This window comes from Bos indicus x Bos taurus, chromosome 19, assembly GCF_003369695.1.
Source record: "Bos indicus x Bos taurus breed Angus x Brahman F1 hybrid chromosome 19, Bos_hybrid_MaternalHap_v2.0, whole genome shotgun sequence".
Taxonomy (NCBI): domain Eukaryota; kingdom Metazoa; phylum Chordata; class Mammalia; order Artiodactyla; family Bovidae; genus Bos; species Bos indicus x Bos taurus.
Genome location: NC_040094.1, coordinates 4470613 through 4542701, shown reverse-complemented (window position 1 = coordinate 4542701; position 72089 = coordinate 4470613).

Sequence of the window (72089 nt, the reverse complement as noted above, 5' to 3'; positions counted from 1 at the left end):
AAGGATCAGAAAATATGTTGTTGTTGTTACTTTTAATATTGCTAATGTTTGGGGAAGTAAACAAGGTTGGAAATAAAGATGATATGTAATTTATGTAATATGACTAATATAGAGTTTAAGGCAATGTTAGGATATTTGGGTAAAATTAAGGAGCATTCAGAAATGTAGACTTGGAGTTCAGGAACAAGTCAAATTTAGAGAAAGCACACAAAAAGGTAGTGAAAGCAATTAGTAAAATATTTAGTTCTCTACATCAAGGAATGGAATAATGTATCCTTTATCTCCATCTGAAAACTGAATTTGTATGCCCCAGAACATTTATGTGACTTTCAGAATATGGAACGGAACTCCAAAGTAGAGGTTTTTTACAGTCCAGATAGAAAGAAATAGTTTATAAGTCAAATGTTTTAAGTTGATTCATTGTTAACACACAGAAATATTTCTGATTAGCTGAGGACTGAAAGTAGAGACCTAAAAAAGATAAAAAGACAATAAATAAAAAAGTAAAATGAACAATTGTAGGCAACTGTGACATAGCTACTTAACTCTTAAATTTAAAAAAAAAAAAGTTTTTCTTTTTCCACGAACTTAAAATCAAATGCTGCAAATAGATCCTCAAGAGGAAAAAAACAAACAAACAAAAAGATTCCATTTAAAAAAAAAAAAGTCACTTCTCATTGGTGTGTAGAAGTTATATGTTGATGGTCCCAGTGACACAGAAAAAGTCTGGTTCATTAAGAGAAAAATCCTATTGTCATTCAACAAAGAACTGTGGAAGCAATAGGTAATAGATGAATGAAATCTCCAGGAGGAATGACGTGCTGACATTTTTCCTGGGGTTTTTGCCGATATTGTATTGGGACTCAGGGGTGGTCTCAATTAGAAAAAGATCTGCTTGGGAGAAAGAGAAACCAATAACACTTTTCAGAGGTTGTTTATCGTTAATGTGACCAGTTTAAAATGAGGAAACTCAAACAACACAGTCTCTTTTCCGTAGAGGATGTTTACTGAACTCAAGATTCCTATGGGACACTGAATGCTTCTATAAATCAAAATGAATTTCCTGTTGTCTTCCAGTACTTAGTGAAAAAAAAAAAAAAAATCTTCCTCAAACACACTGCTGGCCTTCTTTTCTGGACAACTGTAAGATCTTGAAGCTGTTTGGAAGAGAAGACTTCAAAAACATATTAGTAAATACATCCAGAAGATAGAGTGAGGTGCCCTAAAGACTTGTGGTACTTCATTAACTTGGAACTTTCTCAAGAAAATTGTTGACCCATTTGTCAAGATAGTTGCCAATTTCTGAAGTTTTATGGGAAGAAAATGGAGAGCTGGATGGGGAACTGTCTAAGTAAAAGCTAAAACTCCCACAATTTTTTGAAGGACTCAGAAGATAAAGATTGCTGAGAACTCCATGAGATATTGAAATGAAACATCTGAGAAAAAGATCTAGACCTAGAATAATTATTTTATTTTAGTGGTAACAAGGTAGAGACTGTTGGGCTACCATCCTAGAGACCTAGGATGGTCATATCCTAGAAGAAAACCAGAGATAAACTTCATTTTATAGAAATCTTGTCTCATTCCTAACTCAGATTAACTATTTGAGAAGTAGAGGAAAAGAGGAAGGCAGTACAGTTTTGGTTTACATACCACATATATTCCACACATTAAAAAAAAAAAAATCACTGGACATGTGAAAGAGAATAATGCTGCTGCTGCTACTAAGTCGCTTCAGTCGTGTCCGACTCTGTGTGACCCCGTCCCTGGGATTCCCCAGGCAAGAATACTGGAGCAGGTTGCCATTTCCTTCTCCAATGCATGAAAGTGAAAAGTGAAAGTGAAGTCGCTCAGTCGTGTCTGACTCTTAGCGACCCCATGGACTGCAGCCTACCAGGCTCATCTGTCCTTGGGATTTTCCAAGCAAGAGTACTGGAGTGGGGTGCCATTGCCTTCTCCGGTGAAAGAGAATAATACACAACCAATAACTGAGAGGACAGGAAAATAGACACATATGTACAAATGATATAAACATTGGAGTTAGTAGGCAATAAATTTAAGAAAAAAAGTAGGAAGTTAAGAGATACCTGCAGTAAAAGACAAGTTTTGCCTTGAACTATGAAATAAAACATGAAAAAGGTTAAAAGTATTTTGCCAAGAGAACACACAGCTAAGAGCAAACAGATTCTTCCAACAACATAAGAGACAACTCTACACATGGACATCAGCAGATGGTCAATACTGAAATCAAGTTGATTATATTATTTGCAGTCGAAGATGGAGAAGCTCTATATAATTAAATTAAAAAACAAAACAAAACAAAAACAAAAAACAAGACCTGGAGCTGAAAAATAGCTGAGGAAAGGCGAGAAGTGAAAGGCAAAAGAGAAAAGGAAATATATACTGAACTGAATTCAGAGTTCCAGACAATGCAAAGAAATAGAAGAAAACAATAGAATGGGAAAGATTAGAGATCTCACAAGAAAACTGGAGATATCAACAGACTATTTCATGCAAAGATAGCCACAATAAAGGACAGAAGTGGTAGGGAACCTGAAGCAGAAGATATTAAGAAGAGTTGGCAATAATTCACAGAAGGATTATTAAAAAAAAAAAAAAAATCTTAATGACCCAGAATCATTAAGATCCATGAATTAAGTTAAATTGGTAGTGGTCAAACAGAAAATGGCAAGAGTGAACATCGACAATGAAGGAATCAGTGAATTAAAATAGACTGGAATGGGCGATTTAATTCAGAAGACCATCATATCTACTACTGTGGGCAAGAATCCTTTGGGAAAAAAATGCTGTAGTCCTCATAGTCAGCAATAGAGTCTGAAATTCAGTGCTTGGATGCAGTCTCAAAAATGACAAAATGATCTCTGTTTGTTTCCAAGGAAAACCATTTGATATCATAATTCAAGTCTATGCTCTGACTAGTAATGCTAAAGAAGCTGAAGTTGAATGGTTCTATGAAGATCTCCAAGACCTTCTAGAAATAACACCCCCAAAGGTGTCCTATTCAATAGAGGGGACTGGAATACCAAAGTAGGAAGTCAAGAGATACCTGGAATAACAGGCCAATTTGGCCTTGGTGTACAAAATGAATCAGAGCAAAGGCTAACAGAGTTTTGCCAAGAATGTACAGGTCATAGCAAACACCATCTTCTAACAACACAAGGGATGACTCTACACATGGGCATCACCAGATAGTCAATACTGAAATCAGATTGATTTTATTCTTTGCAGACAAAGATGGAGAAACTCTATACAGTAACAAGAATAAGACTGGGAGATGACTGTGGCTCAGATGATGAACTTCTTATTGCAAAATGCATACTTAAATTGAAGAACATAGGGAAAACCGCTACAGAATTCAGTTCAGTTCAGTTTGTCAGTCATGTCCGACTCTTTGTGACCCCATGGATTGTAACACACCAGGCCTCCCTATCCATCACCAGCTCATGGAGTTTACACAGACTCATGTCCATTAAGTCGGTGATTCCATCCAACCAATCTCATCCTCTGTTGTCCCCTTCTCCCAGCATCAAGGTCTTTTCAAATGAGTTGTTTTTCACATTAGGTCACCAAACTATTGGAGTTTCAGCTTCAGCATCAGTCCTTCCAAAGAATATTCAGGATTGGATTCCTTTAGGATGGACTGTTTGGATCTCCTTGCAGTCCAAGGGAGTCTTAAGACCTTGCTAAATCAAATACCTTATAATTATACAGTGGAAGTGATAAATAGATTCAAGATATTAGATCTGATAGACAGAGTGCCTGAAGAACTATGGACAGAGGTTCGGAACATTGTACAGGAGGCAGTGATAAAGACCATCCCCAAGAAAGAGAAATGCAAAATGGCAAAATGGTTGTCTGAAGAGGCCTTACAAATAGCTGAGAAAAGAAGAAAGCAAAAGGCAAAGGAGAAAAGGAAAGATACACCCATATAATGCAGAATTCCAAAGAACAGCAAGGAAGGCTAAGAAAGCCTTCCTCAGTGATCAATGTAATGAAACAGAGGAAAACAATAGAATGGAAATATTAGAGCTCTCTTCAAGAAAATTAGAGATACCAAGGGTATATATCATGCAAATATGGGCACTGCTGCTGCTAAGTCACTTCAGTCGTGTCTGACTCTGTGCGACCCCATAGACCGAAGCCCACCAGGCTCCCCCGTCCCTGGGATTCTCTAGGCAAGAACACTGGAGTGGGATGTCATTTCCTTCTCCATTTCGTGAAAGGGAAAAGTGAAAGTGAAGTCACTCAGTCATGTCTGACTCTTAGTGACCCCATGGACTGCAGCCTACCAGGCTCCACGGTCCATAGGATTTTCCAGGCAAGAGTACTGGAGTGGGGTGCCATTGTCTTCTCCAAATATAGGCACAGTAAAGCACAATAACACTATGAACTTAACAGAAGCAGAAGATATTAAGAAGAAGTGGCAAGAATAAAAAGAAGAACTATACAAAAAAGATCTTCATGACCTAGGTAACCATAATGGTATGATCACTCAACTAGAGCCAGAGATCCTGGAATGCAAAGTCAAGTGGGCCTTAAGAAGCATCACTACAAACAAAGCTGGTGGAGGTGATAGAATTCAGGTTGAGCTATTTCAAATCCTAAAAGATGATGCTGTGAAAGTGCTGCACTCAATAGGCCAGCAAATTTGAAAAACTCAGCAGTGGCCACAGGACTGGAAAAGGTCAGTTTTCATTCCAATCCCAAATAAAGGCAATGCCAAAGAATGCTCTTAATACCATACAACTGCCCTCATCTCACACACTAGCAAACTTTTTCTAGGTCGGTCTTAACTTATCTTCAAAGAAGCCAGTGTCTTTTAATTTAATGGCTGCAGTCACCATCTGTAGTGATTTTGGAGTCGAAACAAATAAAGTCTCTCACTGTTTCCATTGTTTCCCCATCTATTTGCAAGGAAGTGGATGGGCCCAGAAGCCATGATCTTTGTTTTCTGAATGTTGAGATTTAAGACAAAATTTTCACTCTCCTCTTTCACTTTCATCAAGAGCCTCTTTAGTTCTTCTCTTTCTGCCATAAGGGTGGTGTCACCTATGTATCTGAAGTTATTGATATTCAATATTGATTCCAGCTTCATCCAGCCTGGCATTCTTGATGATGTACTCTGCATATAAGTTAAATAAGCAGGGTACAATACACAGTCTTGACATACAGTCTTTTCCCAATTTGGAACCATTCTGTTGTTCCATGTCTGGTTCTAACTATTGCTTCTTGACCTGCATACAGATATATCAGGAGGCAGGTGAGTTATTCTGGTATTTACATATTTTTAAGAATTTTCCACAGTTTGTTGTGATCCACACAGTGAAAAGCTTTGGGTTTGGCATAATCAATAAAGCAGAAGTAGATGATTTCCTGGAACTCTTTTTCATTTTTGATGATCCAACAAATGTTGGAAATTTGATTATTTTTTTTTTTTACTTTACAATATTGTATTGGTTTTGTCATACATCAACATCAATCTGCCACGGGTGTACATATGTTCCCCATCCTGAACCCCACTCCCATCTCCCTCCCCATACCATCCCTCTAGGTCATCCCAGGGCACCAGACCCGAGCATCCTGTATCATGCATCAAACCTGGACTGGCGATTCATTTCCCATATGACATTATACATGTTTCAATGCCATTCTTCCAAATCATCCCACCCTCGCCCCCTCCCACAGAGTCCAAAAAACTGTTTTATACATCTGTGTCTCTTCTGCTGTCTCACATACAGGGTTATCATTACTTTCTTTATAAATTCTATATATATGCATTGGTATACTGTATTGATGTTTTTCTTTCTGGCTTACTTCACTCTGTATAATAGGCCCTAGTTTCATCCACTTCATTAGAACTGATTCAAATGTATTCTTTTTAATGGCTGAGTAATACTCCATTGTGTATATGTACCATAGCTTTCTTATCCATTCGTCTGCTGATGGACATCTAGGTTGCTTCCATGTCCTGGCTATTATAAACAATGCTGAAATGAACATTATGGTATATGTGTCTCTTTCAATTCTGGTTTTGTCAGTGTGTATGCCCAGCAGCATGATTGCTGGGTCATATGGTAGTTCTATTTCCAGTTTTTCAAGGAATCTCCACACTATTCTCCATAGTGGCTGTACTAGTTTGCATTCCCACCAACAGTGTAAGAGGGTTCCCTTTTCTCTGCACCTTCTCCAGCATTTATTGCTTGTAGACTTTTGGGTAGCAGCCATTCTGATTGGCATGAAATGGTACCTCGTTGTGGTTTTGATTTGCATTTCTCTGATAATGAGTGATGTTGAGCATCTTTTCGTGTGTTTGTTAGCCATCTGTATGTCTTCTTTGGAGAAATGTCTGTTTAATTCTTTGATCTATTTTTTGATTTGGTAATTTATTTTTCTGAAATTGAGCTGCAGGAGTTGCTTGTATATTTTTGAGATTACTTCTTTGTTAGTTGCTTCATTTGCTATTATTTCTCCCATTCTGAAGGCTTTCTTTTCACCTTGCTTATGGAAATTTGATCTTTGATCTTTGGTTCCTCTGCCTTTTCTAAATCCAGCTTGAACATCTGGAAGTTCACAGTTCATGTACTGTTGAATCCTGGCTTGGAGAATTTTGAGCATCACTTTTCTAGAGTGTGAGATGAGTGCAACTCTGCAGTAGTTTGGACATTTTTGGCATTGCCTTTCTTTGGCACTGGAATGAAAACTGACCTTTTCCACCAGAGACATTAAAGGTAGAAACATTTCTTTGCTGACAAATGTCCATATAGTCAAAGTTATGCTTTTTCTGGTTGTCTTGCATGGATGTTACAGCTGGAGTATAACATAACATGAGCACCAAAGAATTGATGCTTTTGAACTGTGGTATTGGAGAATACTCTTGAGAGTCCCTTGGACTGCAAGGAGATCAACGCAGTCAATCCTTAATGAAATCAGTCCTGAATATTCATTGGAAGGGCTGATGCTAACCTGAAGCTCCAGTAATTTGGCCACCTGATGCAAAGAACTGCTTCTTTGGAAAAGACTCTGATGCTGGGAAAGACTGAAGGTAGGAGGAGAAGGTGTTGACAGAGGATGAGATGGTTTGATGGCATCACTGACTTGATGGAACTGAGTTTGAGGAAACTCCAGAAGTTGGTAATGGACAGGGAAGTCTGGCATGCTGCAGTCCATGGTGTTGCAAAGAGTCAGTTATGACTGAGCTACTGAACTTGATCTTGATCCAGATAGCCACAGTGGTGTAGTCACTTACCTAGGGTCAGACATCCTGGAATATGCAGTCAAATGTGCATTAGGAAACACTACTATGAACAAAGCTAGTGGAGGTCATGGAATTCCAGTTGAGCTATTTAATATCCTAAAGGATGTTGCTGTGAAAGTGCTACACTCCTTATGCCAGCAAATTTGGAAAAGTAAACAATGGCCACAGGACTGGAAAATGCCAGTTTCCCTTCCATTCTCAAAGAAAGGCAATGCCAAATAATGTTACAACTACCATAAAATTTTTCTCATCTCACATGCCTGCAAGGAAGTGCTCAAAAACCATGCAAGCTAGACTTCAGTAATAAATGAACTTAGAACTTCCAGATTTATAAGATGAATTTAGAAAAGGCATAGGAACCAGAGATCAAATTGCCAATATCCATTGGATCACTGAAAAAGCAAGAGAGCTCCAGAAAAATGTTTACTTCTGCTTTATTGACTATGCTACAGCCTTTGTTTATGTGAATCACAACAAAATGTTGAAAATTCTTAAACAGAATGGAATACCAGACCACATTACCTGTCTCCTGAGAAACATGTGTGCTTGTCAAGAAACAGAACAGGACTTGGAGCAATGGACTGGTTCAAAATCATACTTGAAAGGAGTATATTGTATACAGTATATTGTCATTCTGATTTTTTAACATATATACAGAGTACATCATGATATATGCCAAGATAGATGAATCACAGAATGGAAACAGATTGCTAGGAGAACTCTTAACAACCTCAGATATGCAGATATGCTTTAATGGAAGGAATTGAAGAGAAACTAAAGAGCCACTTGATGATGGTGAAAGGGGAGACTGAAAAAGCTAACTTAAACTCAATATTCAATAAAGTAAAATCAGGGAATCCAGTCCCATCACTTCATGCAAATAAAAGGAAAAGAGGGAGAAAAGTGAAGCAATGACACATTTTCTTTTTTTGGGCTCCAAAATCATTGTGGACAGTGACTGCAGCTATGAGATTAAAAGATGCTTCCTCCTTGGATGAAAAGCTATGATAAATCTAGACAGTGTATTAGATAGCAGAGACATCACTTTGCTGACAAAGTTCCATATAGTCAAAGCTATGGCTTTTGCAGTACTTATGTATGGATGGGAGAGTTGGACCATAAAGAAGATTAGGTACTAAAGAATTGACGCTTTCAAACTATGATGCTAGAGAAGACTTGTGAGAGTCTCTTGGCCAGCAAGGAGGTGAAACCAGTCAGTCCTATAGAAAGTCAACTTGAATATTCATGGGAAAGACTGATGCTGAAGCTGAAGCTCCAATAGTTTGGCCGCCTGATGGGAAGAGTTGGTAACTCAATGGAAAAGACCCTGGTTCTGTGAAAGATTGAGGGCAGGAGGAGAGAGGGTGACAGAGAACGATGTTTTGATGGCACCATCATGAATATGACTTTGAGCAAACTCCGGGAGATAGTGAAGGATAGGGATGCTTGGCATGCTGTAGTCCATGGTATTGCAAAGAGTTGGACAAGATTTAGTGGCTGATATACATCAAGAAATTTAAAATAACTGTAATTGTTATGTTAAAGTATTAGGGGAAAAGTTGAACAAAAATGAACATATGGAGAATTTCACCAAAGAACTGACAAAATATAAAACAAGATATTAAATCAAATTTGAAAGCAAACATCTCCATGATATTGATACTAAGAAGGCAACACATGTATTAAACAGTAGATTGAGCAAAGGAAAAATACAAAGGAACAAAAGAAAAATATTGAAATCAAAGACATCATTGAAAAAACATCCACATTAAAGCAAAGGAGAAAAATAAATAAAAACAGCAACAAAGAATTAAAGCCATGTGGAATACTCTCAGATGAGCTAATAATCACTCAAGTGAGATTCCAGAAGGAGAGTAAAGACAATGAATAGACAACAATATTTGAAGAAATAATAATTGAAATTTTTCCATAGCTCTTAAAAGATGTTAGCCAAATAACCCAGGAAGTTTAGGAAACTCAAAGAAAGCTATACATAGGTATATATAAAACTAAAATAGATACTTTGTTGCTGTTCAGTTGCTCAGTCATGTCCATCTTTTTGCAAACTCATGGACTACAGCACACCAGGCTTCCCTGTCCATCATCTCTTGGAACTTTCTCAGTCATGTCCAATGAGTTGGTGATGCCATCTAATCATCTCATCCTCTGTCGTCCCCTTCTCTTCCTGCCTTCAATCTTTCCCAGCAACAGGGTCTTTTCTAATGAGTCAGCTCTTCACATCAGGTGGTCAAATCATTGGAGCTTCAGCTTCAGCATCAGTGCTTCTAATGAACATTCAGGGTTGGTTTCCTTTAGAGTTGACTGATTTGATCTCCTTGCAGTTCAAGGGACTCTCAAGAGTCTTCACCAACACCGTAGCTCAAAAGCATCAACTTTTCAGTGCTCAGCCTTCTATATGGTTCAACTCTGCCAACCATATATGACTACTTGGAAAACCATAGCTTTGATTATATGGATCTTTGTCAGCAAAGTAATGTCTCTGCTTTTTTAATGCTGTGTAGGTTTGCCATAGCTTTCCTTCCATGGAGCAAGAGTCTTTCAATTTTGTGGCTGCAGTCTTTATCTACAGTAGTTTTGGAGCCCAAGAAAATAGTCTGTCACTGTTTCTGTTGTTTCCTCATCTATTTGCCATGAAGTGATGGGACTGTATTCCATAATCTGCTACTAAAACAGTAAGGAGTAGAGACAGATTTCTTAAAATCTTAGAAAACAGGCAGAGAAATGAGATATCTACCTTGAATGGAACAACAATGATAGTGATGATTAACTTCTCAAAAGAAGAACAAAAGGAAAAAAAAGGAAATCTATCAAAGACAAAGGAATGTCATCTGTATTAGGTTTTTAGGGCTGCCATAAAATACTACAGACATGGTGGCTTAAATATAAAAAAAGTTTATTTTCTCAAAATGTCTTAGTCTAGAAGTCCAAGATCAAAGTATCGGTAAGTTTGCTTTCTCTGAAGTCTCTCTCTTTGACTTTCAGGAAATTAAAAAACAAAAACACAACTCTCATGGGTCAAGAGAAATTATCAAGTTCAATTCTATGGTGCTTATAGTATATAAATAAGCTAAATACTTTAAATAAAATACTAAGTTTGTCATAATGTAGAGCAAAGTTATATTACCAAAGGTATATTAAATATATAGTTAGGTAGCTATCTATCTATCTACCTAGACAGACAGTTAAAACTTAAAAAATAAAATTTAGATAATTAAAACAGACTAAGAAAATTCTACCTTTGTGAAAGGTGGTATAACCAAACTAATATTAGACCAAGAAGAAATTAAAAGAAAAGTACTACTAGAGATAAAGAAGACTATTCTAATGTAAAATCATTAATCTAAATAAATATATAATCAATTTAAATTTGCAAACTTTCAAAATATATGTTCAGAAAATATAAATCAACTATTAGTATAATAAAATGGAAAATGTAGCAATCTACTTCCATAAAGGGGATTTTTAAAGTATGCTTTTCTCTGTAACTGATAGAATAAGTGGATAAAATATCAGTGAAGATAGAAAATATCTGAATAGCACAATTAATACACTTGACCTAAGCTGTAGACAGGGTGGCCCTGAAGTCTTAAAACACACACATAATATAAAAAGAGGGGAGATGGCTTGAGTAGGATCTTTTACAAGTAATATTACATTTTCAAATCTGAAGGCTAGTTACATAGATACTCTGAACTTTCTGTATATATATTTCAATTTAGTAAGAGGAGTTAATTCACAGGAACTTCCATTTATATGTGATCATTTAAAAAGATTTCTAAAGTATTCTCCAGGACACCAAAATTTCTTTGAGCATGTTTGGTATTAATAATTCATTTATTTAACTCTCAAAATGAATTTAATGCCCAAATAATTACTCCTAATTTATAAAGATTCTTCAGTTTAAAGATGGTAGACTTCTTTTAGTTATTACACTAACTTCTCATCAAAATGTCCTTTTTATGTTCTACTTCCTCACACTTAATGGAAATATAGAGGCAACAAAGAGAGACAGTATTTTCTGAACAGTCGCATATTTTGTCTAATGACAAAATAAAATTTTAAAAACAACATTTGAGGTGGGAATATATTAATTTTTTATGTGAAAAAACAGATTCAGAAGACCCAAATTGTTCATTTTAGGATAATGAATTTGCGAAACAGTATTCAAACCCCAAATCTACTTCCTAACTAAGTTTACTTTGCTTTACATTCTTTCCACTTTACCTTTTTTTGAGAATATAATAAAGGAATTGAGCTCCTGAATTAATGATCAAAAAAGTTTAAATTGTTTAAATAAAAAATAAACAATATCTATCTAGATAAGTACTGAAATTAAAGTTTCCATTTGAAACAGAAATTTTGGCAATAGACTGAATAAATAAATGACAAGATAGTTATAGAAACTGACTTAAGCCCATGGGGTGAAAGATTCTAAATCAAGAAATTCATTCAGTATCTTTTAATTGTTACTTCCAGATAGTTGGGAATTCCACTCAAGTATCAGATGCTAGCCTGGTCTTATATGAATGTATGCCATGTCTTGCCACTGAAGTCTGGACCTTGGCTGGGTTTGGGCCTCAATTTACATATATATAAATGCTAGCTTCTTTATAGATGAAAGTTATTCAATTTTACAATCTCTTGTTTTATTACAATCAAAAGGTATTTATAAATAAGCTACTGAGTTATTAATACCTAATTCAACTTAACTCATAAATTAAATGTGGAATGTTAGCAAACATTCATGGAAATTTGAATTTGGTATTCTACTAAGAAATCAGGCTTTTAAAAATTCCACATACATAATTGTCTCCTATAGATAGATGGGAAATCCACATTTTTCTGCAGAAATTTTTATTATCTGTTCACAATCAGAGTTGTTTTGATTTTGTGCTATTCTTCATAGTAATTAAATATCACTGTTTCTTCTTTAAGCTAACCTGGAAGCAACCCAGGAAGCAACAGTTAGAACTAGACATGGAAGAACAGACTGGTTCCAAATAGGAAAAGGAGTATGTCAAGGCTGTATACTGTCACCTTGATTATTTAACTTATATGCAGAATACATCACGAGAAACTCTGGGCTGGATGAAGCACAAGCTGGATTCAAGATTGCTGGGAGAAATGTCAATAGCCTCAGATATGCAGATGACACCACCCTTATGGCAGAAAGTAAAAAAGAACTAAAGAGCATCTTGATGAAAGTGAAAGAGGAGAGTGAAAAAGTTGGCTTAAAACTCAACATTCTGAAAACTAAGATCATGGCATCTAGTCCCTTCACTTCAAGGCAAATAGAGAAACAGTGACAGACTTTATTTTGGGGGGCTCCAAAATCATTGCAGATGGTGCCTGCATCCATGCAATTAAAAGACACTTACTCCTTGGAAGAAAAGTTATGACCAACCTAGACAGCATATTAAAAAGCAGAGACATTACTTTGCCAACAAAGGTCCATTTAGTCAAGGATATGGTTTTTCCAGTAGTCATGTGTGGCTGTGAGAGTTGGACTATAAAGAAATCTGAGCACCAAAGAATTGCTGCTTTTGAACTGTGGTGTTTGAGAAGACTCTTGAGAGTCCCTTGGACTGCAAGGAGACCCAAACAGTCCATCCTAAAGAAAATCAGTTCTGAATATTCATTGGAAGGATTGATGTTGAAGCTGAAGCTCCAATACTTTGGCCATCTGATGAGAAGAACTGACACACTGGAAAATACCTTGACGCTGGGAAACATTGAAGGCGGGAGGACAAGGGGTCGACAGAGGATGAGATGGATGGATGGCATCACTGACTCAATGGACATGAGTTTGGGTGGACTTTGGGAGTTGGTGATGGAAGGGAGGCCTGGCATGCTGCTGTCCATGGGGTTGCAGAGAGTTGGACATGAGTGAGAGATTGAACAGAACTGAACATATTGTTTGTATTTTGATTAATCCTTACCATGGTTCCATATTTATGACAATAATACACACATGTTTTGTAGCTGGATTATGAATTACCCAGAAGTCTGCTGTTAAAAGAAATAATACACAGTCACTAGAACACTTATAGAGACTTTTCCTTGCTGAGGGGCTGCCAGTGGATTTATTTTATCTGATCTATTACAGTCAAAGTGATGATAGCAAATATATAAATAATCACAGGTTAAATTATATCATCTGCAGAATATTTGCAGTGACCAAGAGTTCTACTGAAAACACTGTGCAAAGAGTTTAATAAAAACAGAGACTTTTCAATCTACTGTGTTCTATTTAGTTATGATAAGTTCAATGCTTCTCTTTGGACTTGTAATTATTGGACCAATGATTTTTACAAACAGTATACAAAAATTTTTGTATGTATACAAAAGTATACAAACATTTTTTCATGAGGATCAAATGGCAGAGTAGAAGGACATGTGTTCATCTTCTCTTTCGAGAATTCCAAAATTATACTCGCAGCTGAACAACCATCAACAGGAGAATGTTGGATCCCACCAAAAACATACCCCACATCCAAGGGAAAAGGAGAAGCCACAGCAAGATGGTAGGAGGGGCAAAATTGCATTTAGAATCAAACCCTTTTGCACACCAGACCAAACAGAGACTGAGCCAGACCTGCCTTTGAGTGTTCAAGTGTCTCCTGTGGAGGTGTGGGTCAGCAGTGGCCTGCCACAGGGGCAGGGGCTCTGGATGCAGCAGACCTGGGTGTGGCATAAGCCCTCTTGGAGGAGGTCTCCATTAATCCCACCATGGAGACACCAAACAGACAACCCACAAACTGCAGAACAATTATACCAAATAAATTCTTACACTGCTGAGAAAGTTCTAAGACCCACAACAGATTTCCCAACCTGGAGATCTGGCAAGGGGACTGAGAAGCCACAGGGAATTTGACTTCGGAAGCCAGTGGCATTTGATTATGGAATTTACACAGGACTGGGGAAACAGACTCTTGGAAGGCACAAACATAACCTGTCTGCACCGGACCCAGGAGAAGGAGCAGTGACCCCATAAGAAACTGACCCAGACTTGCCTGTGAGTGTCCAGGAGTCTCCAGGAGAAACACAGGTCAGCAGTGGCCCACTACAGGGTCGGGTGCACTGAGTGATGCAGTGCGTGCATGGGACCTTTTGAAGGATGTCACCATTGTCTTCATTACCTCCACCATAGTTTGGTCTCAGGTCAAACAACAGGGAGGGAACACAGCCCTGCCCGTCAACAGAAAATTGGATTAAAGATTTACTGACCATGGCCCCACCCATCGGAACAAGACCCAGTTTCCTCCACAGTCAGTCTCCCCCATCAGGAAGCTTCCATAAGCCTGACAGCATTATCCCTCAGAGGGCTGACAGAATTAAAACCACAGTTACAGAAAACTAATCCAACTGACTTCATGGACCACAGCCTTGTCTAAGTCAATGAAACTATGAGCCATGCCGTGTAGGGCTACCCAAGACAGCTGGGTCATGGTGGAGAATTCTGACAAAACGTGGTCCACTGGAGAAGGGAACAACAAGCCACTTCAGTATAGTTGCCTTGAGAACCCCATGGACAGAACGAAAAGGGAAAAAGATATGACACTGAAAAATGAATTCCCCAGGTCGGTATATGCCTAATATGCTATTGGAGAAGTGTGGAGAAATAATACCAGAAACAATGAAGGGACGGAGCCAAAGAGAAAACAGCACCCAGTTGTGGATGTGACTGGTGATGGAAGTAAAGTGCAATGCTGTAAAGAATATTATTGCAAAGTAACCTGGTGCCGGAGTCCAGCTCCAGCAGCCAGGGAATCAGTCTGAAGAGATGAGCAGTGTTGGCGGAAAATGATGCAGCCTCTGACTCAAAGAGCGGGACTGCATGTTTGTTTCAAGCATCAGGTCTTCTTTTATACTTTTACAAAAGCATTAGGTCAGAGGTTTTACACTTTCGGCTCCCCCTCACCCAGATTAATTGTCTCCATAGAGACAATTAATTGTTGCCATTCAACCAGAGTTACATTGTAACTCATGCTTATGTCTGGGCTGTATACCACATCCCTCAGTTTATTTATTTTTCTAAATCTTGCTTGCCCCTAGTATCCTAAGCTCACTATCTCCTAAAAAGCCTTATAGCTATTCTTGATTATTCCTAAACCCTAAGGTCAGCAAATTTCCTTTGCCATAAACATTCCCCTCACAAACAGGTCTCAGATAACAATCCTTCCCATGGCCTCAAGCTGTGGCCTACGTGCTCATCCTGAAACATTCTTTGTAAAGATCCTTGAACAAATGTCAATGGTTACTTTATAGATTATTTTCTGGGTACAACTGTAGAAGGCTTTGTGCTTTCTCATGCTTCTCTCAAGAACAATAAGCACCTTAACATTCTTTCCAGCCAACTCAACCAAAGAAAGGAAAGAACAAGTCAGAATCACAAGACCTAACTCCTTCATCCTGGGACCGTGCCTGTGGGATGAGGAGAGGGAGTTGGGGCCTTTCCTCCATTTTGTCAGTAATGCCTAACGCAGCTCCCACAACCTGGAATGTTAAGTCCATGAATCAAGGTAAATTGGAAGTGGTCAAACAGGAGATGGCAAGAATGAACATCAACATTTTAGGAGTCAGTGAACTAAAATGGACTGGAATTGGCAAATTTAACTCAGATAGCCATTATATCTACTACGGTGGGCAAGAATCCCTTAGAAGAAATGGAGTAGCCATCATAGTCAAGAAAAGAGTCCAAAATGCAGTACTTGGGTGCAATATCAAAAATGACAGAAAGATCTCTGTTCATTTCTAAGGCAACCCAATATATATCACAGTAATCCAAGTCTATGCCCCGAACAGTAATGCTGAAGAAGCTGAAGTTGAATGGTTCTATGAAGACCTACAAGACCTTCTAAAAATAACTCCCCAAAATGATGTCCTTTTCATTATAGGGCACTGGAATGCAAAAGTAAGACATTAAGAGATACCTGGAATAACAGGCAAATTTGGCTTTGATGTACAAAATAAAGCAGGGCAAAGGCTAACAGAGTTTTTCCAAGAGAACACACTGGTCATAGCAAATATCCTCTTCCAACAACACAAGAGAAGACTACATGTGGACATTACTAGATTGTCAGTACTGAAATCAGACTTATTATATTCTTTTCAGACAAAGATGGAGAAGCTCTGTAAGTCAGCAAAAACAAGACCATGAGTTGACTATGGCTCAGATCATGAACTCTTTATTGCCAAATTCAGACTTAACTTGAAGAAAGTAGGGAAAATCACTAGACCATTTAGGTAAGACCTAAATCAAATCCCTTACAATTATGCAATGGAAGTGATTAGTAGATTCAAGAGATTAGATCTGATAGACAGAGCTCCTGCAGAACTATGGTCAGAGGCTCATGATATTGTACAAGAGGCAGTGATTAACACCAATTTCAAGATAAGGAAATGTGAAAAGGCAAAATGATTGTCTGAAAGAGGCCTTACAAATAGCTGCGGAAAAAGGAGAAGCTAAAGGGAAAGTAGAGAAGGAAAGATAAACCCATTTGAATGCAGAGCTCCAAAATATAGCAAGGAGAGATAAGAAAGTATTCCTCAGAGACCAATGCAAAGAAATAGAGGAAAACAATAGAATGGGAAAGACTAGAGATCTCTTTAAGAAAATTAGAGATACCAAGGGAACATTTCATGTAAAGATGGGCTTGATAAAGGACAGAGATGGTATGGACTTAACAGAAGCAGAAGATTTTAAGAAGAGGTGGCAAGAATGCACAGAACTATACAAAAAAACATCTTCATGACCCAGATAACCATGATAGTATGATCATTTACCTAGAGCTAGACATCCAGAATTGTGATGTCCATAGTGCCTTAGGAAGTATCATTATGAACAAAGCTAGTGGAGGTGATGGAATTCCAGTTGAGCTATTTCAAATCTTAAAAGATGATGTTGTGAAAGTGCTGCACTCAAAATGCCAGCAAATTTGGAAAATTCAGCGGTGGCCACAGAACTAGAAAAGGTCAGTTTTCATTCCAATTCCAAGGAAAAGCAATGTAAAAGAATGTTTAAACTAGCACACAATCACACTAGCAAAGTAATGCTCAAAATTCTCCAAGTGAGGCTTCAAGAGTATGTGAACTGTGAACTTCTAGATGTTCAAGCTGGATTTAGAAAAGTCAGAGGCACCAGAAATCAAATTGCCATCATTCCTTGAATCATTGAAAAAGCAATAGAGTTCTAGGAAAGCATCTACATCTGCTTTGTTGATTATGCCAAAGTCTTTGACTGTGTGGATCACAACATATCTTGGAATATTCTTAAGGAGCTGGACTACCAGACCACCTAACCTGCCCCCTGAGAAATCTGTATGCAAATCAAGAAGCAACTGTTAGAACTGGACATGGAACAACGGACTGGTTCCAAATAGGAAAAGGAGTATGTCAAGGTTGTATTTTATCACACTTATTTAACTTATATGCCGAGTATATCATGCAAAATGCCAGGGTGGATGAAGCACAAGCTGGAATCACGATTGGCTAGAGAAATGTCAATAACCCCAGATATGCAGATGACATCACCCTTATGGCAGATATCCAAGAAGAACTAAAGACTATCTTGATGAATGTGAAAGCGGAGAGTGGAAAAGTTGGCTTAAAGCTCAACATTCAGAAAGCTAAGATCATGGCATCTGGTTCCATCACTTCATGGCAAATAGTTGGGGAAACAGTGGAAATAGTAAGAGCCTTTATTTTGGGGGGCTCCAAAATCACTGCAAATGGTGACTGTATGCATGAAATTAAAACACATTTGCTCTTTGAAAGAAAGGCTATGAAAAACCTAGACAGCATGATAAAACAGAGACATTATTTTGCCAACAAAACCCTGTCTAGTCAAAGCTACGGTTTTTCCAGTAGTCATGTATGGATGTGGGAGTTGGACTATAAAGAAAGCTCAGTGCCATAGACTTGATTCTTTTGAACTGTGGTTTGGGAGAAAACTCTTGAGAGTCCCTTGGACTGCAAGGAGATCCAACCAGTCCATCCTAAAGGAAGTCAGTCCTGAATATTCAATGGAAGGATTAATGCTGAAGCTGAATTCCAATACTTTGGCCACCTGTTGAGAAGAGCTAACTTATTGGAAAAGTCCCTGAGGCTGGGAAAGATTGTAGGCAGGAGAAGGGGAAGATGGAGGATGAGATGCTTGGATGGCATCACCAACTTGAAAGACATGAGTTTGAGCAGGCTTTGGGTGTTACTGATGGACAGGGAAGCCTGGCGTGCTGCAGTCCATGTGGTTGCAAGGAGTTGGAAATGACTGAGCAACTGAACTGAACTGATACAAGCATTACGTGCTTTCTTTACAATTTATGACTACCATGTAAGTGTTCAGTATTAACATTTTCTATAAATTTGTTGAGATTAATTTTGTTCATAGATTGATAAGAAGGTCATAAGCTTAAAAAGTTATTTCATCAAATGGTTTAATGAAATCAAATAAAAAGTAAAATTCAGTATTCAAATTATATTACTTAGCAAACTAGTTTTTAGTAATGCATGTATTTTACAAATGAGTTATGTGACCATTGTGTGCTACTATCATTATTGCTGTGTAGACTGAGTTTAGTCTAAGTTAAGCTATGAATATTTTAATTCAAAATTCTCTCCTGATTCGTTTAACCAATACAATTAGCATTTATAGTAAATCATTTTATTGTTCATATATTTCTTATCTTTCTGAATTAAGAAAGTGTTCTTCCTCACCTACGATGCTCTTGAATTCATTCAAAGGGAAGTAGTTTTCCTTCACAATGGATTATCATACCTGATCTAATACTACTAGTTCAGTGAGTGCTCATTATATATCAGGTATGATCTTAGACACTGAGGAAATAGCATAAAATAAAACAGACAAAATCTAATGAGAGAAAAATCAGACTATAGAAAATTCTTACTATTGCATAGAGAAGCCCAGCACCAAATAGTTCTGATAGATGAACACTGAAAAAAAGAGTTAAGTAAGAGAGCTACCAGGGGCGTGGCAAAAACTTTAAGTTAGCTTGAGAACTCAAACCTACTTGAGAGCCTTGACAGGTTTGAGATGCAGAGGCAGTGTGCTTGGTTTCTATTCTATTCAGATTCAGCATCTTTCGCTAGTGTTAAAAGCAATGCGGGTACTTTGCCTAAGGGTAGAAAGAATTGGAAGACTTTCTCAGTGCATTCTAATTTATTAGAAAAGGACTGAGTTTTCTGATAGAATGAAGATGTGTATGTTTGTGTGGGAGTATCTGTGAGAGTGTGTGTATAAAGCCCCAGAACATAGGATAGCACAGAGTAATGGTTCTATTTTGTAAAAGAATAATTCTCTTTTTTTCTAAAATATGTTAACATGTAATTATTGTTATTTTTAAGTAATTTAAAACTTTTTTATTTTGGTTTTACTTTTTAGTATGATAAATAACAATAGAAGAAAAAAAAACATAACACAAGTTCTTTGAGATGCTCAGTAATTTTTGAGAAAGTAGAGGAGTAGAAAACTCACAGGTCTAAGAATCCCAACACTAAATATGTCCTTTGTTTGAATCTGTGAATAAGAAGCTACAATAAATGAAATGAGTGAATAATGAGAGGCTATAATCTCTGGGTCATTTTGGAATGAAGGCATCAGATCCCTAGTCGTAATTTCCCAATTGGACAGCAACAGTAGTGATGGCAGTGAAGACCACAGCAAATGGGGATGGGCAGAGAAAGACCCCAAAAGTAACCTGTTCACAAAACTCCCTTGTGACCTGCCTGTGGACTCACCAGAGCCATCATGAATAAGAAGACTCCTATGACATGAAGCTATTTTAATAAATGTGGAAGTCTACACAACTAGAATAGTATTGTTATTTTAATCTAACCTACTAGCAATTACTTTTTTTGCTGTTGTTATTTCAAATGCATTGATTATACACAAACACATATGCATAGTGTTGAGGACATTGCTTAAGCTTTCTAAGGTTTTATTCTCTCTTCTGCAAATGAGAGGAGTAATTGTGACTAATACACAAAAATGTCATATAAGTTCCTTAAGATGATAATGCAAAGAAAATTGATAAAAGAAACTGTGAAATTCTTAATTATGATAGCTAGATGGACTATGAGCAACTGTTGTTTGTTAAATCAATTTTTACTTTTCTAAAATTTCCATGGAATATATGTTGCATTATTATTATCATTCAACGTATTTAAACTGAAAAAATAATGAACTAGTTCTCCCATTTCTTTCACCCCCTCCCGCACTCCTTACCCCTGGCAACCACCAATTTGTTCTATGTATGGATTTGTATTTTTTTTTTTAAGATTCCACATATAAGAGTGATTATACAGTTTTTGTCTTTCTCGGATTTATTTCATTTAGCATAATGCCCTTGAGGACCATTCATGTTGTCACAAATGTCAGAATTTCATTTTTTTTATGGTTGAATAATATTCTATTGTATATATACTATAATTTCCCCATTTATCCAGCAATGGATACTTAAATTTTTCATGTTTTGACTTTTGAATAATGCTGCAACGAACATGGGGTACATATATCAAGTTATTGCTTTTGATTCCTTGGAATAAATACACAAAAGTGGAACTGTTGGATCATTGGATAAGTTCTATTTTAATTTTTGGATGACACTCTATACTGTTTTCCATAGTGACTGTACAATTTGCATTCTCACCAGCAATGCACAAGATTTTCCTTTTCTCTACATCCTCATCAACACTTGTTATTTCTTTTCTTTTTGATAATAGACACTAAAAGAGAATAGAAATTATTTTGTAAAATTATATTAACAGCCCACGTATGTTTATTGCTTAGCATGTGTCATACATTATGTTGAGTGCTTTATAGGAATTACTTCACTTAATATTAAATGAACTTCAGAGGTAGTTTGTATTATTTTCACTATGTTTACAGATACTCAGAAAGATTATAATTTTCCAGAGTTGCCACAGGTTAGTTAAGTGTTCGAGTCAGGTCTGGAATGCAGGTGGCATGATTTCAAAATCCACCTTTTAATTAGCTCCTTCCTTTCCTTACTCTACCCTTCCTCCTATTTCCCCCCTCCCCCTCTCTCTCCCATTTCTTTCTTTCTCTCTCTCTATTTTTCTTTCTCTCTCTCTTTTTTTTTTAACCACTTTACTACTACTACTACTAAGTCACTTCAGTTTTGTCCAACTCTGTGCGACCCCATAGACGGAAGCCCACCAGGCTCCCTGGTCCCTGGGATTCTCCAGGCAAGAGTACTGGAGTGGGTTGCCATTTCCCTCTCCAGTGCATGAAAGTGAAAAGTGAAAGTTAAGTCGCTCAGTCATGTCCGACCCTCAGCGACCCCATGGACTGCAGCCTTCCAGGTTCCTCTGTCCATGGGATTTTCCAGGCTCCCCTGTCCATGGGATTTTCCAGGCAAGAGTACTGGAGTGGGGTGCCATTGCCTTCTCCGTTTAACCGCTTTAGTTTTACTAAACTACCTAGAGTATAAAAGCATCACTATCTAGAGTATAAAAAATACCTCTGAAAATTCTTCATCATTCAGTAAAATTATGATAATAGGAGGGAGAACCTCATATTTGTAGTTATAAATTATTTTATATTTCTCTTGGTGAGTTCATTAAGATGTTGGCTCATTTTAAAATGCCAACTCGTTTTGCTGCTGCAGTCTTAATTACTCAGTGAAAATGAGCAAAATGCAATAGCACTATGTCAAAAAACCGTCCAATCATCAAATGTTGTCTTCCTAAAGAAAACAGTGAGGAATACTAATATTTTGGCTTGCATATGGAAGTTCCTTTGGGGATGCTTCCCTTAAATATTTGTTATACAATTATGATCTGCTAAAATATAAATCATTCAAATAATTAAAGTTTGGAATATAAAGAGAGACAGGGCAGTTCCACTCTGGCCTAGATGATGGAGGTGTTTTGGAGACTCACTAGCTATATGCACCTGGATTGATTTTACTGCCAACTCCAGACTAGCTCAGAAACTACCAGCTGAATTCTTGGCTTATTCCCCTTCTCATCTTTCCCCAACTCCCAGGGCCCAGGACTATTGGTCTCCTTTATCATACCTCATTGCAAAAGTGTGTTTTAGAAGACAGTGTGTAGTATTAGTATGTTCAGGGTGCCATAATAAAATACCATAGAGAAACTGTATAGCTTAAACAACAGAAATTTATTTTTTCATAGTTTTGGATGACTGAATCCAAGATCAACAATGTGTCAGCAGATTTGATTTCAGCTGAGGGCTGTCTACTTGGCTTGCAGAGAGCCACATTCTTGCTGTGTCCTCACAGTCCTTCCCGGTGCCTCTCTGTGTCCTCATTTCCTTTACTTCTAAGGACCCTGGTGAGATTGGATTAGGTCCCACCATAAAGGCCTCATTTTAGCTCAGTTAACTCTGTAAAGGCCCTATCTCTCAAAATAGTTACATTCTGAGATATTGGGGGTTAGGCCTTCAATGCATGAATTTTGGGGAGACACAACTCAGGTTGCATATATGCACAGATCACTGACTTTCTATGTATATGTCACCTATTTTATACACATTACTATGGTTTGTGACAAAATTAGATTTTTAAAACACTTGGAACTTATCTGTGCCATTTGTAAAATGTGTATCTTTAATATTTAAAATATTAGAACTCCTTCTATATAAGATCATTAAAACAAGTTCTGTGAGCAGACCAGAAAACAGCTAAAAGTACCACATTTTAAGAGTATTGTATAAGTAATTTGAGACATTATTTCAACAACTGAACAGAAATAATAATAATTAAAAAAAAATCCATCTTCAATCCACTCATTGTTTCCTCCAGGGAAGGAACTCTGCAAAGTTACTTCTAGCCAGCTTATATTCTGGTGTAATGCTTTAATTTCTGAAATTCTTCTGTGCAAGCCTCATGGGAAATATTTAAGCAGGAAGCAGGTTATAGTGTGGTATGCACTTATGTGTGGTATGTACTCTGACTTTCAAGGCACCAAGAGTTGTAGTTTTGCCTTTGAAAGAGACTGTACTATAACCTAGCATGCTGCAGAATTATAGACTATTCTCCTGCTGTTCAGCCTTTTGTCCAACTTGAGGTGTTGCCGGATATGCAATGCTGTTGTTTGTTTCAATGGAGTATCAGGTGAATCTCATAAATAAATTACTAATGGGAACCTAGTGTTTGTACTGATTTTCCATTGCCTACTATTTGAAGGAAAGAACAGAAACGTGCTCCCAAGCCTTTTGCTCAATATATTCACATAGTGAAGTTAAAATGTTTGGTTAGGAAATCAATATTGTTATACTAAGCATCAAGCATAATAAACTAGAAAATAAATGTAAGAGGCTGTGAACTCACTTAAAATCAATGTGTATTCAAACCAAGGAGTAACAAAATAGATAAAACTACAACTTCAAATTGTAACCTAGGGAGAATTAACCAGAATCCCAAATTTTGCCACTGCAGGGAGAATCAATGAAATATATAAACAAAATAATAAAAGCAATTCAATATTTGAGGTAGCATTAAGATGCATCTGTAGTAACTTTGAGGACAGTGACTACTCTACAGTATTGGCAACTATATTAAGAACCTTCTGAACAATAAATAGAATAATATGCATAGAAAATAAATGAGAACAATAGTTTCAGAATTCTGCTTGGAAAGAGTAGCAGGATTTGAACAAAATTTGGAAAAATATATTGGATATTAGGTTCACTCCTCATATGATATTGGAAATAAGGCATATATAACTAGCCTCCAAATTTTAAATTTTAAAAGAAACATACCATGATTGTAGCATTCATATGCTATTTTACTTGCGTCTAAGACTAACCTAAATGGAATGAATAACATATTTATTGTAGGAATGTGCTGTTTAGAATAGATACCATTCACAGGAATGGCAACCATGTAACAAATGATATTACAGAGTTCATCCAAAAGTTATTGCTATATAAAGGACTATATGGAAATGGAAATGGCAACCCACTCCAGTATTCTTGCCTGGGAAAGCCCATGGACAGAGGAGCCTGGTGGACTAGAGTCTGTGGGGTCACAAAGAATCAGACACAATTGAGTGACTAAACATGTAGCACACACACTATGGTCTATGACAAATTCCTGTCCTATTGGGATACTGGGGTGAAGTAGGCTAGCATGAGCACCTCGAATGAGAGAGCTAACTTGGCAGGGAGTCCAGGGCCCTTCAAGGAGGAGGTGAACATTTTCACTTTCCTTAAGCCTTGCACAGCCTTCTATCATGCCCAAGAACTGGCCTTTCTTTAGGTCTGGAACTAATGACTACACAAGCACAATGTCTTACTCAAGGAAATGCTTTTCTTAGACTCTATGTTAGTAATTATAATTGTAACATACTTTTGCCTTGGAGCCTGTTTTTCAATACTTGTACCCCGATTACACAGCAATAGTATACCTCACCCAGAGACATTGCTTGGAACCCATTGTCCCTGACTAATCTTGTACCAAAGTTATCTCAGGATGTATGCCTTGGGAAAGGGCCTGGGAAAACTTTTACAGCCTTGTACAGCCTTGAAGTGTTATTTTTAACTATTCTTAGCAGCCAGTTGGAAATATATAAGACCCTGATTAAACTAGTGAGGGTAGGTAGTCTCCCACCCGCTTCTGATGTCTATGTAAGAAACTTTCTGTCACTTTCACTTTAAATAAAAATCTGCTCAAAGCTCTGAGTGACTGAGACTGTCTTTGGTCCTGGAGTAAAATCTTCTCCTTTGGAAACCACAAATCTGGTGCTGACTACCACAGGCTATCATCACATGGAATCAAGTCATCTGTGTTTAAATGATGATTTGGCCAGCACTCAACTATTCTGTTGGAGAAGGCAATGGCACCCCACTCCAGTACTTTTGCCTGGAAAATCCCAAGGACAGAGGAGCCTGGTGGTCTGCAGTCCATGATGTCGCTGAGGGTAGGACATGACTGAGCAACTTCACTTTGACTTTTAACTTTCATGCATTGGAGAAGGAGATGGCAACCCACTCCAGTGTTCTTGCCTGGAGAATCCCAGGGACAGGGGATCCTGGTGGGCTGCCGTCTATGGGGTCGCACAGAGTGGGACACGACTGAAGCGACTCAGCAGCAGTAGCAGCAGCAACTATTCTGTGATACCAAGAAATTATTTAATGTCCTTTGTTTTTGTTCAGTCACACAACTGTTTGCAACAGTATGAACTACAGCACACCAGACTTCCCTATCCTTCACCATCTCCCAGAGTTTGCTCAAACTCATGTTCATGGAGTCAATGATTCCATTCAACCATCTCATCCTCTCTCACCCCCTTCTCCTCTTGTTCTCAGTCTTTTCTAGGATCAGGCTTTTTCCCAATGAGTCAGCTCTTTTCATCTGGTGCCCAAAGCTTCAGCTTTAACACCAGCCTTTCCAATGAATATTCAGGTGTTGCAGAAGTTGGACCATTGAGAAACCAAGCACCACACTCAGACAGTGGTGGAAAGTTGGAGAACTCAGGTTTATTGCAGGTGTGCTGGGAGAAGTTAACACTTCCAGCTCTGAGACCTGAACAAAGGGGTTACAAAGTTTTTATAGGTAGTACATGACAGCAGACTATAGTGGGCAGTGCTGACTGTTAATAGGTCATTTTAAGCTAGGGGTTTTTGCGCCAGCTGGAACAGCCGTTGGGACACAGCAGGGAGGATGCCTGACCTTTACACAAACAAGCATGGTTAAGCAGGATTACATGGGCTGGGTAAGTGCAAAAGTAAGTCAAGTGTCAGTGAGGTAAGTTTCAGCTCCTAGAATTGTTGTAAGTTTCCATTATCTGAAAACTATGTAACTTACATAAATTCGCAAGGAGCAAACTGAGTTACAGAAGCAGAACTAGCATGAAGTTATTTCTAGCTGGGTGTAAATCCTAAAGTTTCCTCTTCACAGGGTTGATTTCCTTTAGGATGGACTGGTTGGATCTCCTTGCAGTCCAAGGGACACTCAAGAATCTTCTCTAACATCACAGTTCAAAAGCATCAATTCTTCAGTGCTCAGCTTTCTTTATGGTCTAGCTCTCATCCATGTATGACTACTGGAAAAATCATAGCTTTGACTATACAAACCTTTGTTGGCAAAGAGATGTCTCTGCTTTTTAACTCAGTGTCTGTGTTCAGCATAGGTTTTCCTCCAAGGAGCAAACATCTTTTAATTTCATGGCTGCAGGCACTGTCCACAGTGATTTTGGAGCCCAAGAAAATAAAGTCTCTTACTGTTTTCATTGTTTCCCATCTATTTGCCATGAAGTGATGGGACCAGATGCCATGATCTTGGTTTTTTGAATGTTGAGTTTTAAACCAGCATTTTCTCTCCTCTTACACCTTCATCAAGAGGCTCTTAAGTTTCTCTTCACTTTCTGCCATTAGGGTGGTGTCATCTGTATATCTGAGGTTATTGATATTTCTCTCAGCAATGTTGATTCCAGCTTGTGCTTCATTCTGCCCAGCATTTCACATGATGTACTCTGCATGTAAATTAAATAAACAGGGTGACAATATACAGCCTTGATGTACTCCTTTCCATATTGTGAACCAGTTTGTTGTTCCATGTCCAGTTGTAAATGTTTCTTCCTCACCTGCGTACAGGTTTTGGAGGAGGCAGGTAAGGTGGTCTGGTATTCCCACCTCTTTAACAATTTTCCACAGTTTGATGATCCATAAAGTCAAAGGCTTTAGCATAGTCAATGGAGAAGTAGAAGTTTTTCTGAAATCCCCTTGCTTTTTCTATGATTCAGTGGATGTTGATAATTTGATCTTTTAATGTCCCTGGCCTCTAATACATTCTTTTGTCATAAGACTTTTATTAGAATTAAAAGGAATAATCCACATGGTTAACATAGATTGTCACATCGCAAGCCATAACAGCTGTCATTATCATTAGTGTGCGAAAAGCATCTCTGCTGCTGCTGCTGCTGCTAAGTCACTTCAGTCGTGTCCAACTCTGTGCGACCCCATAGATGGCAGCCCACCAGGCTCCCCCATCCCTGGGATTCTCCAGGCAAAAACAATGGAGTGGGTTGCCATTTCCTTCTCCAGCAAAAAGCATCTCTAGTTGAGTACAGTTTCAAGATTTTCTTTGATTGTCATTTCCTCAGAAATGCTTCACCTAACTATGCTACCTAAAGGAAGTCCTATTTTTTCTTTCAGTCCATTATTCAATTCCTTCATCATATTTATAAATACATTTCTTTCTTTGATTTATGTAGTTTGGGAGAGAAGATTCTTTTCTCTCTTTTAAACAAGTTTTTAATTGAAAAATAAGCCCCTTAAAGGCAAACATCTTTCCCTGCTCCTAACACAAAGCCTGCCAAATAATAAATGATGATGTGACCAGCAGTTAACTATTCTGTGATACAAAGAAATTATTTAATGTCCTTTGTTGTTGCTTAGTGTAAATATGGGACATGCTAGGCAATGAACTGTGTATATTTATATGCATTGACAAGATCACTCCTAATTTGAAATCAGTGTAATGGGTTGTCTTAGCCTAATATCAGTACACTTTTCCCATGTGACAGTCATTCTTATTTCACTGCAATTTGTGATCAAATAAAAATATAGGATTGTTTTCATTCCAGATTTCTCACAAAGGACAGATAGATTCTTAGCAGTTTTTACATGTAACATTTGAATTTGTGATTGTTTCTCAGTAGAGGAAAAAAACAGATAAATTAAAATGTTGTTGAATTTGTTAATAGGGGTATGTTGACCAGCTCTGATTTTTTTTATTCCCACAGTCAGAATAACTCTATTGTATATATGCACATTTTGTTCCTTTGTAAAGAGATTATCATCAAGGGACATAAAACTTTAATACACATAGGAAATAAGTGTCCAAACTATTGACCATGGAAAAAAATCCAGCCTACCATCTCTTTATTTATGGCCCAGAAGCTAAAAATAGTGTTTACATTTTTAAATGGTTGAAAAAAAATGATGCTACATGGCATGTGAAAATTACATAAAATACAAATTTTATTATTCATAAATAAAGTTTTATTGAAAAACATGCACATTGATTTGTTTATGTATTGCCTCTGGCTAATTTGTGCTACAATGGTAGGTTGTTAAGTTCAGTTCTGTACCTCAGTTATGTCTGACTCTTTGTGATCCCATGGACTGCAGTACGACAGGCCTCCCTGTCCATCACCAACTCCCAGACCCTCCTCAAACTTAGTCCATTGAGTTGATGATGCCATCCAACTATCTCATCCTCTGTCATCCCCTTCTCTTCCTGCCTTCAATCTTTCCCAGCATCAGGGTCTTTTCAAATGAGTCAGTTCTTCACATCAGGTGGCCAAAGTATTGGAGTTTCAGCTTCAGCATCAGTCCTTCTGATGAATATTCAGGACTGATTTCCTTTAGAATGGACTGCTTTGATCTCCTTGTAGTCCAAGGGACTCTCAAGAGTCTTCCCAAACATCACAGTTCAAAAGCATTGATTCTTCAGCACTCAGGTTTCTTTATAGTCCACTCTCCCACATCCGTACATGACTACTGGAGAAACAAAGGATTTGATTAGAAGGGCCTTTGTTGGCAAAGTAATGTCTCTTTTTTTATTATGCTGTCTAGATTTGTCATAGCTTTTCTTCCAAAGAGCAAGCATCTTTTAATTTCATGGCTGCAGTCAACATCTACAGTGATTTTGGAGCCCACGAAAATAAATTTGGTCCCCATTTCCATTGTTTCCCCATCTATGTGCCATGAAATGATGGGACTGGATGCCATGATCTTCATTCTTTGAATACTGAGTTTTAAGCTAGCTTTTTCACTCTCCTCTTTCACTTTCCTCAAGAGGCTCTTCAGTTCCTCTTCAATTTCTACCATAAGGGTAGTTTCATCTGCATTTCTGAGGTTACTGATATTTCTCCTGGAAATCTTAATTCCAGCTTGTGCCTCATTCAGCTCAGCATTCCTCATGATGTACTCTTCATATAAGTTAAATAAGCTGGGTGACAATATACAGCCTTGACACACTCCTATCCCAATATGGAACCAGTCTGTTGTTCCATATCTGGTTCTAACTGTTGCTTGTGTACTTACATACGGACTTCTTAGGAGGCAGTTAAAGTCATCTGGTATTCACATCTTTTGAGACATTTTCCACAGTTGGTTGTGATCCACACAGTCAAAGGCTTTGGCATAGTTTATAAAGCAGAAGTAGAGATAAGAAATCCTTCCTCAGTGATCAATGCAAAGAAATAGAGGAAAACAATAGAATGGGAAAGACTAGAGATCTTTTCAAGAAAATTAGAGATACCAAAGGGATATTTCATGCAAAGATGGGCACAATAAAGGACAGATACAGTATGGACCTAACAGAAGCAGAAGATATTAAGAAAAGGTTGCAATAATACACAGAAGAACTATACAAAAAATATATTAATGACCCAGGTAACCACGACGGTATAATTACTAACCTAGTGCCAGAAATCCCGGAGTCCAAAGTCAAGTGGGCCTTAGGAAGGATCACAATGAACAAAACTAGTGGAGGTGACGGAATTCCAGTTGAGCTATTTGAAAGCCTAAAAGATGATGCTATATTAAAGTGCTGCACTCAATATGCCAGCAAGTTTGAAAAACTCATCAGTGGCCACAGGGCTGGAAAAGGTCAGTTTTCATTCCAATCCCAAAGAGAGGCTATGCCAAAGACTGTTCAACCTATTGTGCATTTGTACTCATCTCACACACTTGCAAATTAATGCTCAAAATTCTCCAAGCCAGGCTTCAACAGTATGCAAACTGTGAATTTCCAAATGTTCAAGCTGAATTTAGAAAAGGCAGAGGAACCAGAGGTCAAATTGCCAACATCCATTGGATCATAGAAAAAAAGAGGACTCCAGAAAAACATGGCCCACAAGGCAAAAATAATTGATGTCTATTTGCAGAGGTAACCTGTTGATCCCTCAGTTAGTGTATAATAATTAATAGGAAAGACAAATGAGTACTGTTGGAAGTGAGACTCTAGAGAATGTCAAGATCACTTTTATAGTGAGTCCACTACATACAAGTGTGTTCCATTCTGAGAGCACGTTCTTGAATTAAATTTGCTTGCAAGTCCAACGTAGGTAGCCTAAATATCCTGCTAACACAATTGACTATATAGTTCTGTACTGTAATAAGTTTATAGTACTTTTCACACAAATAATACATACAAACAAACAAAACTTATAGAAAAAATTTTTAATTTTGTAGTATAGTACCTTGAAAAGTACAGTAGTAGAGTACAGTGACTGGCATACAGGGACTGTCTGAGTGAAAAGGCAAGAAAAATTACCCTATGGAGGAGGGAGAGGAGGTGGGAGATAGTAGAGCTGAAGGACTGTCAGCAATAGGAGATTTTGCTCATGTCTGATAGTAATGGCACATGTTCTTTTTCCTTGTTGAATTGAATTCTACCTACATCTTTAAAAAATGATCCAGTGATTTCTGGGTAGCAGCTCACTTTTTCTGATCATAGATGACACAATAACCCTGGATTGTATCTAAAAGGCTGCTGCAAACTTTGTGTGTTGTTCCACAATCACTTCCTGTGTCTTAGAAATTAACCATTCCTACTCAAATAAAGAAAATCTCCTTGACATTTTCTGCATTGAGAATCTCTTCAGCTCTTCAGCTAGTTTCTCCTCTTGTCTTTCTTCATCCTTTCTCTGGACCTCCAATTCCATCAGGTCTTAATTAGTAAGCTCCTCATGTTGCATAGCAACAGCACTGTACATTAAAGCATACAAAAATGCAACGACTTGCAGAGAATGTTGGTATGTGACAATGTACACCAGACAACTGAAATTAATTTATATAACTGGACATGGGAACATATGTTTATACCTTTGAAAGTTCGCTAGTTGAAGGTTTGTATGTTGGGGACCTAATGTAATTCTTAAATTTAGAAACTTGCAAACATCTCATGCAGTCTAGGATATGTAGCAAGAGTGATAAGGCTGAAAAAAGCTGCGAGGAACATTACTCCACTCATTTGTGAAAGATAAAAGAGCTAGGGATCATATTGTCCTTCTAAGTCACTTTTACATGAGCTTAATTCACTCCAGTGCTTTGATAGTGTTAGAGAGCTAGATTTCTGTTTACTTAGCTTAAGTTCATGTTATATTCACAAGATAGTAAGCTTATTTTTGAAGGATAAAAAAAACAGTAGGGCTACAATTTGAGAAAACTCTCAGGACTTTTCATTAAAAACCAATATAGCATTAAGTTCACAAAGCAGTCTTTTCAGACATTCAGGTTTAAAATGCTTTAATAGTTGAACAACACCAAAGCTTGGGAACAGCAACAAAATTCTGTTAAAATTAAGAGTCTTCACACAAATAAGACAAACAAGACCTTAGAGTCATTTTGATAATGGATAATTCTAAATAATTAAAATTCATAATTACTTGATTCAAATCCAAATTCTTTAGGGAGCAGACATATATATGTATGTATTTCCCCCTAAATGTGATCACTTGTATATTCTTTTCTAATATTTGTAAAAATAGAGAATAAAGGTCCAAGCTCAAAGGTTGAAGTAATGACTATAAAATTGGAAGTTCAAACATTTTCTCCTAAAATCATCTCCTTCAGTACCCTTGACTTGAAGGATTTTACACTTTCTTTTATTATAGCTCTTGTTCTCTCTCTCCTTCCCTCCTTCTCTTCTTCTGTGTCTCTCTGTTTTGTGCTTTGTTTTTCTCCCAGGTTATAACCAATTATAAACTAAAAGATTCTTTTTGAAAGAATCTATGATATTTCTCTTGTATCTAATTATAGAATTGTAATAATTGAGCTTATAATTATTGAAGAGAACCTCTATTTATCTTATGAAAACTTAAAAATCATTGTATAAATAAGCAGCAATTTAATCATTTCATCAAAACACTCTTTTCAATGAGATTAATATATTAATTTCTATCTACTTTGAAGATTAGTAGTGTCACAGAAGAGTATTAACGTAAAACAAGGATATGATGGTTGTGAATTCATTGCTACAATTCTGTAATTACATATACATTTTATGGATTAATGATAAAATTAACCAAAGAAGTGATTTTCTTAATTTTTAAAGCAATTTTTTTCTACAAATGAATGCTTTTAAAGTGAGACTGTTCTGTTTAAAATACAGCAAGATTCACAGAGTCTTACCCAAGCTCACACGCAAGCGTACACAAGTCAACTCCAGCAAACCTGGACAACCATAGCATTCTAAACTACACAGTATGAAAGCATTAAGTTAATCTACTGTAATCCTATTTGCCAGGTCAAAAATATTACATACAACATTAAACAAATCAGCATTCTTCTGACTGAATTCTTTTTATTATCAGTTCCTACAAATTTGTAGCTTTTTTATTAGACAAAACTGTCATTTCTGTGATGAAAGTTATATACTCTGGACTCCTTTAACCTAGGACAGGGATGACCTAACATTTTCTTTTAAGGGCCAATTAAGCTCTTAATATTGTTAATATTGTAGGCTTTGCAATTCAGAAAGTATTTGTTGAAAATACTTAACTCTGCCTTCATATTTCAAAAACAGCTACAGAGTACATGAAAGAAAAAAAAAAGTGTAGCTGTGTTCCAATAATATTCTATCTACAAAAACACTCAGTAAGGAATGACATCAGCAAAAAAATGTCAGAGTAATCAATTCCAAGGGCTTTTACAACCCCAGAAACACCAAAAACCGTACAGAAAATATTCAAGGTTATAGCAACCAATGAATTTGTTGAATAATTAAAAATACAACTTAAAAATGATAGAGAAATCTTTGTGACAGTTTTACTGTTCCATGCCACACCCCCATCCTTGGTTCAGCAACAGCCTGCATTCTGAGTGTGGGATTCTGACCCTAGGTTACTGAGGAAGCAAAACAAGCGTTTTTCTACTAGTGCTGTGGTTTCTATCATATCCTATCCAGGGCTACCTGAAGGAATAGCACCGGTATCTGCTTATTTTGCCTAACTCTAAATTCTCTAAGCACAGAAAAACAACTACAGTACTTGGAAACATTGTAAAACCAATGAATAATCCACTGCTGTAGCCATGCAGAAGGTTATAGTTGAGGCAAACAATACAAATATAGAGGACTGGAAGGAAAAGCTGATGAGTGTCTTTGGGAAATTAAAGAATTAAAAGCATTTGCTTATACCAGGAAATTTAGAAAGCCACATTCAAGGCCAGAGTAGGACACACACTCAGAAAAAACATGAATCATCCTAGTGTAATTAATCCCTAGGCTCAGAGCAGCAGGAGGTAAAGACATAGGCAGATTTAAGTCCTTGGCTAAGTATTAAAGTAATGCCTCCAAACAGTGCAATTCTGCTAAGATTAGGAGAGTTTTTTTCTCCTTTATTTTCTTCTATTTTTTGGATCTGTTTGGTCAAGGAAATCTCTGTAAAAACTCTAGTTGACCACAAGCTAAAGCAACAGTGAATTCAAAGACCATGTGCAACAAATAATACAAAGTTTATGGAAATAGTTTAGAAAACTAACTAAACAACATGTAGAAGTCAGTAAAAATACACCACAAGGAAGGAAAAAAACATGATTTCCAGAGTAATCACATATCATCCAAAATGCCCAAGTTGCAACAAAAACTATGAAATGAAAATGAACAAGTAACTATAGCCTATTCAGGGCTTCCCAGGTGGTTCTACTGGTAAAGTACCTGCCTGTCATTGCAGTACACATAAGAGATGCAGGTTCAATCCCTGGGTTGGGAAGATCCCCTAAAGGGAGGCCATGGAAACCCACTGCAGTATTCTTGCCTGGTGAATCCCATGGACAGAGGAGCTTGGTGTGCTACAGTCCATAGGGTCAAAAAGGGTCAGACACAACTGAGGCAACTTATCAAGTACACATACAAGCATGGCTTATTCAGAGGAGAAATGAGCAGAAACTGTCCCTGAGGAAACACAGATATTGGACTTATAAGACAAAGACTTAAAATCAGTGATCTTAAATACACTCAAAGAGCTAAAGAAGATATAGAGCAATATATAAACAGAAAATATCAACAGACAGTAATTACAAAAAGTAAACAGAAATTCTGGAGCCAAAAGTACAATAACTGAATAAAGAATTTCAACAGCAGATTTGAGCAGGCAGAAGAAAATATCAACAAACTTGAAAATAGGTCAATTGAAGTTGTCTGGTCTTAGGAGCAGATGATCAAAGAATAAGGAAAAACAGAGCTAAGATACCTGTGAGACATTATGAATCATATCAACACAGAACAGTGTGACTTCCAGAAGGCATGGACACTGCAAAAATCAATAACAGAATACAAAATTTTGACAAATGTGCATGGAACATTACCCAGAATAGAACATATATTAAGTAAAAAAAAAAAGTCTAAGTAAATTTTACAAGGTTGAAATATTTTAAAGATAACACAATGTTATAGAAATATATATGCATTTCTTAAAACAAAATAAGATGAATACAGAAAGAAGCAAATAATTCATACACAGCTGTCATTGCCAAAAATGAATATTTAGGATTACATACTCCTTCTATTGAAGAAATATTATATTATTCAAAAGGTTTTATTCATATTCACAGGTTTTTGTTTTCATTTTGAGTATATTTAGAGAAAAAACTGGAGAAGGCAATGGCACCCCACTCCAGTACTCTTGCCTGGAAAATCCCATGGACAGAGGAGCCTGGAAAGCTGCAATCTATGGGGTCGCTGAGGATCGGGCATGACTGAGCAACTTCACTTTCATTTTTCACTTTCATGCATTGGAGAAGGAAATGGCAACCCACTCCAGTGTTCTTGCCTGGAGAATCCCAGGGACGGAGGAGCCTGGTGGGCTGCTGTCTATGGGGTCGCACAGAGTGGGACACGACTGAAGTGACTTAGCAGCAGCAGAGAAAAAGCAATTGTTCAATGGTTTTATTTTATTTCATATATCCAAGTGGCTATTTATACTTCTGTGAGATTATTTTATCAATATAAAAAACTATTTTTGAAATTTGATTTAGCAACATATTTGTTTCAGTTAACATCCTCTTATCATCCTCAGTTAGAAATTGATACATTGACCAGAAATTAATTTGTCATAAAACACGTTTGGTCATAAAGTCAAAGTGATGGTATTCTAGCAACTCAAAATACTTTTTTTTTGTTTTAACTTCACAATATTGTATTGGTTTTGCCATATATCAACATGAATCCACCTCAGGTATACACGTGTTTGCTATATTAATTGCTACTTATATTTTTTCAATCCTTGAAGCATTAGAAGTATGCCCTGTGGCTTTGAGAGTATGAGAGTATACCTGTATGCTTTTCTCAGGCTTTGTTTATACAGAAACCATGTCTTTAACAGATGAATAAGTTTTCACAAGCTGGAAATTACTCTAATACAGTCTTGCATAGAACAGTACAGGGACAGAACAGATTTCTTACTAAGATGAGCAAAGTATACTCAGGCTTCCCAGGGCTGCTCTACCATTCCCATGATTTTGATCAATAAAATATAAATATGGATGTGATTTCTTTTTGGTAAAAATGAAAATGAAAGAGGGTATCATCTACTTGCTAGTATGTTGAGAAAAGTTTGTGAGATATAATGACAATAGATCAGCATCAAAAAGTTGAACTGTGCAGGGGTGGAACAAGATGGTGGAGGAGTAGGTGAACATGGAGTACATCTCTCTCCACAGATACATCAGGAATACACCTTCACACACAGAAATGTGTGTGGAACACCAGCTGAGAGCAGACAGGAGTACCTGACCTGTGGAAAAGAACACACAGAACAACAACAACAACAAAAACAGTAGAATGAAGGAACTAGAGGGGAAAACAGGAGTGTTAGTAGGACTGGACCTGCCCTTGGTGGGTGGGGGAACTGAAGCAGGGTCTGATCCCCACACTGGGGCAATTGTCTGAGTCAGAGGAGAAACATTTACGTCTGAGAGTGAAGCAGCTGATCTGTGGAAGCCTAATTGTAATGAGAAACAAACAGACAGTCCTTACTGCAGCCATACACTCCAGACAGGAAGCTGGTCTCCTGCAAGGCAGAGCAGCTGGGAACTGGAATTTAGGGATTATGGAACATCCCAGGGTGAGGGCTGCAGTTGACTGTGGAGAGACAGATTGAGGGGATGTGAGGGAGGAGATTGTGGTGGGAAATGACTGTGGAGGAAAGCCAGGCAGCCATGGAAGCCAGGAAATACTGCTGAGTCATGAGTAGGGGTTGGAGCCATCACTATAGCCTCTCTCTCCCCACACGCCAGCATCCACAGCTGAACAATAGAGAGACTGGCCCATCAAAAGCCTGACACACTGAACTACAGAGTAGGACCCCACACACGGTGCTCCTTTAAGTGCCTGACACACTGATCTACAGAGTAGGACTCCAACCAAGGGGCTCCCTCTATGTGCCTGATGCGCTGAACTACAGAGAAGGGTCCCAGGAAAGGGAGCCCTCTAAGTGCCTAAATGGGCAGAGTTATGGAGAAAGACTAGCCACAGAGGGCTTCTGATTGCCAGCTACAAGAGGCTCAAAAAACGACTCTGATAGGGTCATAACTCCTGCAGCAGAGGCAGTGCATGTCCTTTCATACTAGGCACTTCCAGGATCCCCACAAGGCAAGCAGCTGCACGACCTTCACGCTTAACTCTCACTGAGGCAGAGCTGCCAAAGGCAAAAAAGGTTTTGAATCTATGCACATAGGGTCACTTGGTCATGTCCGACTCTTGGCGACCCTATGGACTGTGGCCTGCCAGGCTTCTCTGTCAGAGAGGAAGGTTTCCAGGCAAGAATAGTAGAATGCATTGGCCAATACTGGTCTCCATACCCTTCTAGAGCACTGTATTTCCTACTTCCCTAGCTGCCAACTCCCCTGAGTACCTGGTGCTGCCAGAACCCCTGCAACCCAAGCAGCTGCACCACCTCTATACCTGGCCCTCATAGGGGAAGACCCAAGTCCTCTAGGGCAGCCTCAGGAGCAAATCCCAGTGGAGGACTCACATGCAGAAGTGGAAATAAAACCACAATTGAAGCCAAGGGGCAATGTGGCTAAGAAAGAAGACCCAAAACCTTCCTACCAGCTGTAGAAGCTGAAGATTAAATCCACATGATCAACTAGGCAGACTCCATTTCTATCAGCCAGTTCAGTTCAGTTCAGTCGTGTCCAACTCTTTTTGACCCCATGAATTGCAGCACTCCAGGCCTCCCTGTCCATCACCAACTCCTAGAGTTCACTCAGACTCGCGTCCATCGAGTCAGTGATGCCATCCAGCCATCTCATCCTCTGTCGTCCCCTTCTCCTCCTGCCCCCAATCCCTCCCAGCGTCAGAGTCTTTTCCAACTCCTCACATGAGGTGGCCAAAGTACTGGAGTTTCAGCTTTAGCATCATTCCTTCCAAAGAAATCCCAGGGCTGATCTTCTTCAGAATGGACTGGTTGGATCTAGTCCCTTAAATCTATTTCTCACTTCCACTGTATAATCATAAGGGATTTGATTTAGGTCAAACCTGAATGGTCCAGTGGTTTTCTCTATTTTCTTCAATTTAAGTCTGAATTTGGCAATAAGGAGTTCATGGTCTGAGCCACAGTCAGCTCCTGGTCTTGTTTTTGCTGACTGTATACAGCTTCTCCATCTTTGGCTGCAAAGAATATAATCAGTCTGATTTCGGTGTTGACCATCTGGTGATGTCCATGTGTAGAGTCTTCTCTTGTGTTGTTGGAAGTGGGTGTTTTCTATGACCAGTGCATTTTCTTGGCAAAACTCTATTAGTCTTTGCCTTGCTTCATTCTGTATTTTGAGGCCAAATTTCCCTGTTACTCCAGGTGTTTCTTGACTTCCTACTTTTGCATTCCAGTCCTCTACAATGAAAAGGACATCTTTTTTGGGTGTTCTAAAAGGTCTTGTAGGTCTTTATAGAACCGTTCAACTTCAGCTTCTTCAGCGTTACTGGTTGGGGCATAGACTTGGATTACTGTGATATTGAATGGTTTGCCTTGGAAATGAACAGAGATCATTCTGTCGTTTTTGAGATTGCATCCAATACTGCATTTTGAACTCTTTTGTTGACCATGATGCTTACTCCATTTCTTCTGAGGGATTCCTGCCCGCAGTAGTAGATATAATGGTCATCTGAGTTAAATTCACCCACTCCAGTCCATTTTAGTTCACTGTTTTCTAGAATGTTGACATTCACTCTTGCCATCTCTTGTTTGACCACTTCTAATTTGCCTTGATTCATGGACCTGACATTCCAGGTTCCTATGCAATATTGCTCTTTACAGCATTGGACCTTGCTTCTATCACCAGTCACATCCACAACTGGATATTGTTTTTGCTTTGGCTCCATCCCTTTATTCTTTCTGGAGTTATTTCTCCACTAATCTCCAGTAGCATATTGGGTACCTACTGACCTGGGGAGTTTCTCTTTCAGTATCCTATCATTTTGCCTTTTCATACTGTTCATGGGGTTCTCAAGGCAAGAATACTAAAGTGGTTTGCCATTCCCTTCTCCAGTGGACCACATTCTGTCAGACCTCTCCACCATGACCCGCCCGTCTTGGTTTGCCCCATGGGGATGACTTAGTTTCATTGAGTTAGACAAGGCTCTGGTCCTAGTGTGATTAGATTGACTAGTTTTCTGTGAGTATGGTTTCACTGTGTCTGCCCTCTGATGCCCTCTTGCGACACCTACCATCTTACTTGGGTTTCTCTTAATTTGGACATGGAATATCTCTTCACAGCTGCTCCAGCAAAGCGCAGCCACTGCTCCTTACCTTGGATGAGGGGTATCTCCTCACCACTGCCCCTTCTGACCTTGAACGTGAAATAGCTCCTCTAGGCCCTCCTGCACCCATACAGCCACGGCTCCTTGGAGGTGGGGTTGCTCCTCCTGGCCACAGCCCTTGGACTTGGGCATGGGGTAGCTCCTCTCGGCTGCTACCCCTGACCTTGGACGTGGAGTAGCTCCTCTCAGCCATTCCTGTGCCGTCGCAGCGTGGCACTCTTGGTCACTGCCCCTGACCTCGGACGTGAGGTAACTCCTCTTGGCTGCCTCCCCTCGGGCATGGGGTCCTCCTGGCTTCTGTCCTTGACCTCAGACGTGGGATAGCTCCTCTTGGCCGTGCTAAGTGCGCCAGTTGCAGCCGCCCATGCTAAAAAGGCCACTGAGAGTTCCCATAAAAGGAAACGCAGTAGTTTTCATACCTGTGAACCTTGGAGGCAAGAACACTTAGGAGTAGGACCAGAATAGAATCTGAGCTGCCCCACAGCAGGTCCAGAGATCAGCACAGTGTTGGAGGATATCCTAGGGAGGTGAGGTGGACTGGGACAGCCAGTGTGGGAAAGGACACTGACAGCAGTGACTCAAGGAAAACATTCATTAGTTTATGTTTTGACTTGTGCTGCAGATTCTTTTGGAGTTTTTTTTTTTTTTTCTTCATTTTTTGCCCCTCTGTTGTGCTGTCAATTTTACTGGCATTATGAAATCCAGTTGAGCTTTTGAGTTTTTTTTTTTTTTTTCCTTTCAGCCACCTTTTTATTGCTGTGGTAAACCTCTGCCTCTATGTTGGGCTTTTGAAGTTCTGTGGAATTTTCCTTTTTTTTTGTTGTTGTTGTTGTTTTTGTTGCTGTTGTTTTTTTTCTTTTTTCTCTTTTATTTTTAATTTTTAAACCTATTATACTTTTTCTACATTTATTCCTTTGTTTGCCTTTCCTATTGTTCTTTTCCCCTTGCAGTTAATCTTTTTTTTTTTTTTTTAATGCTTATTATTTTTTGCCTTTTCATTCATTGAGTCTGAGCTTTCTGTCCTATTTAAGAATGCCTCTTTCATCCCAAGGTTGGTTATTCTAAGTTTTCTAAAAGCTTTATTTTTTTTTTGTTACATTTTTAAAAAATTTTATTTTATTTTTAAACTTTACATAATTGTATTAGTTTTGCCAAATATCAAAATGAATCCGCCACAGGTATACATGTGTTCCCCATCCTGAACCCTCCTCCCTCCTCCCTCCCCATACCATCCCTCTGGGTCGTCCCAGTGCACTAGCCCCAAGCATCCAGTATCGTGCATCGAACCTGGACTGGCAACTCGTTTCTTACATGATATTTTACATGTTTCAATGTCATTCTCCCAAATCTTCCCACACTCTCCCTCTCCCACAGAGTCCGTAAGACTGTTCTATACATGCAGTTAATCTTTAATGTATATAAATCTTCTTCATCTGCCTCTATTTAAATTTGCATGTCTACTATTTCTTTCTTTCCTTCCCTCTCAAAATATTTGTTAGTTTTATTTTCATTGCTTTATTCTTGACTTGGCATCTTGCTTTATTTTTATTTTCCAGTTTGTGCTTTAGTTAGTTTTGTTCTTAACTGGTAAATATATATATATATATATATATATATATATAATTTCCTTTGTTTGCTGGGTCAACCTACTGTACTTTACATTTGTTGGATTGTTTTTACTTTGCTCATGGGTGTATATGTATATGTGCATTTTGCATTATTTCAATTTTTATTTGCCTTATTTTGCAACTGCCATTTGTCTGGAGTTCATCTTTGGTTTCTCCTTTTTGGATATTTATTTTAGTGTTATTTAATGTCATAACCACATTTCCTAACTTGGAATATATGTCATTGCTAAGAACTTGATAGCTTCCACAACTGAGATGATGGCACTCTTCTGCTAACAGATGTCCTCTATTAAACAAAGCAAGTGTGTCCCTCAGGGCTAACTAAGCAAACTAGACTCCAGTTAGCAATATTTGACTGGGTAGCTTTAAACTTACAATAGATTCATGGATTTTCTTGGCAACCTTGGCTTTCTCAAGAGGACAAAGTCAGAATGTCTTTGTAAAACATTTAATTCATTATCATAAATGTACAGATATCAGTAGAAGCAGCTTTTATGTTCAGATTTTTAAAAACGTGTCTAGGAATAATTTTAGATTTACCAAAAAGTTGCAAAGATAGTATAGAGGCTTCTCATATATACTTTATCCCTAATGTTAACTAAGGCGCCAACATTGGTTGGTTCTATTAATGCAACTCTAGACTTTATTTGGAGAAGGCAATGGCAGCCTACTCCAGTACTCTTGCCTGGAAAATCCCATGGACGGAGGAGCCTGGAAGGCTGCAGTCCATGGGGTCGCTGAGGGTCGGGCACAATTGAGCGACTTCACTTTCACTAATGTCATAACAGACCTCTTCTGGATCTTTGTTCCTGACCGGATCAAGCCCTGAGCCTTTGTAATGGTAGAACTGACTCCAAGACCCTAGAGTACCAGAGAACTAACCCTAGGGAGTATCAAACAGTGAGAATTCACACAAACAAAACCACTTGACTAAAAGACCAAGTTGGAGAAGGCAATGGCACCCCACTCCAGTACTCTTGCCTGGAAAATCCCATGGATGGAGGAGCCTGGTAGGCTGCAGTCCATGGGGTCGCTAACAGTCGGACACGACTGAGTGACCTCACTCTCACTTTTCACTTTCATGCACTGGAGAAGGAAATGGCAACCCACTCCAGTTTTCTTGCCTGGAGAATCCCAGAGACGGGGGAGCCTGGTGGGCTGCCATCTATGGGGTCGCACAGAGTCGGACACGACTGAAGCGACTTAGCAGCAGCAGCAGCAGCAGCAGCAAAAGACCCAGTATCATCCAACCATCAGAAGCACACTGTGCAGGAAGTCTCATCAAAATAACAAACAAAACAAAAATACAGACACAACCATCAGCAGACAGGATTGCCACCTCTATCAGCCTTGCCCATTAGAGGAAAAACAAACAAACAAAAACCAGCCCAAAACTCACCCTATATGAAGCTTACACTAACCACTGGACCCAACTTAGGAGGGCAGAAATCAAAAGGAAGAAAGAAGTCACCTTTCTTCAAGGAAAGAATTCAACTTTCCTTGAAGCCTTGGTAAAAGAGACCTCAAAAACAGTTAAGTTAAAAAAAAAAAAAAAAAGGCAGAGAAATACTACACAAATGAAAGAAAAAAAGTAGAAACAGAGAAGACCAAATAAATGAAGAGGAAATAGGCAAACTACGAGAAAATGAATTCAGAAAAATGACAGTAAAGATGATCAAAACCCTTGAAAACAAAATGGATAAAATGCAAGAATCAATTAACAAAAACCTAGACGGATTAAAGAATAAGCATACAGAGACAAACAACACAATTACTGAAATTAAAAATATTCTACTTCTGCTGCTAAGTCACTTTAGTCATGTCCGACTCTGTGAGACCCCATAGACGGCAGCCCACCAGGCTCCTCCATCTCTGGGATTCTCCAGGCAAGAACACTGGAGTGGGTTGCCATTTCCTTCTCCAATGCATGAAAGTGAAAAGTGAAAGTGAAGTCGCTCAGTCGTGTCCGACTCTTAGCGATCCCATAGATGGCAGCCCACCAGGTTCCTCCACCCATGGGATTTTCCAGGCAAGAGGACTGGAGTGGGTTGCCAGTGCCTTCTCCAAAAATACTCTAGAAGGAATCAATAGAAGAATATCTGAAGCAGAAGAATGAATCAGTGATAAAGTGGTAGAAATAAATTCTGAAGAGCACAATAAAGTTAAAAGAATGAAAAGAACTGAGGATAGTCTCAGAGACCTCTGGGACAAAGTCAAATACACCGACATTTGAATTATAAGGGTCCTAGAAGAAGAAGAGAAAAAGAAAGGGCATGAGAAATTTTTTGAAGAGATTATAGTTGAAAAATTTCCCAAAATGGAAAAGGAAATAATCAAGTCCAAGAGGCCTAAAGTGTCATATACAGGATAAATCCAAGGAGAAACACACTGAGACACATACTAATCAAACTAACAAAGACTAAACACAAAGAAAAAATATTAAAAGCAACAAGGAAGAAGCAACAAGTAACGTACAAGGGAAATCACATAGGCTTAACAGCAGATCTTTCAGCAGAAACTCTGCAGGCCAGAAGGGAAGGGCAAGATATTTTTAAAGTACTGAAAGGGAAAAATCTAAAACCAAGATTATGGTAATCTCATTCAAAATTGATGGAGAAATAAAAAGGCGAATTTTGCTTTTTTCTAAATTTAAAAGCAAAATTTTAAATAATTCAGTACCACCGAACCAGCTTTAAAACAAATGTTAAAGGGACTTATATAGTCAAGAAATACAAGAAAAGAAAAAACTACAAAATCAACCCCAAACAATTAAGAAAATGGCAAGAGGAACATACACATAAATAATTACTTTAAATATAAATGGACTAAATGCTCCAACCAAAAGTCACAGACTGGCTGAATGGATTAAAAAAATAAGACCTATATATATGCTTTACATAAGAAACCCACTTCAGACTTCAAGACACACATAGACTGAAAGTGATAAGATGGAAAAATGTATTACATGCAAATAGGAAGCAAAAGAAAGCTGGAGTAGCAATCCTCATATCAGACAAAATATACTTTAAAATAAAGAAGATTACAAGAGATAAAGAAGGACACTACATACTGATCAAGGGATCAATCTAAGAGGAAGACATAACAATTGTATTTATCTATGTACCCAACATAGGGTCACCTCAGTACATAAGACAGACACTAACAGATATAAATGGAAAAATTGGCAGTAACATAATTGCCGGGAGCAGGAGCTCCGCCCGTGGCAAAGGTCATGAGGAAAGAGGCTCGGCATACGCAAAGGCGGGATCCAGCCTCAGAAGTCCCCCGAGCATCTATCCCAAAACCAGAGTCTGCCTACTTTCTGCTTTGTGCTCTCACCTACACCTCTGACTTTACGGGGAGCTGTCCCCCACTACCTCTCTCTGAAAAAAGAGTTAACTTACAGCTCCAGTTAACAATTCCTGGGTGTGATAGTGTTTCAACCTACAAACTCCTTTGGAAGTCCTCTAGCCTGCCTGAATAGGTTTTTCCGGCCACATGTGATTGCTCAGAGCCTCCCAACTGTGAGAGGCATGAGATGTTCTAAACTGTCTAAATACAGATTCCTTTGAGCAGTTAAAAGATTGATTAGAAATTGAATTGGCGAAGGGTTTTTCACTTGTTGGGCCAATGTTTGCTACTAAGTCTCCATATCCCTTAGCTGCTGTGTCCCTGGCAGTGTATTGATTAATATAATTGGTGTAAGTAGTAGCTTTAATGTTTGTAACCTTGGACCCTTGAGTTAATTCTTTTTCTTGTTATAGCCCACCACACCTTTGCCCTATAGGAATGCAACTTTATCTAATGCTTTTGGAGGGTGGCACCTGACTTTAGAATAATCACCTTTCGAGAAAAATAAGTTTCTTGAAATATTAACAGGCCTCCAGGCCAGAAGATGATGCAAATCACCTAAATTTTTGCATATGATAAGTTTGCAGGAAGAAAGCCTGGCTTGCTGCATGACTCTACCCCTTCCCCCATTATCCTCTATGCATAACTTAAGGTATAAAAACTACTTTGGAAAATAAAGTGCGGGCCTTGTTCACCGAAACTTGATCTCCCCATGTCATTCTTTCTCTCACCTTCTGGCTGAATTATTCAGCCTCTTTTCTCCACTGAATTTCCTCACTGAGCTATCCTTATTTAACCACTCTTTATATCCTTAATTAACATTTAATTAAGCAATTGTTTCTTGATGATCGCCGAAGCCGTCTCCCCTTCAAATTCCCTGGATCCACCGGGGCTGGTCCCTGGCACATAATAACAGTAGGAGACTTTAGCACCCCTCTCACACCAAGGGACCAATCAGCAAAACAAAATTAATAAGGAACACATCTTAAATGATACATTAGATGAGGTATATTTCATTTATATCTTCAGAACATTCCACTCAAATGCAGAATACACCTTCTTCTCAAGTGCACATGGAACATTCTCCAGGATAGACCACATCTTGGGTCACTAGTTAAACCTCAGTAAATTTAAGTAAATTGAAATCATATTAAGCATCTTCAACCCCAATGTTATGAGACTAGATACCAATTAAAAGGAAAAAACAAAAAACTGTAAGAAACTCAAACAAATGGAGATTAAACAACACATTTCTAAATGACCAACAGGTTACTGAAGAAATCAAAAGGGAAATAAAAAAAATTCTAGAAACAAATGATGATGAAAACACAACTCAAAACCTATGGGATGCAGCAAAAGCAGTTATAAGAGGTAAGTTTATAGCAATACAATCCTACCACAAGAAACAAAAAGAACATCGAATAGACAAGCTAACTTAAACAACTGGAAAAAAAGAAAAAGAAAAAAATTAGTAGAAGAAAAGAAATCCTAAGGATCCAAGCAGAAATAAGAGAAAATGAAATGACAGAAACAATAGTAAAGATTAATAAAAGTAAAAGCTGGTTCTTTGAGAAGATAAACAAAATTGACAAACTTTTAACCTTATTCATCATGAAAAAAGAGAGAAGAGTCAAATCAATAAAATTAGAAATGAAAAAGGGAGGTTACAACAGACAATGCTGAAATACAAAGGACCATAAAAGACTATTATGAACAAATATAGGGCAATAATGTAGATAACCTGGAAGAAATGGACAGATTCTTAGAAAAGTTTAATCTTCCAAGGCTGAACTAGGAAGAACTAGAAATTATGAACAACCCATTCACAAGCCTTCAAGTTGAAGCTGTGATCAAAAGTCTCCCCAAAAACAAAAGCCCAGAACCAGGTGGCTTCACAGGAGAATTCAGTCAAACACTTAATGAAGGGCTAATACTTATCCTTCTAAAACTCTTTCAAAAATTTGTAGAGGAAAAAACACTTCCAAACTCTTTCTACAAGGCCACCAAAACCAGACAAAGACAAGACAAAAAAGAAAGATATAGGAAAATATCACTGATGAACGTAGGTTCAAAATGACTGCAACACATCAAAAAGCTCATACACCATGATTAAGTTGGGTTTATTCCAGGGATGCAAGGATTCTTCAACATACACAAATCAATCAATGTGTTACACCATATTAACAAATTGAAAGATAAAAAACATATGATAAAAAGAAAAAGCCTTTGACAAAATCCAGCACCCATTAATGATTAAAACTCTTCAAAAAATGGGCATAGAAAGAATCTACCTCAACAAACAAAAGCCATATGTTATAAGTCTATGTAAACATATTCTCAATGGTGAAAAACTGATAGCATTCCACCTAAGATCAGGAACAAGACCAGGGTGTTCACTTTCACCACTATTATTCAACATAGTTCTGCAAGTCCTAGCTATAGCAATCAGAGAAGAGAATGAAATAAGAGGAATCCAGTTCAGAAAGGAAGAAGTAAGCCTCTCAATGTTTGCAAATGACATGATACTGTAGATAGAAAATCCTAAAGATAGTAGCAGAAAATTACTGTAGCTAATCAGTGAATTTAGCAAAGTTGCAGGATACAAAATCAAAAAAGAGAAATCACTTGTATTTCTATATACTAACAATGAAAAATCTGAAAAAGAAATTAAGGAATCAATCCCCTTCACCATTGCAACAAAAAGAATCAATATTGTGAAAATGACTGGGGGGAGGAGCTAAGATGGCAGAAGAGTAGGACGGGGAGAACACTTTCTCCCCCACAAATTCATCAAAAGAACATTTAAATGCTGAGTAAATTCCACAAAACAACTTCTGAAAGCCGGCAGAGGACATCAGGCACCAAGAAAAGCAACCCAAATCTTCGAAAGGAGGTAGGGAAAAATATAAAAGACAAAAAAAGGGACAAAAGAGGGAGGGATGGAGTTCCATCCCGGGAAGGGAGTCTTAAAAAGAGAGAAGTTTCCAAACACCAGGAAACCTTCTCACTGCCGAATCTGTGCCGAGCCTTGGAAGCACAGAGGGCAACATAACAGGGAGGAAAAATAAATAATTAAAACCTGCACATTGCGAGCCCTACGGTAACTCCCCCAGTGGAGAAGCAGCGCAGACGCCTGCATACGCCATTAGCAAGCGGGGGCTGGGCAGGGAGGCGCGGCGCGGGCTGCATCGCAAGAATCTGGCCTGAATACCCCGATCACTATCTGAGCGAAATAATTTGGGCTAGCAAACCAGACTGTGGGATATCTACCACGCGAAAAGCCAGCCCTAACCTATGACACCGCCAGGCCCGCGCACGGAATAAAGGACTGAACAGAGATAGCTGGAGGCAGACCATCCCCCTCCGGTGATAGGCAGCCAGAGCCGGAAGGGGACAATCGCAGCCCCAGAGAGACATTATTTATAAAACCGTAAGCAGGCTTCTTTGCTAACTAAAACTTCTTGGGGGTCTGGACGGTCAACATCTGCCTGAGAAGGTGTGCCGGTACACAACTAGATAACCGAGCGGCGGGGAGGCGATAAGTCGCAGCAATCGCAGGCGCAAAACACCTCATGACCTGAGCTGCTCGGATCTGGGAAGGGCACAAAACGCAGGCCCAACTGAGAGTCTGTGCCTCTGAGGACTACCCGAGTGCCTGAACCTGAGCGGCTTGGACCTGGGAAGTACAGGCAGCCCAGGGCAGGCCGCGGATGATTTGCGGTGGACCAACCTAGAGCCTGAGCAGTGTGGGCAGAGAGGCTACACGCGCAGTGAACTGGGGGCAGACCCAGTGTGGCTGAGGCACTGCGAGCACATGTCAGTGTTAGTTGTTTGCAGCATCCCTCCCTACCTCCCCTCAGTGCGACTTAACAAGTGAGCCTATTAAAAAAAAAAAAAAATTAAGTCCTCTATTATTCCTTTAATTTCCACTTTTATAACCGATTACTTTGCACACACACACACACAAAAAGAAGACCCTATTTTTTTTAAAAGCAAACTTCATATATATATTTTTTAAAATAATTTTTTGACCTTTTTTTTCCCTTTTCCTTCTTTTCTTTAACATTGTATTTTTGAAATTCCAAACTCTACTCTAGATTTTTAATTTTAGCTTTTTAGTATTTGTTATCAATTTTGTACCTATAGTTTTTTTTTGTTTTTGTTTTTATATAATTTCTGTGACCCTTTTTTATTTTTTCTTTTTCCTTTTCTCTGTTTCTTTATCTTCTTCTTTTAAATAACATTGTGTATCTGAAATTCCAAACTCTACTCTAGATTTTTAATTTATGCTTTTTGGTATTTGTTATCAATTTTGTACCTGTATTTTTTTAATATATAATTTATGCGACCTTGTTTGTTCTTGTTTTTTTTTTTTTTTTTCTCTCTCTCTCTTTCTTTTTCTTCTTTTTTAACATTGTATTTTTGAAATTCCAAACTCTACTCTAGATTTTTAACTTTTGCTTTTTGGTATTAGTTATCAATTTTGTACCTATATTTTCTTTATAATTTTTGCGACCTTGTTTGTTTTTGTTTGTTCGTTTTTCCTCTCTTTCTTTTCCTTCTTCTTTTCTTTAACATCATATTTTTGAAATTCCAAACTCTACCCTAGATTTTAAATTTTTGCTTTTATGTATTTGTTACCAATTTTGTACCTTTAAGAACCCAATCTTCAGTACCCATTTTTCACTAGGGAGCTAGATTACTGGCTTACCTGCTCTCTGTCCCTTTGGACTCTTCCTTTTTCTCCACTAGGTTGCCTGTGTCTCCTCCCTAACCCCTCTCTACTCTACCCAACTCTGTGAATTTCTGTGTGTTCCAGACGGTGGAGAACACTTAGGGAACTGATTACTGGCTGGATCTGTCTCCTTCCTTTTCATTCCCCCCATTTATCCTACTGGCCACCTCTGCCACCTTCTTCCTTCTTCTCTTCTCTGTATAACTCTGTGAACAACTCTGAGAGGTCCAGTTGTGTAGTGCACATAAGGAAGAGATTACTGAATAGCCCACTCTCTCCTCTATTGACTCCACCTCATCTCATTTGGGTCACCTCTAACTCCCTCCTCACTCTTCTCTTCTCCATATAACGCTGTAAACCTCTCAGGGTGAAACAAGTTTCAGGACAAGACATACCAAGCAAATTCTCCAGGAGCAAGGAACGCAGCGCTGAGCTCCAAGATACAGGCAGCCCAAAGTCACCCCAAAACCATAGACATCCCATAACTCATTATTGGACATTTAATTGCACTCCAGAGAGAAGAAATACAGCTCCACTCACCACAACACCGACACAAGCTTCCCTAACCAAGAAAACTTGACAAGCCACCTGTACAAACCCACACAGAGCGAAGAAACGCCACAATAAAGAGAACTCCACAAACTGCCAGAATACAGAAAGGACACCCCAAACTCAGCAATTTAAACAAGATGAAGAGACAGAGGAATACCCAGCAGATAAAGGAACAGGATAAAAGCCCACCAAACCAAACAAAAGAGGAAGAGATAGGGAATCTACCTGATAAAGAATTCCGAATAATGATAGTGAAATTGATCCAAAATCTTGAAATCAAAATGGAATCACAGATAAATAGCTTGGAGACAAAGATTGAGAAGATGCAAGAAAGGTTTAACAAGGACCTAGAAGAAATAAAAGAGAGTCAATATAAAATGAATAATGCAATAAATGAAATTAAAAACACTCTGGAGGCAACAAATAGTAGAATAACAGAGGCAGAAGATAGCATTAGTGAATTAGAAGATAGAATGGCAGAAATAAATGAATCAGAGAGGATAAAAGAAAAACGAATTAAAAGAAATGAGGACAATCTCAGAGACCTCCAGGACAATATTAAACACTACAAGATTCGAATCATAGGGGTCCCAGAAGAAGAAGACAAAAAGAAAGACCATGAGAAAATACTTGAGGAGATAATAGTTGAAAACTTCCCTAAAATGGGGAAGGAAATAATCACCCAAGTCCAAGAAACCCAGAGAGTCCCAAACAGGATAAACCCAAGGCGAAACACCCCAAGACACATATTAATCGAATTAACAAAGATCAAACACAAAGAACAAATATTAAAAACAGCAAGGGAAAAACAACAAATAACACACAAGGGAATTCCCATTAGGAATAACAGCTGATCTTTCAATAGAAACTCTTCAAGCCAGGAGGGAATGGCAAGACATACTTAAAGTGATGAAAGAAAATAACCTACAGCCCAGATTATTGTACCCAGCAAGGATCTCATTCAAATATGAAGGAGAAATCAAAAGCTTCTCAGACAAGCAAAAGCTGAGAGAATTCAGCACCAGCAAACTAGCTCTCCAACAAATACTAAAGGATATTCTCTAGACAGGAAACACAAAAACAGTGTATAAACTCAAACCCAAAACAATAAAGTAAATGGCAATGGGATCATACTTATCAGTAATTACCTTAAATGTAAATGGGTTGAATGCCCCAACCAAAAGACAAAGACTGGCTGAATGGATACAAAAACAAGACCCCTATATATGTTGTCTACAAGAAACCCACCTCAAAACAGGGGACACATACAGACTGAAAGTGAAGGGCTGGAAAAAGATTTTCCATGCAAATAGGGACTGAAAGAAAGCAGGAATAGTTATATCAGATAAAATAGACTTTAAAACAAAGGCTGTGAAAAGAGACAAAGATGGTCACTACCTTATGATCAAAGGATCAATCCAAGAAGAAGATTTAACAATTATAAATATATATGCACCCAACACAGGAGCACCGCAATATGTAAGACAAATGCTAACAAGTATGAAAGGAGAAATTAACAATAACACAATAATAGTGGGAGACCTTAATACCTCACTCACACCTATGGATAGATCAACTAAACAGAAAATTAACAAGGAAACACAAACGTTAAACAATACAATAGACCAGTTAGACCTAATTGATATCTACAGGACATTTCATCCCAAAACAATGAATTTCACCTTTTTCTCAAGCGCACATGGAACCTTCTCCAGGATAGATCACATCCTGGGCCATAAAGCTAGCCTTGGTAAATTCAAAAAAATAGAAATCATTCCAAGCATCTTTTCTGACCACAATGCAATAAGATTAGATATCAATTAGAAGAGAAAAACTATTAAAAATTCCAACATATGGAGGATGAACAACACCCTGCTGAATAACCAACAAATCACAGAAGAAATCAAAAAAGAAATCAAAATTTGCATAGAAACTAATGAAAATGAAAACACAACAACCCAAAACCTGTGGGACACTGTAAAAGCAGTCCTAAGGGGAAAGTTCATAGCAATACAGGCATACCTCAAGAAACAAGAAAAAAGTCAAATAAATAACCTAACCCTACACCTAAAGCAACTAGAAAAGGAAGAAATGAAGAACCCCAGGGTTAGTAGAAGGAAAGAAATCTTAAAAATTAGGGCAGAAATAAATGGAAAAGAAACAAAAGAGACCATAGCAAAAATCAACAAAACCAAAAGCTGGTTCTTTGAAAGGATAAATAAAATTGACAAACCATTAGCCAGACTCATCAAGACACAGGGAGAAAATCAAATCAATAAAATTAGAAATGAAAATGGAGAGATCACAACAGACAACACAGAAATACAAAGGATCATAAGAGACTACTATCAACAATTATATGCCAATAAAATGGACAACGTGGAAGAAATGGACAAATTCTTAGAAAAGTACAACTTTCCAAAACTCGACCAGGAAGAAATAGAAAATCTTAACAGACCCATCACAAGCACGGAAATGGAAACTGTAGTCAAAAATCTTCCAGCAAACAAAAGCCCAGGTCGAGACGGCTTCACAGCTGAATTCTACCAAAAATTTAGAGAAGAGCTAACACCTATCCTGCTCAAACTCTTCCAGAAAATTGCAGAGGAAGGTAAACTTCCAAACTCATTCTATGAGGCCACCATCACCCTAATACCAAAACCTGACAAAGATGCCACAAAAAAAGAAAACTACAGGCCAATATCACTGATGAACATATATGCAAAAATCCTTAACAAAATTCTAGCAATCAGAATCCAACAACACATTAAAAAGATCATACACCATGACCAAGTGGGCTTTATCCCAGGGATGCAAGGATTCTTCAATATCCGCAAATCAATCAATGTTACACACCACATTAACAAATTGAAAAACAAAAACCATATGATTACCTCAATAGATGCAGAGAAAGCCTTTGACAAAATTCAACATCCATTTATGATAAGAACTCTCCAGAAAGCAGGACTAGAAGGAACATACCTCAACATAATAAAAGCTATATATGACAAACCCACAGCAAACATTATTCTCAATGGTGAAAACTTGAAAACATTCCCTCTAAAGTCAGGAACAAGACAAGGCTGCCCACTTTCACCATTACTATTCAACATAGTTTTGGAAGTTTTGGCCACAGCAATCAGAGCAGAAAAAGAAATAAAAGGAATCCATTTGGAAAAGAAGAAGTAAAACTCTCACTGTTTGCAGATGACATGATCCTTTACATAGAAACCCCTTAAGACTCCACCAGAAAATTACTAGAACTAATCCATGATTATAGTAAAGTTGCAGGATATAAAATCAACACACAGAAATCCCTTGCATTCCTATACACTAATAATGAGAAAACTGAAAGAGAAATTAAGGAAACAATTCCATTCACCATTGCAACGGAAAGAATAAAATACTTAGGAATATATCTACCTAGAGAAACTAAAGACCTATATATAGAAAACTATAAAACACTGGTGAAAGATATCAAAGAGGACACTAATAGATGGAGAAATATACCATGTTCATGGATTGGAAGAAGCAATAGAGTGAAAATGAGTATACTACCCAAAGCAATTTATAGATTCAATGCAATCCCTATCAAGCTACCAACGGTATTCTTCACAGAGCTAGAACAAATAATTTCACAATTTGTATGGAAATACAAAAAACCTCGAATAGCCAAAGTGATCTTGAGAAAGAAGAATGGAACTGGAGGAATCAACCTACCTGACTTCAGGCTCTATTACAAAGCCACAGTTATCAAGACAGTATGGTACTGGCACAAAGATGGAAATATTGATCAATGGAACAAAATAGAAAGCCCAGAGATAAATCCACACACATATGGACACCTTATATTTGACAAAGGAGGCAAGAATATACAATGGATTAAAGACAATCTCTTTAACAAGTGATGCTGGGAAAACTGGTCAACCACTTGTAAAAGAATGAAGCTAGAACACTTTCTAACACCTTACACAAAAATAAACTCAAAATGGATTAAAGATCTAAACATAAGACCGAAACTATAAAACTCCTAGTGGGAAACATAGGCAAAACACTCTCTGACATACATCACAGCAGGATCCTCTATGACCCACCTCCCAGAATATTGGAAATAAAAGCAAAATAAACAAATGGGACCTAATTAAACTTAAAAGCTTCTGCACAACAAAGGAAACTATAAGCAAGGTGAAAAGGCAGCCTTCAGAATGGGAGAAAATAATAGCAAATGAAGCAACGGACAAACAACTAATCTCAAAAATATACAAACAACTCCTACCGCTCAACTCCAGAAAAATAAATGACCCAATCAAAAAATGGGCCAAAGAACTAAATAGACATTTCTCCAAAGAAGACATACAGATGGCTAACAAACACATGAAAAGATGCTCAACATCACTCATTATCAGAGAAATGCAAATCAAAACCACTATGAGGTACCATTTCACGCCAGTCAGAATGGCTGCGATCCAAAAGTCTACAAGCAATAAATGCTGGAGAGGGTGTGGAGAAAAGGGAACTCTCTTGCACTGTTGGTGGGAATGCAAACTAGTACAGCCACTATGGAGAAGAGTGTGGAGATTCCTTAAAAAACTGGAAATAGAACTGCCTTATGATCCAGCAATCCCACTGCTGGGCATACACACTGAGGAAACCAGAAGGGAAAGAGACACGTGTACCCCAATGTTCATCGCAGCACTGTTTATAATAGCCAAGACATGGAAGCAACCTAGATGCCCATCAGCAGATGAAGGGATAAGCAAGCTGTGGTACATATACACAATGGAGTATTACTCAGCCATTAAAAAGAATACATTTGAATCAGTTCTAATGAGATGGATGAAACTGGAACCTATTATACAGAGTGAAGTAAGCCAGAAGGAAAAATACCAATACAGTATACTAACGCATATATATGGAATTTAGAAAGATGGTAACAATAACCCTGTGTACGTGACAGCAAAAGAGACACCGATGTATAGATCAGTCTTATGGACTCTGTGGGAGAGGGAGAGGGTGGGGAGATTTGGGAGAATAGCATTGCAACATGTATAATATCATGTATGAAATGAGTCGCCAGTCCAGGTTCGATGCACGGTACTGGATACTTGGGGCTGGTGCCCTGGGACGACCCAGAGGGAGGGTAGGGGAGGGAGGAGGGAGGAGGGTTCAGGATGGGGAACGCAGGTATACCTGTGGTGGATTCATTTCGATATTTGGCAAAACTAATACAATATTGTAAAGTTTAAAAATAAAATAAAATTAAAAAAAAAAAGAAAATGACTGTACTATTAAACACAATCTATAGATTCAATATGATCCCTATCAAACTACCAATGGCATTTTTCACAGAACTAGAACAAAAATTTCACAATTCATATGGGAACACAAATAGCCAAGGCAGTCTTGAGAAGGAGTAATGGAGTTGGAGGAATCAACCTTCCTTACTTCAGATTATACTACAGAGCTACAATCATGAAGACTGTATGGTACTGGCACAAAAAGAAATATAGACCAATGCAACAAGATAGAAAGCCAAGAAATAAACCCATGCACCTATAGGTACCTTATTTTGACAAAGGAGGCAAGAATATACAATGGGCAAAGACAGATTCTTCAATAAATGGTGCTGGGAAAACTGGACAGCTACGTGTAAAATAGTAAGATTAGAATACTTCCTTACACCATACACAAATATAAACTCAAAATGGATTAAAGATCAACATGTAAGACCAGAAACTATAAAACTCTTAGAGGAAAACATAGACAGAACACACGATGACATAAGTCAAAGGAAGATCATCTATGACCCATCTCTTAGATTAGTAGAAATACGTGTATACTTTTAGCGGATTCATGTTGATATATGGCAATCCCAATACAATATTGTAAAGTTAAAAAATAAAATAAATTAAATTAAAAAAAAAAGGAAACAAGTGAGACTTGATTAAACTTAAAAGCTTTTGCACAGCAAAGGAAACTATAAGCAAGGTGAAAAGACAACCCTAGAATGGGCGAAAATGATAGCAAATGAAACACCTGACAAAGGACTAAGTTCCAAAATATACAAGCAGCTCATACAACTCAATACCGACAAACCTAACAACCCAATCAAAAAAGTGGGAATAAGACCTAAACAGACATTTCTCCAAAGAAGACATATAAACACACAAAAAGATGCTCAACACTGTTCATTATTCAGATCAGATCAGATCAGTTGCTCAGTCTTGTTTGACTCTTTGCGACCCCATGAATCGCAGCATGCCAGGCCTCCCTGTCCATCACCAACTCCTGGAGTTCACTGAGACTCATGTCCAAGGAGTCAGTGATGCCATCTAGCCATCTCATCCTCTGTCGTCCACTTCTCCCTTGCCCCCAATCCTTTCCAGCATCAGAGTCTTTTCCAATGTGTCAACTCTTTGCATGAGGTGGCCAAAGTACTGGAGTTTCAGCTCTAGCATCATTCTTTCCAAAGAAAACCCAGGGCTGATCTCCTTCAGAATGGACTGGTTGGAGCTCCTTGCAGTCCAAGGAACTCTCAAGAGTCTTCTCCAACACCACAGTTCAAAAGGATCAATTCTTCGGTGCTCAGCCTTCTTCACAGCCCAACTCTCACATCCATACATGACCACGGGAAAAACCAAACCATAGCCTTGACTAGACAAACCTTTGTTGGCAAAGTAAAATCTCTGCTTTTGAATATGCTATCTAGGTTGGTCATAACTTTCCTTCCAAGGAGTAACTGTCTTTTTATTTCATGGCTGCAGTCACCATCTGTAGTGATTTTGGAGTGCAGAAAAATAAAGTCTGACACTGTTTCCACTGTTTACCTATCTATTTCGCATGAAGTGATGGGACTGGATGCCATGATCTTAGTTTTCTGAATGTTGAGCTTTACGCCAACTTTTTCACTCTTCTCTTTCACTTTCATCAAGAGGCTTTTTAGTTCCTCTTCACTTTCTGCCATAAGCATGGTGTCATCTGCATATCTGAGGTGATTGATATTTCTCCCAGCAATCTTGATTCCAGCTTGTGATTCTTCCAGTCCAGCGTTTCTCATGATGTACTCTGCATATAAGTTAAATAAACAGGGTGACAATATACAGCCTTGACGAACTCCTTTTCTTATTTGGAACCATTCTGTTGGTCCATGTCAAGTTCTAAATGTTGCTTCCTGACATGCATACAAATTTCTCAAGAGGCAGATCAGGTGGTCTGGTATTCCCATCTCTTTCAGAATTTTCCACACTTTATTGTGATGCACACACTCAAAGGCTTTGGCATAGTCATAAAGCAGAAATAGATGCTTTTCTGGAACTCTCTTGCTTTTTCCATGATCCAGCGGATGTTGGCCATTTGATCTCTGGTTCCTCTGCCTTTTCTAAAACCAGCTTGAACATCAGGAAGTTTACGGTTCACATTGCTGAAGCCTGGCTTGGAGAATTTTGAGCATTACTGTACTAGCGTGTGAGATGAGTGCAATCGTGTGGTAGTTTGAGCATTCTTTGGCCTTGCCTTTCTTTGGGATTGGAATGAAAACTGACCTTTTCCAGTCCTGTGGCCACTGCAAAGTTTTCCAAATTTGCTGGCATATTGAGTGCAGCACTTTCACAGCATCATCGTTCAGGATTTGGAATAGCTCAACTGGAATTCCATCACCTCCACTAGCTTTGTTTGTAGTGATGCTTTCTAAGGCCCACTTGACTTCACATTCCAGGATGTCTGGCTCTAGGTCAGTGATCACACCATCGTGATTATCTGGGTCATGAAGTTCTTCTTTGTATAGTTCTTCTGTGTATTCTTGCCATCTCTTCTTAATATCTTCTGCTTCTGTTAGATCCATACCATTTCTGTCCTTTATCGAGCCCATCTTTGCATGGAATGTTCCTTTGGTATCTCTGATTTTCTTGAAGAGATCTCTAGTCTTTCCCATTCTGTTGGTTTCCTCTATTTCTTTGCATTGATCACTGAAGAAGGCTTTCTTATCTCTTCTTTCTATTCTTTGGAACTCTGCATTCAGATGTTTATGTCTTTCCTTTTCTCCTTTGCTTTTCACTTCTCTTCTTTTCACAGCTATTTGTAAGGCCTCCCCAGACAGCCATTTTGCTTTTTTGCATTTCTTTTCTATGGGAATGGTCTTGATCCCTGTCTCCTGTACAATGTCACAAACCTCATTCCATAGATCATCAGGCACTCTATCTATCAGATCTAGGCCCTTAAATCTATTTCTCACTTCCACTGTATAATCATAAGGGATTTGATTTAGGTCATACCTGAATGGTCTAGTAGTTTTCCCTACTTTCTTAAATTTAAGTCTGAATTTGGCAATAAGGAGTTCATGGTCTGAGCCACAGTCAGCTCCTGGTCTTGTTTTTGCTGACTGTATACAGCTTCTCCATCTTTGGCTGCAAAGAATATAATCAATCTGATTTTGGTGTTGACCATCTGGTGATGTCCACGTATAGAGTCTTCTCTTGTGTTGTTGGAAGAGGGTGTTTGTTATGATCAGTGCATTTTCTTGGCAAAACCCTATCAGTCTTTACCCTGCTTCATTCCGTATTCCAAGGCCAAATTTGCCTGTTACTCCAGGTGTTCCTTGACTTCCTACTTTTGCATTCCAGTCCCCTATAATGAAAAGGACATCCCTTTTGGGTGTTAGTTCTAAAATATCTTGTAGGTCTTCATAGAACCGTTCAACTTCAGCTTCTTCAGCATTACTGGTTGGGGCCTAGAGTTGGATTACTGTGATATTGAATGGTTTGCCTTGGAAACGAACAGAGATCATTCTGTCATTTTTGAGATTGCATCCAAGTACTGCATTTAAGACTCTTGTTGACCATGATGGCCACTCGATTTCTTCTGAGGGATTCCTGCCCGCAGTAGTAGATGTAATGGTCATCTGAGTTAAATTCACCCATTCCAGTCCATTTCAGTTCACTGATTCCTAGAATATCGACATTCACTCTTGCCATCTCTTGTTTGACCACTTCCAGTTTGCCTTGATTCATGGACCTGACATTCCAGGTTCCTATGCAATATTGCTCTTTACAGCATCGGACCTTGTTTCTATCAGCAGTCACATCCACAGCTGGGTAAGTTTTTGCTTTGGCTCCATCCCTTCATTCTTTCTGGAGTTATTTCTCCACTGATCTCCAGTAGCATATTGGGCACCTACTGACCTGGGAAGTTTCTCTTTCAGTATCCTATCATTTTGCCTTTTCATACTGTTCATGGGGTTCTCAAGGCAAGAATACTGAAGTGGTTTGCCATTTCCTTCTCCAGTGGACCACATTCTGTCAGATCTCTCCACCATGACCCGCCCTTCTTGGGTTGCCCCGCGGGCATGGCTTAGTTTCATTATTAGAGAAATGCAAATCAAAACTAAAATGAAATATCATCTCACACTGATTAGAGTGGCCATCACCAAAATGTCTACAAACAATAAATGCTGGAGAGGGTGTGGAGAAAAGGGAACACTCTTGCACTGTTGGTGGGAACATAAATTGATATAGCCACTATGGAAGATGGTATGCAGAGTCCTTAAAACTAGGAATAAAACCACTATATGACCCAGCAATCCTAGGCATATGCCCTGAAGAAACCAAAATTGAAAAAGACACATGTATCCCACTGTTCATTGTAGCACTATTTACAATAGCTAGAACATGGAAATAACTTATATGTCCACTGAGAGATAAATGGATAAAGAAGTTGTGTTATACATACACAATGAAGTATCACTCACTTATAAAAAGGAATGCATTTCAGTCAGTTCTAATAAGGTGGATGAATCTAGAACCTATTTCACAGAGTGAAGTCAGCCAGAAAGAGAAAGAAAAGTACTGTATTGTAATGCATATATATGGAATCTATAAAAATGATATGGATAAAATTATTTACAGGACACAATGGAGAAACAGACATAGAAAATAGACTTATGGACATGGGGAGAAGGAGAGGGTGAGATGTATGGAAAGAGTAACATGAAAGCTTAAACTATCATATGTAAAATAGATAGCCAACAGGAATTTGCTGTATGGCTCAGGAAACTCAAACAGGGTCTCTGTATGAACCTAGAAGGTGGGATGGGAGGGATATAGGAGTGAGGTTCCAAAGGGAGGGGATATATGTATACCTATGGCGGTTTCCACTGTTTCCCCATCTATTTCCCATGAAGTGATGGGACCGGATGCCATGATCTTCGTCTTCTGAATGTTGAGCTTTAAGCCAACTTTTTCACTCTCCACTTTCACTTTCATCAAGAGGCTTTTTTGTTCCTCTTCACTTTCTGCCATAAGGGTGGTGTCATCTGCATATCTGGGGTGATTGATATTTCACCCGGCAATCTTGATTCCAGTTTGTGTTTCTTCCAGTCCAGCGTTTCTCATGATGTACTTGATATATCAATTAAATAAGCAGGGTGACAATATACAGCCTTGACATTTTCCTTTTCCTATTTGGAACCAGTCTGTTGTCCCATGTCCAGTTCTAACTGTTGCTTCCTGACCTGCATACAAATTTCTCAAGAGGCAGATCAGGTGGTCTGGTATTCCCATCTCTTTTAGAATTTTACACACTTTATTGTGATGCACACACTCAAAGGCTTTGGCATAGTCAATAAAGCAGAAATAGATGCTTTTCTGGAACTCTCTTGCTTTTTCCATGATCCAGCGGATGTTGGCCATTTGATCTCTAATTCCTCTGCCTTTTCTAAAACCAGCTTGAACGTCAGGAAGTTCACGGTTCACATATTGCTGAAGCCTAGCTTGGAGAATTTTGAGCATTACTTTACTAGCGTGTGAGATGAGTGCAATCGTGTGGTAGTTTGAGCATTCTTTGGCCTTGCCTTTCTTTGGGATTGGAATGAAAACTGACCTTTTCCAGTCCTGTGGCCACTGCAAAGTTTTCCAAATTTGCTGGCATATTGAGTGCAGCACTTTCACGGCATCATCGTTCAGGATTTGGAATAGCTCAACTGGAATTCCATCACCTCCACTAGCTTTGTTTATAGTGATGCCTTCTAAGGCCCACTTGACTTCACATTCCAGGATGTCTGGCTCTAGGTCAGTGATCACACCATCGTGATTATCTGGGTCGTGAAGTTCTTTTTTGTATAGTTCTTCTGTGTATTCTTGCCATCTCTTCTTAATATCTTCTGCTTCTGTTATGTCAATACCATTTCTGTCCTTTATCGAGCCCATCTTTGCATGAAATGTTCCTTTGGTATCTCTGATTTTCTTGAAGAGATCTCTAGTCTTTCCCATTCTGTTGGTTTCCTCTATTTCTTTGCATTGATCGCTGAAGAAGGCTTTCTTATCTCTTCTTTCTATTCTTTGGAACTCTGCATTCAGATGTTTATATCTTTCCTTTTCTCTTTGCTTTTTGCTTCTCTTATTTTCACAGCTATTTGTAAGGCCTCCCCAGACAGCCATTTTGCTTTTTTGCATTTCTTTTCTATGGGAATGGTCTTGATCCCTGTCTCCTGTACAATGTCACGAACCTCATTCCATAGTTCATCAGGCACTGCAGATGGTGACTGCAGCCATGAAATTAAAAGACGCTTACTCCTTGAAAGGAAAGTTATGACCAACCTAGATAGCATATTCAAAAGCAGAGACAGTACTTTGCCAACGAAATTTCGTCTAGTCAAGGCTATGGTTTTTCCTGTGGTCATGTATGGATGTGAGAGTTGGACTGTGAAGAAGGCTGAGCACCGAAAAATTGATGCTTTTGAACCGTGGTGTTGGAGAAGACTCTTGTTCGTCCCTTGGACTGCAAGGAGCTCCAACCAGTCCATCCTGAAGGAGATCAGCCCTGGGATTCCTTTGGAAGGAATGATGCTAAAGCTGAAACTCCAGTACTTTGGCCACCTCATGAAAAGAGTTGACTCATTGGTAAAGACCCTGATGTTGGGAGGGATTGGGGGCAAGAGAAGAAGGGGATGACAGAGGATGAGATGGCTGGATGGCATCACTGACTCAATGGATGTGAGTCTCAGTGAACTCCGAGAGTTGGTAAAGGACAGGGAGGCCTGGCATGCTGTGATTCATGGGGTCACAAAGAGTCAGACACGACTATGTGACTGATCTGCTCTGATGGGTAATTCATATTGAGGTTTGACAGAAAGCAACAATATTCTGTAAAGAAATTTTCCTTCAATAAAAAATAAATTAATTTTTAGAAGTTAATAGATAAAAAAATACCAAACCCCTTCCCCTAAAAGAACTCGAAATTTTGCACGCATAAATGCCCAGCTAAGTAGAAAGAGTGGGACCTCACCCAATCACCATAACTATTCACTTTAAGGTTTTTCTCTCATGTTGTGATTTTAATATGAATATGAATGTCACAGTTGTGGAACTGCTCTTCAGAGTAGTAGTCAAAAGGAACAAAAACCCATTAGTGTTCTCTCCTGATTGGAATCTTTAATAATCAGAAGGTTATCCTCTTTAAGAGTCATAAGTTGTAACAAGCAGAAATCTCTAGTGTAGTACCTCAGGAGTTACAGAATTTCAATAATTATTCTACCTATGGAATCAAATATACCATAATCTATTGAATAATTGGTGCAAACCAATGAATGTTTACAAAAATAAAATAATTAAGAAATGTATACAAATGAGCAATAAAATTATACATAACATATATGAGTTTGCTCTTTGTTTTAATATCACATTTACCAAAAAATTAATCTATCAGAAATAAATACTAGTCCCCTTACTAGGATAATTACAAAAAAATATAATAATAAAACATGGAGATAATAGAAATTTACTAAATGCAAAATGGTGAAAAAATTTTAAAAGTCATATTTTTTAAATCCTCCTAGAACTCAAGAAAAAAAAAAAAAAAAAAACACAATAAACCAAAAAACAGGCAATCTGAAATACAGACTCTGACAACTCAATGAAATTGCACAGCATTAAAAATGAACAGAAACATATTCAAAAGGAATTAAGGAAAAATTGTAAAGTTTGATTCTTTAGATTGGAAAGTTTCTTAATTCTTTAGATTCAAAAGTTTGATTCTTTAGTTTGATTCTCTACTTGACTAACATGCAGAATTAGTTTATGACTTCAAAATAAAGAAACTTAATATTTTCTTCATAAGAAAAATATTAGTCAGGAATAACAACAAGAAGACTGGGAAATATGACATTTTAAGCTTTTTATTCTGCAATATTAAAATCATAAATAAATTGAATAAATCATAAAAAAATCATATAAAGAACTTTGGGATGAAAATGTATTGAATATCACACTTAGTCAAATAAATGCTCATGGCATCTGGTCCCATCACTCCATGGCAAATAGGTGGGGAAACAATGGAAACTGACAGACTTTCTTTTCTTGGGCTCCAAAATCACTGCGGACAGTAACTGCAGCTATGAAATTAAGATGCTTGTGCCTTGGGAGAAAAGTTGTGACCATCATAGACAGCATATTAAAAAGGAGAGACATCAGTTTGCCTACAAGGGTATGTATAGTCAAAGCTTTGGTTTCTCCAGTAGTCACTTATGGATATGAGAGTTGGACCATAAAGAAAGCTAAGCACCAAAGAATAGATGCTGTTATGTTGGAGAAGACTCTTGAGAGTCCCTTGGACTGCAAGGAGATCCACCCAGTCAATCTTAAAGGCAATCAGTCCTGAATATTCATTGAAAGAATTCAAATCAGATGGTTTCTATTTTGGTTTCCAATATAGTTTCTATATGGTTTCCAATACTTTGGCCACCTGATGCAAAGAACTGACCCTGATGCTGGGAAAGATTGAAGGCAGGAGAAGGGGATGACAGAAGATGAGATTATTGGATGGGATCAGCAACTTGGTGGACATCAGTCTGAGCAAACTCTATGAGTTGATGATGGAGAGGGAAGTCTGACATACTGCAGCCCATGGGGTCATAAACAGTTGGACACTACTGAGCAACTGAACTGAATTGAAGTAAATGTTATTGCTCATAGTGAGACTGTGGAACAGCAGGATGCAGAATCCAGGCCCTAACTCACGCCTCCTAAATTAGAATCTGCATTTAATGAGATTCCCAGGTGATTAAGGTGCACATTCTCCGCTTATATATGCCTGTGTGTAAATCTATATATTGATTTATGTTTATCCAACTGGTTCAGAATCCATTCTCAAAGATAAGCAAATTCATTGGAAATCTATAAAGCAAGAACATTGTTGAAATATCCTATTGGAATAGTTGCTCAATATATGTCACTATTAAAAACAAATGAAATGAAGAAACTCCCTTCTGGCCTGCAAAATTTCTGCTGGAAGATCAACTTTTAACCTTATGGAGATTCCTTTGAATGTGATTTATTGCTTTTCTCTCACTTTTCTTTGGGTTTAGTTTTTGTTAGTTTGATTGATGAATGTTTCTCTTTGGACGCTTGCTGGACTTAGACAGCTCTTTCTTATCCCATGTTAGGGAAATTTTTGACTACTGTTTCCTAATATTTTATCATACCATGACTTTTTCTCTTCTTCTAAGACACCTATAATTTGAATATTGTGTTTAATGTTGTCCCAGGGGTCTCTGAGGCTGTCTCATGTCTTTACATTCTGTTTTCTTTATTCTGCTCTGCTTAAGATATGTCCACCATTTTATCTTCTAGCTCATCTATCCATTCTTCTGCCTTGGTTATTCTGCTCTTGGTTCATTCTAGCTTATTTTTTCTTTTATTTCTGTTATTGTGTCATTCATTGTTATGTATCTATTCTTTATTACTTCCTAGGTCTTTGTTAAACATTTTTTATCTTCTTAATCAGTGCCACCATTCTATTTGTGCTGCCATTTTATTTCTGAGAGCAACTTTATGCCAATAAAATGGACAAGCTGGAAGAAATGGACAAATTTTTAGAAAACTACAACTTTACAAGGCTGAACCAGAAAGAAACAAAAATTATGAAAAAGCCAATGTCAAGTGTTGAAATGTAAACTATGATTAAAAAAAAAAAATCTTCCAAAAAACAAAAGTTTAGAACCAGATGGCTTCACAAGTAAATTCTATCAAACATTTAGAGACTAGCTAACATGTACCCTGCTCAAACTCTTTCAAAACTTGCACAGAGAGGGACTCTCACAAATTTACTCTATGAAGCCACCATCATTTTGATGACAAAACCAGACAAAAATGTCACAAAAGAAAATTACAGGCAAATATCATTGATGAGCATAGGGACAAAAATTCTCACCAAAATTCTAGCAAACAGAATCCAGCAACACACTGAAAGGATCAAGTGGGATTTACCACAGGGATGCAAGGATTCTTGAACATACTCAGATCAATGTGATACACCAAGGTAATTTGAAAGAGAAAAATCATATGATCATCTCAATAGAGACAGAGAAAGTTTTTGACAAAATTAAACACCCATTTAAGGTAAAAATTCTCTAAAACATTGGCATAGAAAAATGTTTGTCAACATAATCAAGACCATACTGGAGAAAACCACAGCAAACATTATTTTTAATGATGAAGAACTGGACAGAGGGGAATGGAAGAAGATGGCAGAGGACTAAGATGAGGAGATCACCAGCCTCCCTCCAAATACATCAAAAACTCATCAAGTTATGGAACAAATCCTACAAAGCAAGCTCTAGGTGACCACAGAAGACCCCAGGCCTCCATGGGGACAAGCTAAGTTCCCTGAAATGAGGTAAGAGAGAGGAGGGAGACAAAAAGAAGAATAGATGGGGAAATTCTGGGCAGGAGCTTGTGCACTAAGGGAGGAAGCGAGCGCTGAAACAGAAATTCCCATGAACAGGGAAATTCCCTCACAGGCGGGCCCAAAGGGGAGCTGCCGAAGTCTCTGAAAATCAGGCAAAGCAGGGACTTGGAGGGCAGTGGGTAAAGCATCTGCCTGCAATGTGGGAGACCCAGGTTCAGTCCCTGGGTCAGGAAGATTCCTCTGGAGGAGGAAATGGCTACCCATTCCAGTCTTCAGTTCAGTTCAGTCAGTTGCTCAGTCATGTCCGACTCTTTGCGACTCCATGAATTGCAGCACGCCAGGCCTCCCTGTCCATCACCAACTCCCAGAGTTTACTCAAACTCATGTTCATCGAGTTGGTGATGCCATCCAGCCATCTCATCCTCTGTTGTCCCCTTCTCCTCCTACCACCAATCCCTTCCAGCATCAGGGTCTTTTCCAATGAGTCAACTCTTCACATGAGGTGGCCAAAGTATTGGAGTTTCAGCTTTAGCATCAGTCCTTCCAATGAAAACTCAGGACTGGTCTCCTTTAGAATGGACTGGTTGGATCTTCTTGCAGTCCAAGGGACTCTCAAGAGTCTTCTCCAACCCCACAGTTCAAAAGCATCAATTCTTCGGAACTCAGCTTTCTTCACAGTCCAACTCTCACATCCATACATGACCTGGAAAATACCATGGACAGAAGAACCTGGTATGGTACAGTCCGGCATGACTGAGCGACTTCACTTCACTTCAAACAGAGAAAGCTGCACTTCTCAGCATAACAGCTCCTGGACTGTGGTCTCAAACAGACGGCGGGGTCAGGGAACCGAGAGTCGGGCGGCATACAAACCCAGCCAGCATGCACAACCCTTGCAGCACAGAGGGCAGGTCCGGGTAGCTGTGTGTGACAAACAGCTGACTCAAGGGCAGGACTGGGGTGCCAATAGAGAGGAGGCTGAAAAACTTGGGCAGCACATACAGCCCTCCTGGCACAGCCTAAAGAAGAACAAATAACCCCGGTGACAGGGAGAGCAGGTAATGAGATGAAACAAAGTGCACACAAGCCCCGTGATGCAGGGGGTGAGCTCAGGGGCTGAAGGAAGCCCACACAAGTGACCGCGACACAGAAGGATCCACACAAGCACCTACCTAGCAAGTTTCTGCCAGCAGTACAGGGCAGGACAGGGGAACAGAAGCACCAGCAATGATCCCACGGAAAAGTAGGGGGCTGGCAGCACTGCAGATATGCTGAGAGGGCCACTTTGAAGCAGCTCTGGATATAGACGCGGCCAACACCGCAAAAGCTAGAAGGACTACCCAAAGACATACTGAACCTGTAAACACTTCAAAACCTACTATTGGACACTGCACTGCCCTTCAGAGAGACGAGATCCAGCTCCAGCAACCAGAACACAGGCACAAGCTCCCCCGACCAGAAAAACATCACAGGACTCTAACCCAACCTCATCGACAGGGGCAGACTCCACAACCAAGAGCTACGACCCTGAGAAACTTTTTAATTTTTTTTTTCTTTTTTCTCTTGTATATCACACTGTTTATTCCCCCAACATATCTCCACCTTCACACTAGCCTTTAGCAGTGCTATGGAATTTTCCTCTTTGTTCTTGTTATAAAAATTTTTTAAAATCATTTTAAGATTCTTTCCCCTTATATATCACGCTGTTTATTCTCCAACATATTTCCACCATCATACTAGCTTTTTGCAGTGCTGTGGAGTTTTCCTTGGTTAAAAAAAAAAAATCATTTAAGATTTTGTTTTTTTCTTATAAATCACATGGTTTACCCACCCTACACATTTCCACCTCCATATTAGCCTTTTGTAATGCTGTGGAGTTTTACTCTTTGTTTTTCCTGTCAAAAAAATAAAGAAAAACATTCATTTTAAGTCCCCTCCCCCCTTTTTTTTCTCTTTCTCACTTTTTTTTTCTTGATTTTTTTTGTTTGTTTTTGATGTATTCAACTGCTTTTCCTATAGTTCTTTACCAACTGTAGCTATTCCTGAATATGTATATAAATCTTTTCCATGTACGTCTGCTCATCTTTGCTCCTCTATTTCTTCTTTTCTCTCTCTTTTTCTTTAATCCTCTTGCCCACCCTCTCCTTTTGTCCTTTCCCTCTCTTCTCCTCTCTCTCTTTTCCCCCTTTTTATATTCTCCTTTTCTTTTCCTTCACTCTTTCTTCTTTCACCAGGTAAGTTAAATTGTTGAGCTCTCTATGCTATATACCCAGCTGGCCTTCTGCTAATACACAGATTTCCAGATCGAGCATTAGCTAACTCTACTTTCAATTGTCTGATAGCACCTTTGCTTTCCCTTGCTCACCAAGTCAGACTCCTGTACTCTTTTCTCTGGAACACTTTGGTCATAATTGTATGTGTGGAAGTGTGTGGACATGTCCCAGTATTTCTGTAATTATCTACTTGATTGCCTCCCACACCCATAACACAAGCACATCACCCCCAACAAGAAATCAACACAAACCACCCAGCCAAAATTTCCTTTAAAGGGCAAAATCAAAAGAAAGAAATAATACAACTTTAAAGCCTGGGAAAATGAGATATCAAGTGGAGCAAGTTAGGGGGGAAAAATGAAAAGACGGAGAAATACAGCACAAATGAAAAAACAAGGTAGAAAATCACAAGACCAAATAAGTGAAGAGGAATAAGTAATCTCCTTGAAAGATAATTCAGGATAATCATAGTAAAGATGCTCTGAAAACTTGAAAATAGAATGGAGAAAATACAAGAAGCATTTAAAACAGCTAATACAATCACCAAGGACATAAAAGAAATAAAGAATAAGCAAAAAGAGATGAATAATACAATTACTGAAATTAAAAATGCTCTAGAAGGAACCAATAGCAGAATAACTGAGGCAGAGGAACACATAAGTGAGCTAGAGGATAGAATGGCGGAAATAACTGCTGAAGAGAAGAATAAAGGGAAAGGAATGAAAAGAATTGAGGACAGCCTCAGAGATCTTTGCTATGCTATGCTATGCTAAGTCACTTCAGTAGTGTCCAACTCTGTGCGACCAGACGGCAGCCCAACAGGTTCCCCCATCCCTAGGATTGTCCAAGCAAGAACATTGGAGTGGGTTGCCATTTCCTTCTCCAATACATGAAAGTGAAAAGTGAAAGTGAAGTCGCTCAGTTGTGTCTGACTCTTAGTGACCCCATGGATTGCAGCCTAACAGGCTCCTCCGTCCATGGGATTTTCCAAGCAAGAGTACTGGAGTGGGGTGCCATTAACAATATTAAACGCACCAACATTTGAGTTATAGGGGTCCCAGAGGAATAAGAAAAAAAAAGAAAGGCACCTAGAAAATTTTTGAAGAAGTTATAGTTGAAACTTCCCCAACATGGGAAAGGGAATAGTCAGTCAAGTCCAAGATGCTCAGAGAGTCCCCTACAGCTTAAACCCCAGGAGAAACACATTGAGACACATATTATTCAAGCTCACAAAGATTAAGCACAAAGAAAGAATATTAAAAACAGCAAGGGAAAAGCAACAAGAAACATACAAGGGAAAACTCATACAATTAACAGTGGATCTTTCAGCAGAAACTCAAAAAGCCAGAAGGGAATGGCAGGATATATTTAAAGTACTGAAAGAGAAAACCCTACAACCACAATTATCATACTATCTTGATGACTGTAGCTTTATAGTATAGTCTAAAGTCAGGCAGGTTGATTCCTCCAGCTCTATTCTTTTTTCTCAAGGTTGTTTTGACTATTCAGATACTCTTATGTTTCCATACAAATTGTGAAACTTTGTTGTAGTTCTGAGTGAAGTAAGTCAGAAACAGGAAAACAAATATCATACACTAATGAATATTTACATGGCATCTAGAAAGATAGTACTGATGAATCTATTTGCAGTGCAGACATGAAGAGGCAGACATAGAAAAAACAGACTTACTGACACTGTAGGGGAAGCAGAGCATAGGAAAATTGAGAGAGTAGCATTGAAACATATTGATTACCATATGTAAAATAGATAACCAGTGGGAATTTGCTATATGACCCAGGGAGATGAAACATGGTGTTCTGTGACAACCTAGAGGGATGTGATAAGGTGGAGGGAGGGATTTAAGGGTGAGGGGACATTAAAACACCTAAGAATAAACCTAACTAAAGATACAAAAGACCCCTATGCAAAAAACTATAAGACATTGATGAAAGAAATAAAAAAAGACACAAACAGATGGAGAAATATAACATGTTCTTGGATTGGAAGAATGAATATTGTGAAAATTATTACCCAAAGCAAACTACAGATTTAATTCAATTCCCATTAAAATAGCAATGGCATTTCTCACAGAATTAGAACAAAAATATTTACAATTTGTATGGAAACACAAAATATCTTGAATAACCAATGCAATCTTGAGAAAGAAAAATGGAACAGGAGCACTCGACCTCCCTGACTTCAACTATACAACAAAGTTATTGTCATCAAGACATTTTGGTAATGTCACAAAACAAAAAAAAATATAACAATGGAACAATACAGAAAACCCAGAGATACCCCACACACCTATAGCCACCTTATATTTGACAAAGAAGGCAAGCATATACAGTGCAAAAAAGACAACCTCTTCAAATGGCACCAGGAAATCTTGAGAGCTACATGTAGAACAATGAAACTAAACACTTCCTAACACCATACACAAAAATAAACTAAAAATTGATTAAACACGTAAATGTAAGTCCAGAAACTCTACATCTCTTAGGGAAAAACATAGCCAGTTTGACACTATTTGACATAAGTCACATGAATATCCTCTTTCAACCATCTCCTAGAATACTGGAAATAAAAAGCAAAAAGAAATGAGACCTAATTAAAATTAAAGCTTTTGCATAGAAAAGGAAACCATAAACAAGATAGAAGCATAACCTTCATAATGGAAGAAAATAATTGAAATTGAAGTAACTGATGAAGGATTAATCTCCAAAATATATAAGCAGCTTATACAGCTCAACATCAGAAAACACAGAAACCAATCAGAAAATGGGCTGAAGACCTAAACAGACATTTCTCCAAAGAAACATACAGATGGCTAATATATTAAAAATGCTCAGCATAGCTTATTACTAGAGAAATGCAAATTAAAGCTGTAATGAGGTATCTCCTTATACCAGTCAGAATGGCCATCACCAAAAAAAAAAAAAAAAATCTACAAACAATAAATGCTAGAGAGCGTGTGGAGAAAAGGGAACCCTCTTGTGCTATTGGTGGGAATGTAAATTGATACTGTCACTATGGAGAGCAGTATGGAGATTTCTTGGGGAAAAAAAAGAAAAAAAGTAAAAATAAAACTACTATGTCACCCAGCAACCCCACTACTGGGCATATACCCTGCTGCTGCTGCTGCTGCTGCTAAGTCGCTTCGGTCGTGTCTGACTCTGTGCGACCCCATAGACGGCCTCCTACCAGGCTCCTCTGTCCCTGGGATTCTCCAGGCAAGAACACTGGAGTGGGTTGCCATTTTCTTCTCCAATGCATGAAAGTGAAAAGTGAAAGTGAAAGTGAAAGTGAAGTCACTTAGTCGTGTCTGGCTCTTAGCGACCTCATGGACTGCAGCCTACCAGGCTCCTCTGTCCATGGGATTTTCCAGGCAAGAGTACTGGAATGGGGTCCTGAGAAAACAGCAATTCTAAAAGACATATGTGCCCCAATGTTCATTGCAGAACTATTTGAAATAGATGGGGCATGGACGTGATCTAGATATCCTTTGGCAGATGAACAGCTAAAGAAGAGTGGTACAAATATACAATGGAATATGGTTCTGCCATAAAAAAGGAGCAAATTTAAGTCAGCTGTAGTAAGGTGGATGAACCTAGAACTTGTTATACAGAATGAACTAACTCAGAGAAAAAAACAAATATCATACATTGATGTACATATATGCAATCTAGAAAAATAGTATTGATGAACCTATTTTCAATGAAGGAATAGAGGTGCAGATATAGAGATCAGACTTGTGGACTCATTGGGCGAAGGAGAAGGTGGGATGAATTGAGAAAGTGGCATTGACATATATACACTATCATGCTTAAAGTAGATAACTAGGGAGAAGCTGCTATATAGCACAGGGAGCCCAGTCCTGTGCTGATGACCTAGAGGGATGGAATGGGAGAGGGCAGGGAGGTTCAAAATGGAGGGCATGCATACTTATAAAATCATGACTGATTCCACGTTGTCATATGGCAGAAACTAACACAACATTGTAAAGCTATTATCTTCCAACTAAATAAAAAAGAACCTACAGTCCCCTATTTTTCAAGCTGCTCAATACTTCAGTATACAAAAACATGTTATTTAATTCCTGGCCTCTTATCATAGAAATATTATGATTTATTTAAAATAAAATATTCTATATTAGAATATGATTGATTTCTATTTTAAAGAAACAAGTTTAAAGGCAAACAGAAAATAATTTATTTTCAATATTGTGCAGATGAAGAGAGCAGCTCCATGAAGGCCTAATGTATATTTCAGTAATCAGTTAAAGTGATATGGTTTTTCTCTTTTCAAATAATTAATTTTCAAAAATTTGAAAAAATATTAAAAGAATCTTGATGTCTCTGAAAGTATACCAATACCTCAAAATGCATTACTCTCAATAATGTTATTAATGTGGGGCGTTTCTGGTGGAAACGCCAGATGGTAAAGAATCTGCCTGATTTTGTAATTTGTTTTCACAAATGTAAGATTAAACCATGAGTGTATACAAATGTATATATTCATGCACTGACCCATTCAATGATTTATTGACTCATTTGAAAATGTTAAATACACTCATAGTATAAATTTGAAATTAAGCTATCTCCCACTCTTCAGCAACTTTTGTATAATTTCATTGAGACTATAATCAAGATTTTGATGCACAAATTTTCCACCAGCAATTTCCTGAGGGTCTGAATATCACTATCTTAATATAGGAATTAAAGTCCTGCTCCTCAACTGAAACGTTCAGTAGATAATTATACAGTCATACTATAATTGCATGTGTATATATGTATATATTG